This window comes from Carlito syrichta, unplaced genomic scaffold (genome assembly GCF_000164805.1).
Source record: "Carlito syrichta isolate Samal-C Ts95f unplaced genomic scaffold, Tarsius_syrichta-2.0.1 Scaffold315756, whole genome shotgun sequence".
Classification (NCBI taxonomy): domain Eukaryota; kingdom Metazoa; phylum Chordata; class Mammalia; order Primates; family Tarsiidae; genus Carlito; species Carlito syrichta.
This window is the reverse complement of record NW_007259852.1, coordinates 158,096-224,533: the sequence shown is the minus strand read 5'-3', so window position 1 is coordinate 224,533 and position 66,438 is coordinate 158,096. Positions and strand designations below refer to the sequence as shown.

At 41.0% G+C, this 66,438-nt stretch overlaps 1 protein-coding gene across 1 annotated transcript; it reads right to left on the bottom strand.

Moving 5' to 3' along the window:
- Positions 1-8,607: 8,607 nt before the first annotated feature.
- Positions 8,608-44,781, bottom strand: COLEC10 (collectin subfamily member 10). Its single transcript, XM_008073213.2, has 6 exons — positions 44,534-44,781; positions 25,351-25,422; positions 23,099-23,170; positions 13,110-13,163; positions 11,349-11,444; positions 8,608-8,999 (listed from the first exon to the last, which is right to left on the bottom strand). The coding sequence occupies exons 1-6, from the start codon at positions 44,679-44,681 to the stop codon at positions 8,608-8,610; spliced, it is 834 nt and encodes a 277-aa protein (XP_008071404.1). The 5' UTR covers positions 44,682-44,781.
- Positions 44,782-66,438: the final 21,657 nt, after the last annotated feature.

Genomic DNA, 66,438 nt, shown 5'->3' with positions numbered 1-66,438 from the left:
ATAAATCAAAAAAATCAGCCGGGTGTGGTAGCGCATGCCTGTAATTCCGGCTACTTGGAAGGCTGAGGCGGAAGGATCTCTGGAGCCCAGCAGCTCGCGGCTGCGGTGACCGGGAGCGGCCACTGCACTCCAGTCTGGGCAACAGAGTGAGACTCCAACTCAAAAAATAAAAATAATAATAATAGTATGTGCCACACAGGGATGGTTTGTACATAAGAAAAATCAAATGTAAAAGGCTCAGCATAATACTCGACTATATCATACAACGTACAGTAACAGTAGCTCTGTATCCTGACTGACGTGTCAGCTGCCACTCCTGATCCTATTCGGTAACTCCTTCTGCAGGCAGGTTCCTTGAAAGCATTTTCTGTTTGCACCACCCACACTTCTTTGCAGCCCATTTCCCCTCTTGCCTTAGTTTCCACCCTACCGTTCACAAACCCAATACATACCTTTAATCACTCTTTTTACCAGAACCCTCAGAGACACTCAATACAATGGACTGTTCCTTCTTCCTCAAACATGTCTGATTCTATTTCACCCTTCCTGATCACTCTTTACCAGCCTTCCTTCAGGGACTCTCCCATCCCTTCCTCCCAGCCTTTTAATTTTAGAACAACTCAGACCTCAGCCCTAGGCTGCCTGCTTTCTGCACTCAACAGCCTTGCCCTAAGAACCCACTCACATCTACACCATGGATTCCCATCTCTGTGCTCATGACTGCTGTGGTGCTCTGTGGCCAGGGCACAGCCTGAAAGGATATAAATGAAAATGTTTAAGTTTTGTGACATTGGTTTAGATAATGAGGTTGCAAATCCGCCAGTAGAAGAAGGTCAAGTCCCAGACCCAGGCTCTAGGTGTATGTGCTAGTGCTTTTTGAATTGCAGCATGGCTGCTGGATATAGTAGCCTAAGTTGTTTCTGACAATGTCTTTTGAGAGGAACCTTGAGTGCTCAGTACTTCTCAGACACAGTGTCCCTCTCACCTCATGTGAGGTTGCTATATCCATGAGTTTTCTTTCTTCAGTCATTAAGTTCACTCCTGATTTATTTGATCTGGGTCTAAGGCATTTTTAGCATGTGAGCAGGGCAGTAAAAATGGCCTAACAGCTCATGTGAAGTAAGCAAGATGAGACGCCATCTTCCATGCCAGAGTGGGCTAGTGCTGTGCTTGGCACATGAGGAAGAGGAACCAAATACTCACTGAGTACATTTCACTAATGGGGGGAAAGGAGGAGTTGATCCTGATGGACCCTAACTCTTCTTTCACTAGAATAACTGGAGGAAGTAAGCTTAGCAGAAGCAGAACCCTGAGAAAGTGAAAGAGAAGCAGAAAGCAGAAGCCCTTGTCTCCTGGAGTCCATCAGTACATCAAGGGCAGTATGTGACTCACTGGTCACTTGGGTGAGGGCTGTAGGCAGAACCTGCAATGCCCTCCGCCATCACTAGGGAAGATGTAACGAAGACACAGGAGGTTTCTGAGGAATGCCCTAGGAAAGCTGGATCATAATAGGATCAAATATGTCAACGTCCCTGAGGCTTAATCTCCTGGGTCTTCTGAGATCTAGCAGTAGCCCCAGGTTATCCTGTGTCTGTCCATGTGTAGAGTCCATTCCACACTGTCCTCACCATAGCCATGGGTTCAGATGAGGACTCTCAGCAGAAGAGTGATAAGATGTGTCTGAGGTTGAAGCCACACATCTTCCTGTTTACTTCTAGAGCAGAACCTCCATCAGCTAGGATGCCAGGTGAGGCCTCAGTTTGTCCAGTTTTGGTGAATTGAGGTAGGTATTCTTGAGCTTGATGGGAAAGAGATTCACTAGATCAAAGGCTTAACCAAAACTCCTCTACAACAAGTGGCCATTGAGCATGTAAACCTAAACAAGGGTGGGTTGACTTCCAGTGATATACCCACAAGATAGACAAAGGTGCCTTTCACCCTTGGTCATTGAGGATTGAAGGAAGAAGTCGTGCTAAAAGTGAAGAAACTAGGGATCTGTAGTTTCTGTGGGTACATGGTAACGACACTTTTACAGAGGGGAAGGGTATTCTTCAGCAACCACAGCTGATAATCTCCAGGAATTAAGGGGCCAGAAAAATCATGTTCCAACACAAAGATGTTGGAACAAGAATGGAAATTATTCAGGAATGACAGGAATTAATATAACAATAAAAGTTTCCAGTGAAAGAAATCTTGCATACCAGGGTCTAGATATCAAGCAATTCCTGTCCATTAGTAACTGAAGTCTTGCTTGTGGTGATCAAGAGACATGTCCTCTGGTTCATGTACAATTTCCTGAAAATATTGTCCTGTTAATTCATAGGGGTGTGAAAGGGTGAGGCCAGAACACAAGGGCACACTGAATCATTATATTTTCTAAAAAATAAGGATGTGGCCAGGAGTGGTGGCTCAAGCCTGTAATTCTAGCACTTTGGGAGGCTGAGGCGAGAGAATTGCCTGAGCCCAGGGTTTCAAAACCAGCCTAGGCAACTTGGTGCAACCCTGTCTCTACAATAAATCAAAAAATTAGCAGGGCATGGTAGTGCACATCTGTAGTTCCAGCTACTTGGAAGGCTGAGGCAGAAGGATCGCCTGAGCCCAATAGATCGACACTGGAGTGACCATGAGTGTAACACTGCACTCTAGCCTGGGCTACAGAGTAAGACTCTGACTCAAAAAAAAAAAAAAAAAAAGAAGAAGAAAACTTACAACAAACATTTTTAAAGAGAAGTAAAAAAGTGGTAGTGTGACACCTCACTTCACCCCAGCAAGTTATCTAATCTGAGGAAAGAAGAGTTCAAGAATTATTCCCTACTGCACTTTTAATGGTGGAGGTACAAACATGTACATTTATTCCTCAGCTTCTTCTTTTTATAGATCTCTCTATGCTGGCATGTTTAGGGTTAGGATACTCAGGAGAAATATTTTCAGCTTTATCTAGAGACTGCCCTTTTTTGATACTTCATTCTAGTTGCTCAAATGCATTTTTTGAATATATCAGCTATTTCCCTTTTTTTTGTCAAACGCAAAGATTAAAATTAAGAATAACTTTCTGTGTTTGTTAATTCTGTTCTTTCAGTCTTGAGGTCCTTCAGGACCAGGACAGTGTCCCTGTTCTGATGATAGGAGGGCTATGGTGTGTGTGGGTGCTGTACTCTCACACTTAATCAGTTCTAGAGTTGAGTCCCTGAAAAGCACCAAAGTCAGCAAAATCCAAAATAAGGTCATGCAAAACAAGGGGTTGAGGGAAAATATACAAATCTCCAGTGCTGAGTGCAGTGGGCTGTAATCTTAGCACTTTGAGAGACTGAGGTGAGATGATTGCTTGAGGCCAAGGCATTCAAGTCTGGGGAACATAGTGAGACCTCATCTCAACAACAACAAAAATGGAGTTGAACTCATTGGTACAGAAAAAAAAAAGTCCAGAAAATATCAACTTGTAAAACACATCTGCTTTTCCTGGTACATTGTCTAGAATCACCTCTGAATTATTGAGAAAATAACCTGTGATCTCCTAGGGAAAAGCCTCTCACAATTTTATAGTATATAGGGTATATTCCTTAGCAAAAATATTCTGCCTAGGAGTTATTGGGTTGAAATTGTACGTTTTGCAATTGCATCTCCCTTTGCTTCATTGTCTCAAGACTGAGAAGGTGCTTCTATGCTTGCTTTTTATACATCATAGCTGAACTTATGTGGACCTTCCTGACACTGGCATTCCATCAACATATCAAGAGGTGGATGGTAAGACTGCAGACCATCCACATCTCTGGCACCTCTGCCAAGGCCTGCCAGCCAAGTTTACACAAGGATCAAGGAGTAACCATTGATTCAGTTTAAGGATTCTAAAATGAGAAATACATATGTCAAAGGGTTGCTTACCGTGTACCAATGTCCATTAGCCTGCATTATCTCCCAGCTGCAGGGGGTTGCTGTATGCACCTTTGAATACATCACAAAATGGCTGACTCACCTCTTTCCCCTCATGTATTTCTTTATGAAAGTGACACTTCATGGCAAATTTGAGCTTTCTTGAATGTCAGGTGTCAGCACAAGAAAAAAATGCAAAGGAGCATTTGCTACTTGTGAGTGCTCATTCCTGCATAACCCTGGGATACATCCTATCTGGTGGGGAACGGTGTGGCTGAGTGTTCACGTGGACATGGATTCTTGTTACACCATAATGAGGAAGCCAGAATGGGTATTTAGTGTGTCTGAGCAGATGTGTCAATACTATTCTTCAAAAAAAGAGTGATGCAGTTCTACAAAAATGTTTTTGCCCAACTTATTTCAATATCTTTGTGAAAAGCTGTTATGTTGTAACATAATGCAGGTATAAAAATAGGATAGATTTATGTAATCCTGACAATGGATTGACTTTCCAGCTCGGTGGCAGAGATTTATATTCTGTGAGCCTGAGGAGAGTCCTGCCCATGAGATTAACCATCTGATCTGTCTTCTCCATTATTGCGCCTCCAGCCCTTATCATGGAGCTATCCAAAACATTAGATACTCCATAAACATTTATGATGAATTAAGCAGTCAGTGAACTCTGCTGTTCACCAGAGCTGCAGCCCTCCTGGGTGTTCTCCACGTGGGCCTCACGCACTTGGTTGTTAACTTCATTCTCCCACAGGCGCTGGGCACCTGCGCTGAACCCACTCACTGGGTTCTTTACCACCATCTCCCATAACCACCTCCCTCCTCCTCTGGGGGTTGAGTTCTGTCGCCATGTGCTCCTCTTTATAACTGATGAGTTTATGTTTGAGCTGTCCCACTTGGAAGGCCACCATGCTCCACCTTTGTGGGGCACATGGCTCTCCAACAGCATAGGGATCCCTGGGTCTGGGGTACACCATTGAGGCTTTGAGCAGCGGGTAGTTTTGGGTATTCACTTCAACGTCCATGGTGAGGGCAGTATTCCTATTCCTGTTGGTTTTGTCTTTAAAGGCCGCAGTCGCTGCTGCAGTTTGTCTCAGAACCAGGCCTTGCAGGAGGCAGAACAGGACAACAGGCAGAAGTTAGAAAAAAGCACTATAAAGAAAAACTTTCTAATAGGCTTATCCAATTACCAAAACATTCACATGTGCATGACCATGTGTCAGTGGAGAGTAAAATTAAGTCCTATATTCACGAAAAGGCTCAGGGATATAATATCTGTGGCAAACAGTTACTTCCCTCTAATCCCCTTTGAAGGACATGACAGACTGTTTCCCCCTCAAACTTCTTAGCTATTTCATGAAGGCCTAACCACCTCCATAATTACAAATCAGTAATTTTATTTTTAAGTTTTAAAAAATAGCTAATTTGAATGTGATAATCACAGGTTCAGATAAACTACATTCTATAAAAAAAAAGAATATATGGTTTGGAACCAATCCTATCCAGTTATGGAGCTCAGCTCTGATCCTCACAACTAGGGAAACTATTAGCAAATTCCTGAAGATAAAAATTTCTATCTATAAATAAGGGTTAAAAACGTTACCATTCTGTGTATACACATACACAAGCACACACACTTAGTGTATAGCTATTTATGCCGTGTATGGAGCATATATGTTGCATATGTAGTATATATGTGATATATATGTTCACATGGGTGATTTTTTAAAAAGTATCTTAAAATATGGTGTATTTCTTTTCAACAAGTAGTTGGTAGGACATGAGCTGGTGCTTATGGCTAGGTACTACCTGTGTAACATGCCCAACTGGTGGTAGTAGCCTGGTTTACTGCTTGAGTAACTTGCCTGGCTGGTGGACATGAAGTTTGGGATAGTGGCTAAGTTTTCTGCTGTGTAACATACCCAGCTGTGCTCTGCTGAGCACTTCAAAACATTCTCCTACCTAGCTTCCTTAGGCCTCAGTATTACCATCAGAAAAATGGCAGTAAAAATGTGTGCCCTTCATTCTTCACAGAGTTCATCAAGATCCAGTAAGAAATGATACATAAAGGCATTTTTTTCTTTTTTTAGAGACGAGATCGCATTCTGTCACCCCGGCTGGAGTGCAGTGGCACCACTATAGCTCACCGCAGCCTCTAACTCCTGGGCTCAAGTGATTCTCCTGTCTCGACCTCCCAAATAGCTGGGACTACAGGTTTGCAGCACCAAACTCAGCTAATTTTTTATTTTCTGTAGAGATAGGGTCCCACTATGTTGTCCAGACTAATTTTGAGGCTCAAGTGATCCTTCCACCTTGGACTCCCAAAGCATTGTGACTACAAGTGTGAGCCACCATACCAACCTGTGAAGGCATTTTACAAAGCACAAATTATATCACAAATGTGAGTCTCTAAGTGATTTGCATTAAGTGTGTGCTGTCTTCAAAATTTCTTCCAGGAAAGGTTGGGGGTTGTATCCTATTGTTTGAAGTTCTGTATCTTCTCTTGGAAGCATTGCTGCAGAGATGAGTCATTGAGGGGACCATTGTTGTTATTATGACATTTATAGTAAATAATAATAGCACTTACAGTACACACAATACATATGCATACTTTGGGAACTTGGAACACATCAGAACACAGATCCCACAAAGAGCTGCCCAGGCATTGTTTGCTATGTCTTTACTCCCTCCTCCTTACCTCTTTCCTTCCAGTAGGTGTTAAAAGTTGTTATTCCTCATGACCTTGGCTGGCATTCTACCCACTAGTACTGGCTCTGAGATGCTGTCTGGCTTTAAAATTTTTATTAAACTTCCCTGCCTTCAAAATATCCTGTGCTACCTCCTCAAAAGAATTCAAGTAACTAGTTTAATAATCCGATAGATGTCAAACATTTAACACATTCCTGTTATTGGAGCTGAACTGAATAAGGAATGGAAGGGATTTCTTGACTTTGATGGCATTGTGTCCAATAACCTTCTATATGACCAGAACCTACAGAACTTATCTCCAGAGGTACAAAATGGAACTAGCATCATTCTGGCTATCTGACTTTTGTAAGACTTAAAATCTGAGTTAAAAAAGGATTCATTGGCAACATTTAATTTATGAAGATAGTCTATAAGCTTCCAACTTTCTGATATCTCTTGACATATCAACATGTGGCAAGAGAGGACCTCAAGGGTACAGGAGGTGCTCAAAGGGCAAGCGTGCTTAGTACCCTGGATCCCCTGTTCCACTCCATTTACTTATGGCATCTGTCTGGCCCCAAGAGGATCTGAGTTTATGACCCTTGTTGAACCCACAGAAATAACTGAATTAAATCCTGTCTCATAACCAGTTACTCATGGGTGAAATCATGGACAGATGGTTTAAGGTGAGCATATGTTGTTGCTCTGTCTCTCTTATTTCATTAAGCATTTTGCCAGCATTTTAAACAGTCTAATCATATGTCACAAAACATAAGTAGAGCAGCAGTTTACAGGGTGATAATCTAGAGTTTCTTTGAACTGCTTATTTTTAAATCCCAAGTGAAAGCTGCTTTGAGGTTTGATCTGCAGCTCAAGGTAGAACTTCACCAACTCTGAAAGTGTGAGTCTCAGGTATGTTTCAAGTCCTGTGCCTGAAAGATTTCTGTGACATCAGAAAGGAAAGTCTGGTGGGATTTTGACCACATACTTTTATGAAGAGCAAAGGTCTCCCATGAAACGTCATCATGAGTGGTTTTACGAGGCAAAGAGGACGGGCCTAGAAACTTGATGTTGGCAGCACTTGGATGCTTCATGAATTTTCTCATGACTTCACAATTCTTTTCCCTCATTTCACATGCCCAGGGGTGGGAGAAGTTTATGTAGGTAAGCTTAAGACAAAGAAAAATGGAGTCATGCTAATAGCAGGGGAAGATTTAGCAAGAGAACATAAATAATATTATTTGGAATTGGTGCCTAGAACTCCTCCTTTTTTTTTACACCAGAGAGTTGTTGTCTAGGGGCCCAAGGTGAAGGTGTGGCCTGAAGAAGGGTTCTGGGCACCTGCATGGTGCTCACAGTGAAGGCTGAAGGTCAGAAGCACAAAAGGGTCTCCATGTCTCCACATGGTTTGAAACAGGATGCAAGACTGGAGGCTCCTGATATAGAGGCTTGGGTCAAAGCATTCCTAGGTCTGTGCCAGTAGGGGACTTGTAAGCATGACCAAAGCCATGGTGGATGGCTGGTCAAAGAAATGGGCATTGTGGGTTCAAAGATCTTGATGTTACTCACACAAGACCCTCCTGTATGTCTGACTTCGGGCAATAGTAGGTTAGCCTAACCATTGCCAACCAGCCTAAACATCACCAACCAGTCTAACCAACCATCACCAACCAGCCTAAATATCATCAACCAATTGGACCATGACCCACTGGGCTAGACAGAGAATGTTTAGGGATCTAAGGAAGGGTGGCAGAGCCAGCAAGACATTTCATCAGAGACATCAACAACCACCTTCTGCACAATTAGTAATTAAAACTTTCTCAGGACCCGTGTATCTTGGAGAGCTGTGGTTTAGTGATATACCTTGTATGAAAATGTCAAACACACCACAAAAAAGCACAGAAATGGAGATGCCTAGCCTCAGTTTGGTCTTTCCTACTTGTGTTGAGTCAGAACAAAGAGTAATTAGACAAGGACAGGTAAAAATTGCTGTCATGGTAGCCCCATGAAAATGATGAACATGTCACCTGCAGGGAGTCACTTTTTCTTCTTGACAAACTCACAGATGAAGTACATAGTGCGCTGACACTCAGTGTCATTCCATCGGCCTGAGCTCAGCATCTCCACGCAGTCCTCGTGCCCGTGTGGGTCACTGGGCTCACCCTCGCCCCAATTGCTGTAGTTCTGCAGTGGTGTGTGGTCGGTGAACACATACTGGCCCTCACGCTCCAGGTCGTTCACTCCGATGAACACCCGGAAGAAGCCACTCTGGGCCACGTAGTCAGCAATGAGCGTGTTGGCCGCTGCGTCCTTAGGCATGGCGAGCATGCCCCCCCGGATCCTGCAGTGGGTCAGGGACTCCCTATAACTCTTCTCCTCCTGCACGAGGTAGTAGAATTTCTCTTCCGTCTCCCTGATCCCGGCTATGACTGTGCAGGCAGGAGAAGAAGAGCGTCATTATCTCACTCGAGAGGAGAAAACGCAAGCAGACTGTCTCCAGATTCAAACTCTTATTCAATGCTTGGGAGTTATCCTGCAGGGCCTCTTAGGAGGTTGCCACTAGTTTAATTTTTTTCTCTCCCTTTCCAGTTATCAAATGGAAACAACTTCTACCACCAGGAGAGGTTCCTCCCTCTCTTCCTCCTCGACTTCCCACACAGCTGTCCAGCAGAGCTCTTATGACAAAGCCGTGCTGTGTGCACAGCCATCGGCCCCCTCACACTGTCTTTTCCCATGTGGCTTATGCCCTAGCTCTGCATGCAGCTGCACACATGACCCTCCCTCTCCCCCACTTCCATGCCTTTCATGCCTAAAACGTCTTCTCACTGTTTCTCTGCCTGGCAAACTTCTCTACATTCTTTGGATCTCAGGGAAAACATTTTTTTTCCCTGTAAGAGGCCTCTCCCATGGCCCTGGACACCATGGAGGTGCTGAGGCATGCCCATGCCTCCCCTGCACACATCCTCCTGCACAACGCTGAGCATACTCTAGATCAGTTGCCTGTATTTCTCCCCTGCTCCACTGTGAGTGTCTTGAGGACAACAACCATGCCTTTGACACCCTCCAGCCTCAGGACTGGAACACTGCAGGGGATGGTAAATGCTTATGAACATGATATAGGAATAATGCAGATGTTCGCCCACTGGGCCATATTCCTGGGCTGTGAACATGCATGGGCTGAGGTTGTTCCTGTTTCATTCCAAGTAGGAGACAGTGACAGAGGAAAGAGTAAACTTCAGGACAGGACTGGGGACTCAATCTTCCTGCGCTCCTAACATGACAAGTGTGACTTGGGTTTCATGAGCATCTACACAGGCATTTTAGGTCCACAACTTTAATTCACAATGAAATCTATACCCACTAGAATGTAAAGAGTTATTGCTCTCTGTCCTACCTTTGGGGTCTGGTTTATTCATGACATTTGAAGTCATCAGAGACAAAATCTTCAGCAGGGGCTACAGCCAGAGTGACCATGAGGGTGGCTAGTTAATATCAGATACTTCCTATCCTTCTAGTCTCACGAGATGAGGATGAACACAAGACAGCATCTGTGTACATCCAGCAATGTATAACAGCTATAGATGGGTAACAGCTAATGAGAGTAACTAAATGAAGCCAGTTGTTGCAGCAACTATGATAGTTCCCTCACTTATACCATCTCAGAAGAGAATATATACACCCTTTCCTCTTTAAGGGCTTTACTTATAACTAATATGCAAAAATGAACAAGGGACACCAAAAAATGACAACTATGGGAAATTGCACAACTTAGAGGAACACATAATGTTCATGCTGGCTTGTTTGTGGGTAGTGGAGTCATAGAAACTTGTGCTCCAATCCTGCCCCACTGCTTGCTAGGACAAGTGTCCCGCTGGGCTTCAGTTTAATCAAGTATCCACATCATAACAATTGTCATGACAACCCAGTGAGACAATGCTAGCGGATGTGCACTATCCCATTCACTCGGGAGTAGCTATTGTTATATTATTTCTGTTTTCTGAAATGCTGGTTCTACTTGGCCCTTGCTGTCTCTGTCTCTTTCTATTCTTATGGTGCCATGTGCAAAACTCTTCCTTTTCCTAATTCTGCTTCCTGAGGAGAGTCTCTATTCTGCCCTTAGCAATGCACATGCATATGAGTCTATGTAGTGGACTTGAAGTATCCTGGGTCAGAGTGGACAACTGGCATGCTGAGAGACCTTTAAATGGTGACACTGTCTTAACAAGCCTTTGCCAAACCCAAGTCATTTCCTGATAGGAGTATTAGAATTGTATGGCTCGCAACAGCTAAAGCATGGAACCAACCGTGCTGTCCATTGAAACTATACTGAATAAAAACAATGTGGTACATATACATGATGGAATATTATGCAGCCATAAAGGACAAACATATAGACTTCACAGCAACTTGGATGGATTTAGAATCTAGAATACTGCGTGATCTATCACAGAAACAAAGAACAGAGTTCCATATGTTCTCACTCATAAGCAGACCTTGAACATTTACCATAGTACAATAAGAAAGGGATTGGAAGTAGCAGGAAAATGCCTAGATGGGGGTGAGGACACAACATTAATAAGGGTAACTGATCTCAAACCAGGCAAAGTGGGGACCAAAGAGAGGCCCAAACGTTACCTGCACAATGTCCACTTGTATACCTAATCCTGAATTGTACTCCACATCTTTAAAATAAAATATATATTTTTTAAAAAGAATTGTAGTGTTGGAAGAGATGAATCAATAGGTACACAGCACAAAGCAGAAGAGAGTGTGCTAACCATTCTTGACAAACTTCATAGATGTCTTGAGTCGAGCAACACTAATATCCAGTTGTCCAACAACTTTCCGGTATCTTCCACAATCACAGACAGTACCTTTTAAGTGACAAAAATTGTGAATTCATGTTGAAGTACACACAGACCAGGCGGAGGAAACACTTGTTCTCTACCCAGTACTTACTGCCATTCTCTAGTCTGGCTTAGTCTCTCTGTGAATGACTGTACTTTAAACCTTTTATTTAAAACAAGGTTCTGGCTGGGCTCAGTGGTTCACGCCTATAATCCCAGCACTTTGGGAGGCGGAGGTGAGAGGATTGCCTGAGCCCACGGGTTCAAGACCAGTCTGGGCAACTTGGTGAGACCTCATCTCTACAATAAATCAAAAAATTATCTGGGCGTGGTAACACGCACCTGTAGTTCCAGCTACTTGGAAGGCTGAAGGGGAAGAATTGCCTGAGCCCAGCAGGTCAAGACTGTGGTGACTGCCAGTGTGCCTCTGCACTCCAGGCTGGGCAACAAAGTGAGATACCGACTCCAAAAAGAAAAAAAAAATAAAACTAAACAAACAAATAAATAAAACAAGGTTCCAATTTACACTATTTTTAGAATTTCAGAATACTTTAGCTGTTTCAAATGAGTTAAAAAACAATTTTAGACTAGTTTTTTAAAAAAATAATAAATATGACAAACTGCTCCACATGCGTAGTGCACCATTTGGCATTCTTGTTGAACACAGACTGTGTCTGCCCAGTCTCAGAACACAACTTTTATAGCTTTCTTAGAACAAATTTCCAAGCAGCCCTCTCTTCTGTTACTGTATTATTCACTAGCTCATACAGCCTTCTTGAAACAGGAGAGACTGCTCATGATTACCTCAAATGTTGGTCTTAATTACCCATTTAAAATACAGCTTATGTATTTCAAGGATCCTCTAAACACAGCCAGTCTACAATTTTAAGAACCAGTTGTCAGTTTGTGGATTAACCATAACTTTAATTTGTCATTCATCCTTCTTTCTCACATACCTTTTCAACTACCTACAGACATTGCTGTGACAGAGAAGAAATTATAACGAAAATGACATCAAATTCAAATGATTTCTTCTCTATTTGATAGCTGTTTCATATAAACACTTCCATTTGTTTTCCTCTTTGGTAGTGTGAAAAATAAAAATGATTTTATTAGCCAAAGGAAAAAAAAAATCAATGTTTATGCACATCCACAGCTAATAGAAGGCACATGAAAAGTCCTTAGACTTTGTCTTCACTACACCCCTGTGGATAGAAACACCCAGAATCACTCAGAAACACCCACTTCCTTTCCCTGCATGTGGCACTGAAGTGCACTCTATCAGTACTCGGAGACCTGCTCTGGTCACAGATGTCTGTTCCATGACCAGGTTCCGTTCTGCTGCAAGCCAGGCCATCAGACACTCTGTAGCCAGGACTTGGTGGAAATGCTTGTGGTGTGCGAGGCATGGCACACTGGCCTGTTTCCAGGTTTCCACTTCGCCAGGAGGACCACAACTGGACTGGTATCTCACAGTACAAGGCAGGGGTGAAACACACATCAGCCCTTCCCAGGGCTTGAGAAGCCAACAGGGAATGGGAGGAAAGTTTCTTTTTCCCCTTCCTTCCAGCCTGAGGAAACTCAGGGGAAGCCCCTGAACAATACTTGCTTTTATTTGAGACATACTTACTTTTTAGATGAATACTTTTGGAAGGATGCTATGGATCAAAAAGAAAAGTGAGTATGGCATACCTGCTTTGCCTTTTTCTCCAGGAACTCCAAGCAAACCTTTTTCCCCTTTGTCACCTGAAGAAAAAAATAACAGCAAACCAAAAAGAAAGAAAGAAAGAAAAGGGTAAATTATTTCACACTCAAAGTTAGAGTAAATCCTGATTTATTTAGAGCAAGCATAGAATTCCAGCAAATGTGAAGGAACATGTGAATCAGTGTTGCCTAGCCCACTGGCACATTTTTATAACATGGCCTTCTGAACAAGGTTAATGCAACGCTCAGCATGATTTCAGTTTTAAAAGCACTGTTATTTTTCAAATCTGAATACATCTTTTCGCACTCTGTGGTGTCTTTATTATGACCCAAGTTATTCCATGTGGCTTTGCCCCTGAATTTTAAAAAAATATGCATTGTTTTTTTTTCAATTAAATTCAGCAAATGTTTACTATTTAAGAAAGATGAAAGGCTGGGTGCTTTGAGAGGATGTACAAAGAGATAAGATGAAACCTCTGACTTGAAGGCATTTAGTGTTTAGAAGAGATATGAGGTATGTACATATCTACAATACAAAGTCACATCAGATGCACTGAAATATCAGCCTCGGCAATTTTCCTTTCTGCTTTATTTGTATCTAACCATTTCTCACTCAGTCAGAGCCATCAACAAAATAATCCTCAAAGAAGCAGAATTTTTAAAGCAGAGAGAAAGAAAATAATGTGATTTTTTTTCAACTTCAAAATAAGCTCTTGAAGCCCACATCAGATGCAAAAATGAAAGCAAAAGCTTTGGATTTGCAAGAATAAGTGTTTGGCTGATGTTCTTGAGAGTCAAAAGAGAAGACTCTTATAGAAGTAGAGTAGACTTTATGCTTCAGTGATCATCTGGGGAAAGAAGAAATCAGGAGAGATGGACACAGGATGAGGGCCCCCTGAGGTATGGAGCTGAGTCTCATAGAAATTGGCCATAAGATCCAAGAGGACAATGCAGAAGGGAATGGGCATGAGTTGAGGGCCAACCTGGCCTCACCTCCTCTAGCATCAGGGACATGTGGAGTCATCTGCAGGGTGTCCCATGCTGTGCCCCCAAAGACGCCCATCAGTCCTCCTTGTTACCATCTGCTTTGCTCAGTGTTCTTCTTAAAAGGCCTTTGCATAATGGCTGTTGTCATCCAGAAGAAGGAGGCTCTGCCAGGGCCCCAAGGATTTGCTAAATCTTTCTAAAGCAACCCATGTTGACACCTTTCTTTAGCATGAGACTAGACACCTGCACACTCATCAGACAGAAGAGGAGTCCTTTACATCCAATGTGCAGTTCATGTGAGCAGGAAGAGGCCTTGGAGCTTGGACTTGGATAAACAAGACAACGGTGAACTTGATGACAATACAATATGATTGATGTGAGAGACATTGAAAAGAGATGACACACTTTGAATGGGAGCTGGAGGTGACAGTGTCTCCCTGGAAGGCCAAGGAAGGCCTTCACCCAAGCTGGGCTAGAGAAGCTGCAGCAGCTGAAAACGGAGTAGGTCAGGACAACCTGTAGTTAGGGCACCGGCGGGAAAATGTACAGGCACACTCCAGGCACCTGCCCAGCAAGACCCACCCGCTCACACCTAGCTGTAGCCTGAAACACCTCATTCCTTTGTGTGCAAGTTGAAAAAGATTCGAGTAGATTTTGGAGACAACTCATTCAAGAGCATGAACATATATCTACCATTGTCAAGTGTTGTTCTGGACACTTACACGTGTGGTCCTAGTAAATGGGTGAGCAACGTGTTATCACTCTCTATTCCACAGCTGAGGAAACTGTGGTTTAGAGATGCAAAACAACTTACTCGAGGTCATCCAGAGATGAAGTGGCAGCAATGGTAAACCCAATCGTTTCTGACTCCTAGTTCACAGTCCTTTCAAAGGCACGAACCAATGATTGAATGAAGAAAAGCAAAAGTGTTTGGAAAATGTCATCAAAAATTTAAAAAATAGCAGTTCTTTTCACCACTCAAAACAGCATGGACTTAAAAGGTGGTATGACTACAAGTGTAATATTTTGATTGTTTAAAAGACTGGATTTTCTTTGCATATGAATCCCTTTTACTTCAACATAGATTGCACGCTCTCTCCAGAACTGCTGTGACCTCGGTTCTGGGCTAAGTCCTGCAATGGTCGTAAAAAAGGGTCAACAGAGTGCTTGGGGAGACTGTGGGTTTTCAAGGAAAGCTAAGTACACAACAGAAGACATGGAGACAGGACACTGTCACGTACCAGCTCAGTGAAATGGATGCAAAGCAGAAGGGTGCTCACGAGGAAAAGACTGCTGCGCATCAGGACAGAGGCGGCGTTGGGGAGGCAGGAACCTTGGCATATCTTAACAATGTGGGAAAAAGTTTCTTGGATTGGCATGTGGCTCTTTTTCTGAGAAGATATAAATACTGTGACTACTTTCCTGTATTGTGACATGAGCTCCTTCCCTCTGCAACAGACGGGAGCACCAAAGAAGTGAAAGACCATGGAATCCGAAAAAAAACCACTTTTGTCCCTGACCCTGTATTTACTAGTTACATGCAGACAGGTTACTTAATTTCTTTAAGTCTCCATGTCTTCATTTACAAGCAGAAATAGTAGAATCTAAAATTATAAGATCACGAAGGAGAATAAACTAGGTGAGGAATATTCCCTTACAAGGGGATGAGCACTGGACAGGACCCACAGAGGGTGCCCACCAGATGTTAGCATCTGCTTCCTAAGTTTGAGAGACAGGAAAAGAACACAGGCCAAGCACTCAGCCAGTTCACAGGAGGTTGGGGCTTAGAATACCTATTTTCCCCCAATGAATAATGTCTCAAAGCCATCCACAAAAACTGATTTTGGCTGATGAGTGAAGCATGTCTGTAATAACTGTCTAAAAGTTGAAGAATTAGAAGTCACACTCAAACAAGAAAAACATCATAATGCTTTCAGTGTAAAAGGATTATTGACCTTAAATGAAAAACATTTATTTTGCTATGAGATGAAGTTTACCTATACTAAATCATCCCTATTTTTTATTCCTCAAATGAAATATTGGCATCCAGAGAACTATCCCATTCATGCAAGTGACAACATTAAGGTCAACCTAGAAAGTTGAGATTAATCTAAGTCAGTAAAAACCTATAGAAGGGCCATCATAAAAGTGAAGACAATAAATTTCAAAGTACACATTAAAAACGAAATTAACCCAAGTGAGTTAGAACACTGCCCCTCCTTTTTAAAAAAAATTCCAAGACATGCTCATTAATTTTGATTGCATATTTCTGGAGGAGAAGGAAATTTTAGTAGCCAATGGTGGAAATCTATATTTAGGGACATGGAACTTACAGAAACAACGAGTAGTAAAAAGAGCCACACTGTAGGTAATAATGTTTTATCATTCATTTTTTTCATTCTTAATGCAACAACCACCTAGAAAGTGTCAGCAATACGCATTGGGATAAAGTGATTAAACAACAGTATCCCCCATAAAGCTTACACTTATTTAAACAAACCTAGTCAATCTTTCATTCATTTGTTCCCCCTAGAAGTTCTAGGGGAAAACACTCAAGCTAGTCTACCTCGACAGAGTCAGGAATAGAGGCCGCACCAGGTGCTGTGCCGAGCCTTGGGAGGAGGAATTGGCAGGAAAGAAACAGGGTTGGTTAACCCTATTATTTTCTAGACTGTTGCTTTTTCAGCATTTCTGGAAGTTCATCCACTTTGAGGCTTAGTCAGTTATACTAAGAATTCTTTTTTTTTTAGTGGTCAATCCCAGTACCTTGTGTATTGGGAAGGTCTCATCTAGGGAAACTAAGAATTCTTGAGCCTTCCTACCACTCTCCATCATGTGGACTTATTTTAAGACCTGGCTCAAGATCATTCTAACTCTTCTAGTTGGAGTCTCATTTAGACTTGACATGGGTAAACCAAGGAAGTGCAAATTCAGGAAGGACTCATTGAAAGGTGCAGTTCTTCCACTGGACTTGTTCATGGCGGTGATTCTCCATCCTCCTCCACCCCTGCCACCCCAGTTGATTATGTGGGATCTCCACCCCATCAACATGGCTGTATCTCAGAAATCTTGAAGCCAACATCCCACTTTCTGGCTGTACTTTTCCATGCCTTTTATTAGTGGTTAAATGAAGTTGATAAAGGTAAGATCAGATCCATGATGCGTTTTATCTAAAGTTTATACAATAGGAAGGGCCCTCTTTAAAAAAATACAAAATTGCAAATGGAAAAGTAGTTGTAAAAGTGAATATTTATCATAAGGAAATAAATAAAAACAAATTACTAAACTTTAAAAGTAAATAAGCACCACATTACAAAATTCACCAAAACATTTAAACAATGAATGGATTTTTGTGCCTCAATAATTCTTTTTTCACAACTATTGGCGCCACATGTTCGGCTGCATTCACTGCTTCTTTATTTGGCCACAAATTCTTTATAGTGTCATCTTTAAGAGACAACAGAGGGATAATAGAGTCAGAAGACAGTCTTTCCTCTAGCACAGTTCATCAAGAGTTATTCTATTAAATTTAGCTTATTAAAATAAAACACAAACAAAAGTGTGCCAACATAAAGGCTCAGCTTGTGCCTTTTCACAGGGTGAAATACCTATGTAACCACCACAATTAAGTCTTTGGAAGCCCCGCTTGTGCCATATCTGGGTCATCACTTTCCTTTTTTCCAAGGGTCACCATCCTGACTTATAACCATTTGTATATTTTCACACTATACATTTTTCATGCTGTTGAATTTTTTATAAATGGAATAATTTGGCACATAGGGTTTTTTTCTTTTTGGATTATTTTACCCAATACCATGTCCATGATATTTATCCATTTTACTGCATATCGAGACAGTGTATTTATTTGCATTACACAGTAAAGCAGTGCAGGGGAGCTTCAGTTATTCCACATCCTTGCTAACACTAAATATTGTCCGTCATTTTGATTTTAACCACTTCAGTGAGCGTGCAGCGCTATCATATTTTAATCAAATTGACATCACCTGATGAAGTTGGCACTTTTCCATATATTTATTGTTCATTTGAATGTTTTTTTGTTTTTGTTTTTGTTTTTTGGTGAAGTGTCTGTTTTTCTTTTGGGTTATCAGCGTTTTTTTAAATTGATTTCTATGATGCCCTTATATGTTTTAAACATAAGTCCTTCATTGGATGCATATGCAGCACATACTAATGTGGTTTCCTTTTTTGTTCCCTGAGAAGTATCTTTTAATGAATGAAAATTCTTTATTTTGACAGAGTTCAATTTGTTATTTTTCTTTCATGGTTAGTCCTTTTCATATACTGTTAAAAAGTTGTATCAAAAGTATAGACTTTATTAACTTCTAGAAGCATTATTGCTTTACGTTTCAAATGTGTGTCTTGCAATTTTAGATTTATCAGCAAATTTAGATCTAAAACCCAGCAATTTTAGATTGAGTGCTAAATATGGGGTCAAAATTATTATCCAATTAACCCATCACTACATATTGATAGGCTCATAATTTCTATTGCAAAATAACATCAACTTATATAAATCAAGTCTGGCGTTTGTTTCTGGACTGTATTTCTTTCTATTAGTCTGTCTACCTCGGTACAATATCAACACTATCTTAATGGCTTAGCTTTATAACAAATTCTTAAATTCAATTATTTAAGTCTTCTAGCTTTTTTCCCCCAATTTTTCAAGATTGTCTTGGGGTTTTTTTAGGTCCTTTTCATTTAAACACAAATTTCATGTTGACTTGTCAATCAAAAAAGAAAACACCCTTGGGATTTTGATTGAGATCACATTGAATTTATAGGTCAATTTGGGGAGAATTGTCATCTTAACAATTTTGAGTCTTGCAATCCATGAATATAGTTTTACTTTTTTTTTTGATATTCTTTAATTTCTTTCATTGCCATTGTGTAAAGATTACTGTGGATGGCTTGTACAACTTTTCTTAGATTTATTCCTAGTTATTTGATCATTTTGACTGTTATAAATGGCATATTTTAAATTTATTTTTTAATTGTTTCTACATAGAAACAACATTGGTTGTAGTATGTTATGCTGTCTAGAAAACTTATCAATATAAACAGCTTATTTGTCAATTTTTAAATATTTTCTAGTTGTGCAATTATGTCATCTGCAAATAATGACCTTCTTATTCCTTAATTTTCAGTGACCATGGTTCTTATTTTTCTTGCCTTTTATCTCTGGCTAGAACCTCATGCATAATGATGATTTGAATTGGTGATCTCCAAATCTAATTAACCAATCGGAATTGGTCATCTCCAGTTTCAGGGAGCATTGAATATTGAATACGATTTTTAAGTAGATATTTGTTGTTGATATTCCTTTTTAGATAGATAAGTATGTTTCCTTCCATTTGTAATTTGCTAAGATTTTTTAAAAACATAAATAGATACATGTTTAAATAAATGTTCCTCAGAATTACTGGAGTTCTAACTGGAGATATGGGCCATTTTCCTAGGCCACTCTTCTTTGGCAAGCCTTGAATGCCAATTCAACTTGAGCATTTTTCTGCTCAAGCCTCTTAGGACTGCCCCACTTTTGAACTAGTGAATGACTTGGAAGGAAAAGTAGTAAAGGAGGCACAGCTTAGCCAAGTATGATACCCCTCTCCTCCTAAAGTCCTACTCATCTTGATAACCCTCTTATGCCTCCAAACATGTATTTGATTTTTTTTTGAACCCAGCTAGTCATACTTAGAAGAAAGATTAATCTATTGCAGGGAAATTCATCATGCCCTGTGGCAGAAGTCTGTTTTATTTTTATAAGCAATGGTGTCATAATTTTATTTTTATTTTATTTTTATTTTATTTTATTTTTTTGAGTTGGAGTCTCACTCTGTCACCCAGACTGGAGTGCAATGGCCATTCCTGGCCACCGTAGCCTTGACCTGCTGGGCTCCGGTGAACCTTCCGCCTCAGCCTTTCGAGTAGCTGGAATTATAGGCATGCGCTACCACACTCAGCTAATTTTTTGATTTTATTGTAGAGATGAGGTCTCACTGCCCAGGCGGGTCTCGAACCCTCAGGCTCAGGCAATCCACTCACCTCAGTCTCCCAAATGCGTGAGATTACAGGCTGAGCCACTGAGCCCAGCTCAAAATTTTATTTTAACTTTACAGCTTCTTATTGGTGATATGTATAAATTAAGACTATTGTCAAATTTATCACTGAAAAGTCTTTTCCATACATAAGCTTTTGTTAGATTTGGAAGTATTTTCCACAGACTAGTTCTGGCCCTGTGGATATCAGAGTCCCACATTCTCATGTGGATGCCCCAGGACCATTGGTGTGAGAACCTGACCTCTCCGGCAGCATGACCTTGGCTGGGCTACACAGTGAGAGGTAGGAGGGTTCTTGGACACTGTTCCTACCTAGAAATTGCTAACGAAACCTTAGCTGCACATGGAGTAACTTCAGGCTCCATAAACATATCTCATGGACTCCAGGCTAAATGTTTTCCCACTCCAGCTCCTCTCAGAGAGCCCCCAGGATCCTCCCATCCATTTCAAAACCACTGATGAAGGAGAGGACTAGTGAGGGAAGCTGGAGAGGAAGAGAGCGGTCCTGACCCAGGCATGCACAGCGAGGCATAGCACGCAAGGATGCAAAAGATGCCCTGCCTTATACAAGGCAAGGAAGGAGTTGTCATAAGGCTAGGAGACCAAAGAAATACCAGGGATAGTCCCACTGATGACATGCAAAAAACTGTAATCAGAAATCACTGAGTTCTTCCAAAAATGTTACTTTAAATGATAATCTAACAAGCACCAATTATAAAGCTCTATTGGGATGAAAAATTGTACAAATACATAAATACATAAAGTACAAATATGTACACAATACGTAAACAGATATACAATCCCTGGTTAGTGTTAACATACCATAGGAAAGGCAGTTAGCTGAAAAGCCTTGCTGGGGGGGCGGGGCATTCATTTTTGAAAATGTTGGAAAGCACTATTTTAGCCAGTTGAGGTTAATCTATCTTTACAAATTTTACTGAGATATGCGGCCATGTATACTCATTGCTGAGGCTTCTGTCAGGGTCTGGGAAGGACCCAAAAACATGAGGATGCTTCATGGTGAAGTCACCACAGACACACTCAGCAGGATTTGTGACCCATGATTGGCCCATGAGGCTGTCCCCAAGTGGTGAGGGTTTCTGCCACAGGTGAGTGTGTAAGACAAGCTTTGGAGTCAGAAAAGTCCATCGCTATTTCTTCTCAGTTGGACTGTCCTTCATCCTGGCCTTGAGTGTAAGAAGTCCTCCCAGGAAAGAGCTGGAAGAGTGGGAGAGAGGACCAGAGGAGGCCATGGCCTCCACCCAGCCCATCCATCAGCCCTGCAAGATGTCCTGCTGGACAGGAAGTTGTGGGTGCCATTACACAGTCACTCAAGCACTTATGAAAAGACAGAGAACAATGCTGCGATAAACATATGTGTGCAGGTATCTTTTTTTATAGAGTGATTTGAGTTCTTCCAGGTATATTCCCAGTAGGGGTCATATGGAAAGTCGATTTTTAGAACTTTAAGGAATCACCAGATTGCCACAGAGGCTGTATTAGTTTACACTCCCATCAACATTGTAGAAGTGTTCCCCTTTGGCCACATCCCCTCTAGCATCTGTTATTTTTTGAGTTATTGATGGTGGCAACATGGAACCAACCATGCTGTCCATCAAAATAGTACTGGATTTTAAAAAATGTGGTACACATACACAATGGAATATCATGCAGCCATAAAGAAGAACAAAATCATGAACTTCACAGCAATCTGGATGGGATTGGAATTTATAATACTGAGTGACCTTTCACAGAAACAAAGATCTGAGTATCACATATTATTACTCATAAGTGGACCTTGAACAACTACCATAATACTGTAAGAAAAGGATTGACAGTGGCATGAAATTATGGGGGGGCAGGGAGGGGAAGGGAGGTGGGATTAACAGTAGTTGATATCTGCCTGGGGAAGGGGGACACACCTCATCAACAAGGGTACCTGCACAATGCATATTTGTATACCTAACCCTGAATTGTTCCCCACAATTTTAAAATAAAAATTAAAAAAAAGAAAAGAAAAGATGGAGGGACACCAGGTGCAGAAGTGATGTCACTCACGCACTGGGCTCCCTGACCTGACCCTAGCACAAGCATCTCTTGCAGCCCCCCATAATGTTACTGCTCTTCAGGGCTCAGGTCTGTCCTTTCTCCTGTCTATTTGCCTTCCTTTCCTGTAGGGTTCCTGGGGTAGTCATGTTAATTCAGTACCACAACTTTTTGAGAAAGTCCTATCTTCCTGAACAGGCCAGGAGTCCCTTGCAAGAAAATTGTAATTCATTCAGCTTTTTACTCTCTAAACTAAGTGGGACAACGCCTGCATGAATTATTGAATCTTAGGAGGGGTTAGAAGCTGTTCCCACTGGGACCTTGTAAGCGAAGGAGAGGAAAGGGGTACTCAGATGATGCAGCTAAGACTGCCTCGACGTCATAATGTTGAGGCTGTGATGACACAAGAACAGGGCATGACTGGGTATACACACATATCCTTTGAGTTCCCATCCTGGTCATAGGTCACAGGTGCAGACGCTTTAGTTACTGCTCTCATATTAAGAAAGAAAGTTATACTGCCCTCTTGTGTTTTGTGTTTGATGAATAATCATATATCATTTTAATTATATCTAGGATTTGTAACCAACCAGTAGATTCCCAGAGTAATTCAATGCAGAAACTGCCAGAGCTTGATGCCTGACTCTGTTCCTGAAATCTTGTTTTGTTTTGCTCAAGGCCTTGCTTTTCCTGAGCCATAAGGTACATTGCTCATGCATGGAAGAAAAGCCAAGCTGTGAAGACAGATGATTCATATCTCAAAAGAAAGGAACGGGATTATTTTCATGATGCAAAACCTTAAACATATGTTAAACATATGTTAATTTACTTTCAATTGCTACTAGAGAAGAGTCAAATGTAACTCACCCTTCTTGCCAATGGGCCCAGTCTTTCCAATGTTGCCCTGGTCTCCAGCATCCCCCAGTTGTCCTTTAATTCCTATAAGGAAACATACCATCTTTATGCCATGAGGTTTTATCTTCTCTTGAAAGACGTGGTTAATGTGATATTCCCTTGAAATAAACACCAAACAGTAAACTCTTCTACTTGTGATATCTGACATATATCTTGTGCTATACTGTCCATTTCAACAGTTTTAATATATGTATTAAAATTAAAATGTGGACAAGTATGACTATCCTGTGTAAGTGACATTAAATGCTTCCTGGTGCAGTATTTCCAGGATGATCAAAGTGCACTCAACACCAAGGCTAGACAAGGACTCATGGAAGCTTTTGCATATGCTCTCCTGGTTCTGCTCTTCTCAAGATACAGTGAGGCTTCTCTCTGAGGTCCTATTTTCTCTCTTTTTAAAACAAGCTTTGACAAGCTCAGTCACTTTACAGCAGGCTAGGGAAGGTGTCATCATGAAACCTAGTGGTCAGACATCAGGGATGTCCTGCTGAGGCATTCTCCAAAAACTAGGATCCAGAATCACTGAGTTCTTCCAAAATTATTATTATTTTATGAAAATCTAAAAACAACTTTGCTAATAATAAAGGTTTATTTTTGTAGAAATAATTTTGCAGCTCACACTTATTTTATAGTTTTGTTTAAATCAGTATTTTTCAATTAGCCGGGCATGGTGATGCACACTGGTAGTCCCAGCCACTTGGGAGACTGAGCTCAGGAGATCTAGGCTGCAGTGAGCTGTGATTGTGCCACTTGACTACAGCCTAGGCAACAGAGTGAGACTCCGACTCAAAAAACAAAAATTTAAATCAGCATTTTTCAAATTGAGGTCTCCAGGGTCTGTGAGTCTTTCTTCCCTTTAAATCAGGGGTCCCCAGTGCCCCGGCCTTAAACCAATACCAATCCATGACCTGTTAGGACCTAGGACGCACAGCAGGAGGTGAGCAGCAGGCAAATGAACAAAGCTTCATCTGTATTTACAGCCAATCCCCATTGCTCGCATTACTGCCTGAGCTCTGGCTCCCATCAGATCAGCAGCAGCTAGATTCTCACAGTCCTATTGTGGACTGTGCAGGCAAGGGAACTGGATTGTATGCTCCCTATGAGAATCCAATCAATACCCAATGGTCTGAAGCGGAGCTGAAGTATTGATGCTAGTGCTGGGGAGTAACTGCAAATGCAGATGAACATTAGCAGTGAGGTTTGACTGCACAGAGACTATAATAAATAAAATGCTTGCAGACATATCAAAACCCTATCAGCGAGTGGCAAGTGAGTTGACGTAGTTCAATTGTACAGCTGCATCTGGTGGCAGGCTCTATGTCAGAATCCAACACTTACTTTTGTCTACGCATGGTCCACCTATTATTTTATTTACTACTTCTATTCGTGCCTCTTTTTTTTATAGTGAGCTATATAATTATTTCATTTACATTACAAAGTAATAATAGAAATAGAATGCATAATAAATGTTATACGCTTGAATCATCCTGAATCCACCCCCACCCCCAGTCCGTGAAAACCAGTCCCTGATGCCAAAAAGGTTAGGGACTGTTCTTTTAAATCACTTCAGATTTAAAAGTGAGTGGTCAAGATGGCACAGACAGGGAACATTCCAGATGTTAGGAAGGTATGAAGACCTCCCAGCCCCCAAGCCTTGCTCCGCTCAGGCTCACTCTGGCGTATGAATGGAAACCTCTCCATATGACCTCCTGCGTTCTCATCATCTTGGTCCCACACCTCCAAGGCCCAGCCACTTGCCCCACAGGGACACACTTTTGTGTAAAAAGGGGAATTCAAGATAAAGAGAAGTCTTAGGAAGGGTGGTTGCATTCGCGGATCAGTCATCCTCTGTGCTTCTTGTCATCCTCCTCCTCAAACTCCAGGCCAACCACAGCATGTAGTCTAGCTATGGCCTCTGAGGGCGATGCAGCCTCAGCACGGCTGTGTTTCCATAGCTCCAAGCTTCCTGAATATCCCCAGAGACAGAGTTTCCCAAGGCCCCGGGGTACCCACCCCAGAGATTGTGTTGGGGTCCTGCTGACAGGCCACCTCATGTGAGTTTCGGATGGGGAGTCTGTTCATGGGTGGAGCATGGCCCACACATCTCAGGGCAGAGGGTGTTATGATAATGCCAATTGCCAGGGCAGGGGCTGGGGCTCCAGTCAAGCCCCGGTGCAACTGTCGGCACCACACCTTATACTTACCTTTTGGCCCCGAGCGGCCCACTTTGCCGTGCTTCCCCTCGTCCCCCAGGTCGCCCTTCACACCATCATCGCCTGTGGAACAGAAAACAAGAGAGTGGAGTGGGCACAGTCGTCACCCCAGTGAGTGTGACCAGAACCTGCCCTTGCTCAGCTGTAAGTGCGACAGGTCCAAGCAACTGGACAGTGAGAAGGACAAGGGAGAAACGCCCAGTTATTTTATCTTTCACTATTTTATTCTTCCATATCCAACTCCATGTTTGAAGAAACATCCTTGCTGTTGAGTCCGTGGGAAGCTGGTCTGGCCTGACAAGAGTAAATCCTTACTCTTGCTGTAGAATCTGGCAAATTCTGGATGTATGATATAGATAAAATGTATATATGTATGTCTAACTGCATGTATGGGAGCCCCATGGTTGTGGGTACGGACTGGAAAGCAAAGGTGGGAGACTGGGGACAAGCACAGTGACACCACACTCTGTGTGCTCAGCCCTGGGGGAGTCACAGGGGGTTGTGGCTCCAACGCCTTGTGCCATCAAGAAGGACAGGATGAACGGTTAGTGAATGACGACTCGGATTGGGAATCAGGAGTCCTAGATTTAGTATTGTGTCGTCACTGATGGCTGAACATGCCCTAAAGGCCAGAGTTTAGCTTACTGGCTTTGGACCAAGATGGATTTAGACTTGAGTCTCAGCTCTGCTGTTCACTCTCTGGAGAAACCTGAATACACAACATTCCTCTCTCTGTCTTACTTTTCTCTCCTGAAAACTGAACCAACATCACCTGCCAGAGTGGGCTTTTGAGAAGTTCACATAGGATAACATACCCAGAAGACAGGGGCACCATTGGTGCTCAGCATGGTGGCTACTATTAGACCTTCCTGCTGCGGTTCCCTCATTCTTGACGGGAGATAGGATCGGCTCTCCTACCTGCCTGGTTGTTTAGGATCAATAAGGTGAGCGTGTGAATGTAGTTTGAAAACAAAGCTGACACACATGATGTCATGACCAGATACCTATACTATTATATGGCCATCTCACAGCATGAGAAAGTCCTGTTCACCACCCAGGGAAGAAGAAGAAACAAAGACCTCTAATTACACAGTTTGGGCAACTGTAAAAAAGGACAAAATTATGAATTTTGCAGCAACTTGGGTAGATTTAGAGCCTGTCATACTCAGAGATCTATCACAGAAACAAAGAACCGAGTACCACATGTTCTCACTCATAAGTGCGTCCTAAACATTTATCACAATACTACAAGAGAGGTATCAATAGCAGTGGGGCACTGCCAGGGGAGGGAGGGGCACATAACATCACTAAGCGTACCTGATCCTAAACCAGGAGAAGTTAGGACCAGTGGGAGGCCCAAACTTCACCTGCAAGTAGACCACTTATGTACCTAAGCCTGACTTGAACCCCACACCTTTAAAATAAAATAAAGAGGGAGAAAAGAAAAACAGTTTGGGCGAGAGAAAGTTGTGATGCTCATGGATTTATCCAGAACAAAACATGGCCAGAAATTCCCTCCCTCCCTGCTTCCCTCCCTCCTTCCTTCCCTCCTTCCCCTTCCTCCCTCCCCTCCCTCTCTCCCTCCCTCCCTCCTTCCTTCTGAGCCTAGAATGTTGAAACTTTACATGAAGGCACCAGCACTGTGTGGAAGAGTTGCATTTCAGGCTGAGAGATTGGTCGGGCATTGAAATGCTTCACAGAGAAGCTATAGACACCTCCTCGAAGGCTTTTGAAAAAAGAATGCACGGGTGATTTCTGTGGCCAGAGGGGAAGTGGGTGGACTAGATGGCATTTTCTCAGCTAAAGTTAACAGTGGCTATCTATTGAGCAATTATCATGTGTGCCCAGCCGGTTAAGGAACTGACATGCAGTCATCATAGCAATTCTAGGGGGCAGAAACTATTGTCACTCCATTATATGAATGAAAAAAATGAGACTCTACTTGGTTGCTCATCTATTGTCACAGAGCATGTTAGTGACCAAATGAGGATCGAGCCACATGTTTTTCTCTGTCCCTCTGGATCCCTAACAGTATATAGTTGTCCCTTTCGACCTAGGCATCTGTGGCTCTTAGCAGATGGCAGATTTTAGAGAATTTGGCACTTCTTGTTCCTGTTAATCAAGAAAGATAGTGGCAAAAGAAAAAAAGCTTATCATTTGAATGACTTAATTCACAAGAAATGTATCCTTGGGGCAAGCTGGCATGACTGAGACCTGGCTTTGTCACTCAAGGGCTCAGCTGTGGGAACTTGGGAAGTCTGTTAGCTTTTCTGAGCCTTTTTTCAGTCATCTGTAGAATAGACAAAATAACACTGCCACCCCCCACAGAGGGTGTTTAGCAAAGGTAGAGTTAGAAAGGTGTTTTCCTTCAGGAACGTCTTTCTAACACTCCCAGGCTGGTCTAACTTCTTCCCTTAATTACCTCTGTTCCTTAAAATATCACTTTATTCTGAGTGGAGTGTGTCAGGAGAACTTTGCTTACCTTTCCATCCTTCTGTGACCTGGGGAGCATTCAGGACCATAAGCGTTTTATTCCAGCATCCCAGAATTAGCATTAGTACCTAGCTCTGGTGCTTAATAAGGATAGCTGGACCAGATATACTTTGTGGGAGCCGTAAAACATTTTACAAACAACAATACTGTGCATTGCATACGCTGTGCCAGAAGCATTCTTAGTACTTGACATGCAATCTATCATCTGAGCCACACAGCAAACTCTGAGTTGGACACTATTACAAGCTCCATTTTACAGATGAAGAAATGGGTTCCAGAGAGGTTAAGGAACTCACCCAGCGTCACACGGTTCACAAGTGGTAAAGCCCAGGATTCAAGCCAGGGCATTTGTCCTCAAAGCTCATGTTCTGAACAAACTGTATGGTTCAGAGCAAATTCCCGCCTTAACACTTTTGGGCCATGGATCACTCTACTGTACAACAGGACTAATGATGCCTGCCCTGCTTACAAAAAGACAAGTTCAAAATCCAGCATGCATGTGAATATAAAAGCTGCTCAGATGTGAACTAAGGGTGCCACTGGTATTTTCCCCTCCTCTTTCTCTTCCCTTAAGCTTTCATTCAGGGGTTCAGCTGGTGGCAGCCAGTGAATGACTTAGTAATCTGCTGCTGCAGACTGGCATCTGATGGACATCTGGGAGGATGACGCAGGATTGCTCTTTGACCTGCATGAGGGGGTTTCCACCTGGTGGCCAGTGCTGCTGAAGTAAACAGGTGGCTCTCCAGCCTTCTGCTTGGGTCCTGAGCTCCTTGGATCTTTGGAATTTGCTTTAATGAGAACTGAAGGAAAGTGTAAAAGCAAACTTTGGATGGGACCTCAGATAACAGTTGTCTGCAGTTGTTCTCTTGGCAGCAGTTCATTGGGTTAGCCGGGCAATTTAGACTTCTTTGCATCATTAAAAATAGCCACGTGCATAAATGAAAGCTATAATCCGAAATAACCTATTTTCAGTTTCACAAAAATGATTTGCTTGGTCTGTCCCCCTCACCCCAGGCCACTAGCAGAATTCCTATGGAGCCTACACTTTTTTAAAGCCTTTTAAAATTGAATTATATTTTGAACTCAGGTCAGTACTGTATACTCAAGGGAATTGAGTAAATTTAATTATTAAAAATTAACAAACTTCCATTTCCATTGTCAAAACAATCTTGTAGACTGCAGGAGGCTGTCAGTAGCCTTTCTCGGGTCAGTCACAGAAGTGCCAGGTCAGTGTTCTCTGTACAAGACAAGGACCCCGCCTCCAACACACCCTTCCTCATCTGCTTGCATCTTCTTCTAGCTATGCCAAGTGCATCCATATACTTAGAAATTTCAGCAGTCACGTCGATCACTCCCCAGACGTCACATGTCACCAGCTTTGCTAGTGCAGTCACACAGAGACCAACTCCAGTCCTCTTCCTTCACAACCTCAGCACCTCCCTGAACTATGCAGGCCTCTTGGCTATTGTGGGCCTTCTCCCCATGCTTGCATTTCATCATTTCAACGGTGCCTTCTCCTTCCCAACTCCCTTCACCCCAAAACCCCCCCACACTCCTCACCCCTATCTCAAACTATTTCAATTGGGTCACCTCTGCACAGCTTTCCCTGAGACAGGAAGAGTACACTGCCTTGGTTAACAGAACTCTGGAGTGAGCCATTTTATTTATCAGAGTCTCAGTTTACTCAGCCATAAACTGGAGAAAATAATCCCTATCTTATTGAATTGTTGTGGATGGAAGGTGGACAATGGAGAAAAGTGTCCCATGGAGCCTGGTTCGTTTGGTAAACATGTCTGTTTCTGCTTTAATGAGAACAGAAAGGAAGTGGAAAGTGATTACTCCTTTGTGTTCACTATCACAATCTCTATCCTATGCTCATTTTGTACTTTTTACTCAACTATGTGTTTTTTTTAACTTTTTACTATGAATATCTCACACAATTAAAGATAGACATATTCACCCACTACTGAGATTTAACAATTGGCACATTGTTGTTCCTTCATCTACTTTTTTTGTGAATTGTTTCTTTAAAAGTGAATCACGAACACGACATATCTCCCTCAAATAAGCAAGTGTCTGTAAAAGGCCAGAGCAGGATTTTGTGTCCACATATGAATGTTGTATCAACCTTAAACTTTAACAGGCTGCAGGTATTTGCAAAGCCGCCTTCACTGATTCTTGATCTCCTTACATCAAGTCCGTCCTGCTGTGCAATTTACGATCTGATAAAGAGAAGTGCATACTTGGAAAGAAAAGTAAATGTTCACAGGAGGAAGCCCGAATTCTTTGAAAACAAATTGTGACAAGTCATTCCATTTTCTCTTGTGAAAGAATGAGTAGATCAAGAAACTACCTTGCATGGTATGACTGGAAGAAGATACATTTCCACTGGTGACTCACAGAGGCAGAGGTTCCTAGAAAGGCAAGATGACACTCCCAGGCAGCCCATGGGTGTTGATCCCATGTATTTGGGGTTCAGATCCACACTATGTTGTGTCCTGGCTTTGTGAATTTAACTGTGATATCTAATCCCTTGAAGCTTCTGTTCTCTCATCTATGCTTGGAGATGACCGGGAGTGCCATGTGTTACAGAGGCACCCAGTGCAGGGTTCTCTCACTCTGAAACACAGGTTACTTGCATTCACTTTAATAGCTTTGTGATGGAAACTAGGGGGAAGTTTTCTTTGTATATATTTACTAAAAGCTTGAAAACAAGCAAGCATGAATTCTGAATAAAAAAGTTGTAGACAGGATTGGTTTGCTGTCTTCATGACTGGAAGGCAGCTTGTCTGTGGGAAAGAGAGGCCCAGCCCATGACCAACCTTGCTTAGAAACAATAACAACAGCAGGCTTCTCAGGAAAACAGAAAGATGTTTATAGGGCAGCAAGACAAGAGCCTTCTCAGAGACTTTTTTGAGATTCTTCCCTAACGTTATCTTGTGTGGTTATGCTGAATGTGCTTAAAGCAAGATTACTCAAGCAAAACAATGAACACTTTCCCAATATATTTACACTGTCAGAAAATATTGTTTCAAAAAGAACCAACTGCATCTTCATCCACAGGAAACTGCCTGCCTTGAAGTATAAGAGCTGTCCCAGGGAGAATGTTGTTTGCAAGATAGCAACTCTTCACAATGATGCAATTTGCAGAGGGGCTCCACCCTCAGAAACCTTGTCTATTAGCAGGCAGGGTACCCATCCCAGCTCCCCTCTGAAAGCTCCATACAGCCAACAGAAGAAGAACTTATAGTCCCACGGACAGAGGTTCAAATCCTGAATTTGCTGCATAACAGCTCTTTAATCTTTTCTTTTCTTCTTCTTTTTGAGTCTGAGTCTCACTCTGTCACTTAGGCTGGAATGCAGTGGCACGATCATGGCTCACTGCAGCCTCAACCTCCTGTTCTCAGGCAATCTTTCCGCCTCAGTCTCTGTGTGGCTGGGACTACAGGGGTGTGCTGCCATACCCAGCTAATTTCAAAAACTTTTTTTGTAGAGCTGAGGTCTCACTATGTTGTTCAGGTTGGTCTCAAACTCTTGGGCTCAAGCAATCCTCCTTCCTCAGTCTCCCAAAGTTCTGGGATTATAGAAGTGAGCCACCATGCCTGGTTTCAGCTCTTTAATCTTATACTATATAATTTATACTTATATGTTAATTCAAAATATAACTGAGTTTATTAAATAATAGAATTTATAAAATTTTATTAAGAAATTTGTCAAATTGTTTAATACATCATTTAAGCTTTCATGAAATCTTATGCTAAATAATTAACCGTCCTGCTGTAGTTCTCTTTCCTAGGAAATGGAGATGCTTACCCTTACCTCATAGAGCTCCTTGAAGATTAAATGAGATTACAGATGGTAAAGTTCAGAGAGTTCCCGTGTGGGTGTGCACTCCCTTGTCCATGAATACTGTGTGTCTCATGAGCATCTCTGACTTCGTTTACTTGGTATCCACTCCCCAAGCTTCAAGTAACAGCTCACCCTTCCCGTAAGAGATCACTTTCACTCATTCTCTGTCCATATGGCTTAGAACTAACCCATAGGAACACTTTCAGCAACTGATACGTGACCCAGAAAGAGCCCAGACATCTCCACTTGAGGACTTTGGTCAGAACTTTCTGCAGGGGCCTAAGAGAGGATAGACTATCAGTGAAGTATCTGGATCTATGTGGACACTATGAAGAGATAGCCTGCTTTCCATGAAGTCATTAGAGAGGAAACAGAACCCAGGTGTGAAGATGGAGTCCAGAGCCCCTCACTCAGGCACCTGGATCCAGCTAGGCTTGGATTCCTTCCTGCTCCATGAGTCCATGCATTCTACTTTGTTTGGTTAGTTAACCAGTGTAAGTTTGGATTCTGTTAGTTTCCTTCCTCATGAGACTGCCTGACAATGATCAGGAGAAGAAGGTCCCTTCCCAGGAGGTCAAAGCCTCAGGAGAAGTTGGCCACGAAGGCAGATAATGACTGTGATTAATGCTCAGAATCACTGCCATGGGAGCACAAAGGAAGAGACACCTACCTCCACCTGCCCACACCCAAGCTCTTCCTACTCTTTATCAGCAAGAAGTAAACAGAATCCTGCAGGCTTAGCACCACCTGAATACACTTACATCTCAAGTTAAGTCAAAGAAAACAAGACAATGCAAATTTGTCATTACATTAGGGCAGACTGGTGTAAAATGTCCTTGCCAACCAAAGTTCCTGTGAGTTTTGCCTTCTGTGGAACTCATGTACCTTGCAGGGCCAGTGCCTGTGTTCCCTCTTCTACCAAGATGTCTTCTCAGCATAGGACTCTTGCTTCCATCTCCTTTTTTGACCATCAGAATTAAATTCCCTCCCCAAAGGGTAATCCCTCGCACCTTATATCTTCCTGCCACACTGTTGTGGATGATGGGACAGGTCAGGGATGATAGACAGTTGCCTGTATATTCCGTGTACTCAGCCCAGAGTCAGGGAGGCGGTAGGTAGGTGCCTGCTCAATAAAGGCTGTCAAAATAAAAAGAGTAGTATCCTCAAAGACAAGAGCTTTGTGACAATGCAGTCAAATGCATTTGTAATTGACTGAAAAGTCTTTCTTGATCATGGCCCACTGAGCTGACTCCAGTTGGCCGCAGGTATGTGGTGAGGGCCTGTGACCTAGAGAGGCAGCCCAATCAACATCCCCACTGCCTCTGCTGCTCCCACAGCCTGGAGTGGTATTTTGATTTTCTCTTCAAATCGTCTGCTGGTCTTCCTGCCTTCCCTAACTCCACCGGTTCGATACTTACATCAGCGTTGACTGCCCCCTTCTTCCATTGCATCTAGATTCTGGATTCTGGATTCTTATGTTCATTCATTCTTTTCCTCCCATCCCTGTGGCCATCAATCTGCCCCCTCCTGGCCTTCCACCATAACCTGCTCTTACAGGGGAATCCTAAAGATCTCCCTGGTGTTTTATTCATGGTTGTATCCAAAAAGCCTAAAACCGTGTCTGTTCAGAAAATAGTCCTTAGAATATTGGTTTTCTTGGATCTGAACTTCACTTTTCCAAACCATACTACAAGTTGATCTTTATGAAATCACATCCCCTTCATGCCACTACCCCATTTAGAATAGTTCTTCTGTGTTTATAGGCCAAGTCCAGTTTAATTAGTTTCATGCATGGACCATGTCACAGACTGGCATTCATGGAAGTTTCCCACCTTACTTTCTGACATTGGCCTGCAAGTCCTTCAATTCCTACCTACCCTGCTTGTTTATCATTCATCTAATGTCTCTCCATTCCGCCTCTTGGAAAAGCACATGCTCTCCTTTCTGTTTAAAGTTCGTCTATGTAGAGAAGAACTCAAAAGTCATGAAGGAGAAGACAGACACATATAACCACATGAGAGATTAAACATTTGTATATGGTAAACAGTACCATATAAGCATACAGTTTGTAAACAAATGGTAGACAAGAAAAAATAGAACCCTGAGCCATAAAAAACAATTAATATTTTTTGTTGCAAAGAACTTTTGCAAATTGTTTCACCAAAAAAACAATAAATGAAATGAAAAGATGATCTAAAATGTAAACAACCAATAATAGATAAAAGTGCCTAAACTGACTATTAGTCAGAGAAAGATATGTATATATAAATATCTATAATATGTTTCGCCATGAGATTCACACCCAAGATACTGAAGAAGCAGAGAGCTGAGTGTTCTCATTTGTTGTTCTTGGAAACAGAAATTGCTACAACATTTCTGAAAAATAACATCTCAGTAATTATTAAACTAAAGAACATACATACCCTAACTTACCTCAGGGAAACTCTTTTACAGGAATAACAATGAGAACAAATGTGTGCACAAGAATGTCTGTAGTGGCAAAAACAAAACAGTCAACAGCCTGAAGATGTATCATTATGGGACTGATTAAAAATGCAGTGATTAAAGTTACATTGTAGTGATTAAAGTTGTATTAAAAATACAATATTATGCTGATACTAAAAGCAATGAGTTCATAGAGCAAGCATCACATTACAAAATAATACATATAGCTATCTCCTCAGGGCACCATATGCCCGTATACATGTGAACCATTTGGAAGAAAGAATAAATAGAAAGAGTAAAATTAGAGAAAAGTATTAACACTGAGCTGTGTGGTTATGAGAAGTGGGTTCAGGAGGGGAGGGTGACCATGAATAGAAAAAGCTGTCAGTTTGGTCTTTACACATCTTAATTTTGCACATCTTTATGCATGTTACCCTTACAACAAGCATGAAATACTCTTGCCGTCTAAAAATGAATAATAAATAATGTAAATAGAACCATGGCCCTTTCTCCCTTTATAAATTCTACCCATGAGTCCTCTCTCAAGTTAAATTCTCAATTCTCTGAATTTATTGATAGAATTGTATCCTCGATAATTCGCCATCTGGCTCCTTGCTACTACTTTCTAATTGTTGCCTTGCAGTATTATTTAAATAATACATTGTTATTTAACTGCATGTATTAATGACAACTATTTAATTAGAATGTAAGCACCTTTTGATAAGAGAATATATTCTACACTTTGCTCTTGAGTGGTGGTCAAAAATTCACCATTTGCTCACTCATTTACTCATTGGCCAATTTGTATTATGTTTCTACTAGCTACAAAGTAGAGTTGGGTCCTAGGGATACAGCAGCAGCCTGGACAAGATATGATTCACGTCCAATAGTGTGGCAGGGAGGCATGAACAGAGTCTCACGAATGAGGGAGTCACTAAAGGAAGACGCAGTGTGTCTTGGCAACCAACAAGGCAAGAATTTGGAGAAATCAATGGCATAGGAGCCAGGAAACCTGGCTTTTCCTCATCTAGATTGCCTCTTCCTCAAATGACTAGGTAAAATATCAAATAAGAAAATAGAATGAAAGTGCTTTTCCAATATTAGTATGCTCACCAAATGCAAGGAAATCCAATATGTGAGGATTGCTTTATCTAATAATATCTATGTCAATAAGTATTACAGGTAATGTTTATAGGTGCTGACCAGGCCAGGTCTAGTCACTGCTGTGTGAGACCATGATCTCCACTTACCCTTATTGTGTCCCATTTGTTCCAGGGACCTGGAAACTCCATTTCCCCTTCAACTAGTTCCTGTGCAACCCAGCAAGGAAGAAAACTGAGGATTTCAAGGGTCCTACAGTCTCTATTAATGTAAATGACAGTGTCTACACCTTGTCTTCAGACTTTGTTGGCTCAAAAAGAGTGATGATTTGGAGCATGCAGTTATGGGGGGACTAACACTGTTCTTAATGAAAAATACGCATGAAGGTTTGTCCGGTAGGTTTCCTCCTGCCTCCACACAGATTCATTAGTAAAAGGCATTCTTAACCAAGCCCATACAGACAAAAACAAAGGGAAATTCCATCAATGCAGGACCAAGTGGCACAAGTCTGTCATGCCAAGCAGCTGCTGAGAGCGTGGGATCTGAGATCTAAGGGCCTGGCTCTGGTCCTAGCTCCATCGCTCATGATGTGGAACTTCAGTAACCACTTACATCCTCAGACCTCCATGTGCTCATCAGTAAGTCAGAATAAAGACTCCCTCACAGGGTCATTATGGGGTAGATATGATCATGCACAGGGAGGAATTGGGATGGTGCCTGGGATGTAAGGCAGATTCTAGAAACATTCCATCAACCAGCATCACCCATATGGCTGAGTAAAATTTTTAACCATAGAAACTGGAGGGGTACAAAGAAGAGGATGGCGAGGTACTCTTTCAGCCTACACTTTGGTGTGCAGATCCAACATCCACGTTGATGTGTCTTCCAGAGAAGATGTTTGCTTTTGGCTTCGAAACGTCTACAGCACTGTAGCATGCAATATTCTGTCTGAAATTCCTTTCAGTACAACGAAACAAGTTTTTTTTAAAGGAGTCATTTGTGATTAAATGTAAGTAGTAACTGTACTGCTTTATATATTCAACATTCCAATCTACAGATGTCTCAAGCATCTGTGAGAATGATAGTGCCCTCTCTGATGACCACCAATCACTAACTGAGATAAAATAGAAAAGGTGTAAGTCAAGGCTATAGGTTATGTGATTAGCTGTTCTAGAAAAATAATGCCTAAGAAATAGGTAAGAGTCTCACCTCCAGTTGCCCACTGGACTACACCATTGATGTCCACAGGCAAATTCAGTACAGCTAAGAACTCATTATAACCTCCCCATTTTGCTTCTGATGTGCCTCTCTAATGTACCCTGTCTCTCTATCCCAACAGTCCTCATCCAGCTCTTGTTTTTAGTGTATATCCCACCAAGACCTTCTCACATCCTTCAGTCTGACTTCTACCCTGCAGAGAGGTTTATCTGCCTGAAAAACAAATCTCATGTCATTCTCCTCAACACTTCCATTGGCTCCCCTGGCTTATCTATCATTTGGTTGGTTGGATCAGATTCAGTTTTACAATTTCTACAAAATAACTGTAAAAACTGAATAGAAAAAGAAGAAAACCCGATGTACAATGGCAATTAGTTGAGTAGACAAGAATAATAACTTTTTACGTACACTGAAGCCACCAAAGCTAAAACAGAGAAAATAATTCTGAGTCCTAGCTCATGAAAAGATCACTTCCACACAGCTAAAATAGACAGAACAGCCTTAGCTCTTCCTCCACTGGACATTCCTGCTCCAAGACTTAGGGTTCCTACAACCAAAAATTGAGTCAATAGCTTTGTTGCACTGGTGATGATTTTGATATAGCAGAATACTATGCCCTAGCCCTTCGCTCCCCACTCATATGTCTGTATTCACGAAAATGAGGCAAGATATAGGAGAACAGGCAGTGATCTGACACATTTGGGAGAATATCTTCCCATTAATAAAGCCCTGTAGACAGAGATAGGAATACTTTGGCAGCCATGAATGCTGGAAATTTTGTTTTGCATGCACTCATCTGCTCAGAGTTAAAATATTAGAGAACCAGGAAGAGGAACACGAGGCAAATCCATTCCTGATGCATGTTAACCAAAATTTTCAGCTCGTTTAAATTTGGAAAATAATAGCCACATCTGCAGTGTGCTCAGTACACTCCACGTGAGGCTGATTTTGGCGTCTTTGGTCTGTGTCTGTGGTCTCATGCTGGCTCCGGCCCAAAGTCACTGGTGTCATTGTCCAGCCTCGCTCTTCAAGTGATGTACATGCCATATAACACTGACAATTTGGCTCCAAGGGACCCCTCTTTGTGGTGTATCACAGTCTCCCCATTTCTTTTGGAACTTTCACTTTGGTTTTGGAGTGCATTGTCACACTTGCTTTCCCACTGCATTTCTCGACTTCTAGTGGACATATGGGTCTCCTTCTTTTGGCTGTCCTATCATTTGGGCACCTAGTATGTGGCCTGTTGGAAGAGCTGGGTTTTCACAAGTTTTGGCTCTGAATGGCACAACCTTTTTCTAAATTCAGCTTCATGTCAGGCCAGACAGAACAACAGTGTTGATACTGTTTCTGACCGCACCCAGTATCGTGAAGTCTTGCACATGCACTTGTCCCTGGGGAAAAAGTAAACGACCTGTGAAATCTAGACATTCTTGAATGCAGATGACAATGAGAGTCATCTCTTCAAAAAATTTGGTGTCCTCTGGACATTTAACCTGCCTTATTAAGATACAGCTGATTTCTCCTGTGATGACATCATCTCATTTTACAGATCTCAGCACCTCTCATGGACTGGGCTGATTAAGGTCCTCTCATTACAGTTAGAGGGTAGGGTGGGCACAGGCTTTCTCCTCATAATACTTGCTCATAGTTGTGCCACCAAATCACACACAAGAGCAGCAAATGCACTTTCGTTTCCTTCTTTTAAAGTAGACTTACTGATCCCTGGATATGTCAGTGGAGCTAAAATGACATAATAGATGAAGCTTTTGGAAATCCTAAAGACTTATGATCCTGTAATTTAGCAGATACAAGTATTGCCAAATGGCTACAAGAAAACTCAAAATGATGCTTCTAGAATTTTCAACTCAAAAACAATCGCAATAAATAATTTGAAAAAATAAGTTATTTAGATATGACTTCACTTGAATCTCTGAGTGTCAGATTTTTAATTTACATATTTATAATTCATTTCTAAAACACAAGAGAAAGCTATAAAAAATGATTTAAATAATTTTATAAAACTATTGAATATTGCAAATCAAATAGGATGCAAAAAACAGATGGACTATAACCATGGGTTAGAGTAGCATGAAAAGGTGTGGGAGGGCTAACCAACCATCCCAAGTGAATTACCAAGTTCCCACAAGTAGGATTTCAAAACATGAATAAGAAGAATAATAGACAAGTAATCTGCATCTTCATCAGTGACTCAAGGCCAACAGAACGACCTGCCTAGTCACAGGCAGCAACTATACAAAGATGTTTCTTAAAGTAAGAAGAAAGAACAACACACAGGATACCAGCCTACCTCTCCCTGGGTTTTGCTGACCTGTGGCTGACTCAGATTAGAGTCCTCCAGCTGAACTTGTTTCTCCTACCACAACCCTACAGAGAAGTGACACTACTATCAACCCATGTTCCCAATGAGAAACTGAACCATGAGTCCTAACTCACTGAATCCCTGTGACCACCCTAGGGGTATTTAGCTGTTTTTATCTCCAATTTGCTAGTGAGAACACCTTCTAGTAAGGTGGACAAGTACAGAGAGGAGGCGACATCCGTGACGAAGAGGGTGGTCTCAAGTCCATGAGCTCTAAGAGAATCAATGTTGACCTTGGAGAGGGGGTTGATGATAGGCACTACATTGCAATAAGCAGCAGAAAGGGTGGCTTTCCCTGGTAGATGTCTATTGGAGGGCCGCCTTCACAATCCATGAGACTTTCTTTAGGGACATGGGAGAAAGGACAAAGCTTATGGTGCTTGGTGACAGCAGGGGGTGCTGAGAAGAAACACCATGGCAGCTCAGCTACATACTAAAAATGTTTTAATCTTCAGCATGAGCATCTGAGGTAGGCAACATGATCTCTATTTTAAAGATGAGGACGTTGAGGAGTAAGGTCACACAGCAGTTAAGTGGCAGAGTGCAGATTTGTACTTGGTCTTAGCATTTAGAGCTTAAGTTCAAGCCAGACACGTCTGTCTCCACAACATGGGATAGTCTCCAACACCAAAATGCGGGTACCTGTCCCCATAACCCCTGCCAGTGATTGATAGGCATCCACATCCCCACATAAGAGAGCAGGTGAGGGAAACAGCGTGTTGAGTTCATAGTAAAGTGAAACAAGTGGTTCTTCTACCACTAAAGACCTCCTGGCCAGCTGCACCCACACTGACTGACTGGGGCTCACATTTCCCTTTCTGACCCACACTCAGAGGGTCTTCTCGGCATCTGCCTGAGGAAAAAGGATACCAAAAAATGGTTGTGGACATCCACAAACTGAGATACGAAGGTCAAAAAGCTGAAACACTGACAGCAGTGGTTTGTCCTCATGCATAAGATACATATGAAAAACACACTGAAAGAATCCAGGAAATTAATACGATTAATGAAAATGTTTTGGGAAAATCCTACCTGCTTATCCTTTCTAATAAAGTCACCAGAAAGAAACGAGCAGCTTAACTGTTATCAAGATGACGGAGTTAGATCAAGTCTATGTGGTGTTCACACATCAGCCTCACAGAATGCTTTATCTAAAGTTCACTGAACAAGACTAATGGATCATTTTGCGCTAAACAGGAATGATATGAGGCGCGGACAATGATGTGACCTGGTGGATGGAACCACTGCTCCAGAAACCAAGATTTGGAGCCTAGTTCTTGCTGTTCTAGATGCTGGCATTGGGTCTTGTGAGAGACACAGCCTGACTCCGCCCCAAGAGGTCATCAAGGGCCGAGTGTGTGGAGGGTCATGACAGTTCCTTGCAGGAGTATGCAAGAACACTTCAAGGGTTTTCTGAAGGAGTTGTGTTAATAGATCAAGGCCCCAAGCTAGAAAGTTGGAGGTCCTCCTTGGAAAATGTGGGTTAATTTATTTGATCAGAAGCAAGGAGCACCATTTTGCATTAGGCGCTCTTTTAGACTTAGGCAGACACACACCCAGGATGGGTATCCCTATCCATCTCCAACACTGGCACTCCAGGGCCTCCTATATGTGTAATATATGAGAGACTGCCACTTAGCAGTGAGTCTGGGAAAACAACGTATTAGGAGCCTTGATGGAGGGCATAGGGGTTTTGGGCAGGACCTGGCTGCACAGCCAGCACTGGAACTGAGACTCCCATGAGCAGAAGAACTCCCCTTGGGGAGAGTGGGTCAGGTTGAATCGGGCAGAGGGTGCACCAAGTGCCACAGCCTGAGCAGGAGGAGCAACAGAGAGCAGCATGAGGGCAAGACTAGGCAGAAGGTCAGGGAATGGCCTAGGAGAAGGCGGGTGGAAGGGGACCTTGTGGACCACGCAAAGACATCCCTGAGAGAACAGCCCCTACCAAAGAGCCAGCAGACGCCACAATAAGCAACAGGGTGAAATCATATAATTGCCAAACAAATGAATGCAGTAGTTGAGTTGCTTACCAGAGAGGAGATACACTACCACTTCCAGGTTCTTAGCACCTAGCACGACACAGGGTTGGAGTTGTGTGATGTCACAGTCTCAAGCATTGTGCTACCCATTTTTATCACCAAGAGTGGCCAGTGCACTGTGTGTTCACACCTGATTATAAACCTATTATACAGCCAGTGCAAACTAGTGATGTCATGAAACAACACCACATCAGGGTCAGAAAGTCTGGGTTGAGTTTCAGCTATGTGATGAACCCATGGACCTCCCTCCCCCGGGCCATATTGGGAGTTTTCCTTAGGTCTCAGTTTAAAGAAATGGCCTCTGCTGGGAAGTTGTGGAAATTAAATAAGAATATATGTCAGCATTCCTTGAAAACTGTAGAGCATCACCCAAATATTTCTTATTGGTTTTAATTTTTAACATTCCTTAATTTTTTGTTAGCATTTTCTGTGTTCATTCCCCTTTTCCTTTCTATTAAAAAAAATTTTTTTATGGATAAATAACAGTTGCTACATATTCTGTCATTGTTGTTTTGAAGTAAAACCACTAGAGGTCAGAATTTCACACAAATTGTTTAAAGAAACTACTAATATGGGGAGAGAGGGAGAGAGGACATTTTCCTACTAAAAGGCATAAAATAATAAATTTAAGGCATAAAAAGAAAAATAATAATGGCTTGGAACAAATAATTTTTAATAATTCACAAAATTGTTTCTCTACAGACTTAGATACGAAAGGAAAAATGAAATAGAATTTGTTAAATATTTCTGATGTCTACACAGCTTAAAGTTTACATTGATTAATTGTATATTATTCTTAAAGCAAGTCTGTGATGAAGGCTCATTCTGAAAATCAAGAAACTGAAGCAGAATATATATAATAATATGCTGAGGACCAGACAGATGGACTCTCCTGGCTGGTTTTCCACTAAGCCATGCTTGGGAAACAATACTGTAAAAATAATGTCTGTATATTTGTTAATACATCCTATGATTGGTTAACATTACTGGTTTTTCACTTGCAATTCGAAATAATTTATTTAGTTTCCATTCTCCCAAATGAATTTAGGAAATATTCCTTTGACTGTTTCCCAGAGAATTTAGAAATTTCTGAGCACAGTGCTACAGTGCTAGCAAGTATGGTAATGAGAAGATTAGCCATGGAGAAAAATATTAGATCACCTTGATCTTAAGAAAAAATTTATTGAAAGAAAGTAATAGCCTAGTCCTTTAAATGTTTACCTAGACACCAAGATTTTTTATTTTATTTTATATTTTGTGGAGCTAAATATATAAATCTGCCTTGTTTGGGATAGGGAGGGACTGTCACAGGATTCCTGAAGGAATGAGGTCGGGTCCAAAGCAGCTCATATCTTGAGAGAAAGCTCATGTCTGGCATCTGGTGTTTCCACAGCATCTAACACGGCGCCTGGAGTAGAGGGCAGGCAGCAGTGCACATACTTGATGTGTATACCCCTATGGAAACTTGCATGTAAAAATCATAAGTTAACTGGGCGCTGACCTCACAACTTTGCACTCTAATACCCAGCTTGACATGTAGGCTCCAGTCCCAGGACAGACTCCTTGTCTTTACTTCAGACTGTTAGCATCTAACATGGTGCCTGGAACTCAGCAGGTGTTCATTGAGCTCCAAAAGGAGGGTTCTTTCATGAACAGGAAAACCTGGAGTCCATCAGTTGCCCCGTTTCAAGGCTCAGAAAAGAAGGGGAAACCACACCCACACCCGAACAGATCCCGGGTTTCAGAGCAGCCCTGCCCAGCCCCTCTCCCAGGGACACGCATCCCTGTCCCACTACATGTTGAGTGTCACCATCTCATGATGTCCACAGTTGCTTAGGAAGAAAGTAAAGGAGGCATCCGTTGTCTGAAATCTAACAGGTTTCTAGTGAGAAGGAAAAGGTTTTGTATAAGGTCAACAGCATGGGGAGGAGCTCTTGATGCCACCTTGCTCATTCAACGTGTAAACTTCATGAGGTTGAGGTGACAGCATGAGCCAAAATGGTTCCCAAAACTATTTGAAAGTGGACTTCTTGCTTTTTTTCAGGAAGACTTCAGATTTTTACCTATGCTTTGTAAATTCTCAAAAATGTACGCTAGTGGGATTCTTTACCAAACACATTCTTCAGGGTTCTCTCCTGTTTCTGCCAGGTGTGCCCCCTCCCAGGAATGCACATCCTCCTTCCACCTAAAGAGCCACACCCAGGTCCAGCTCAGATGTTCCCTTCCCAGAAAGTCCCCTTGACCTCTGGTTCCTGATGATCATACACCCTCCATCGTTTGCAACACTGACATATGGTGTCATGCTACAGGTGCCTAAATAGTGCTAAACTCGTGACAGGATTCAGTATACGTGACTAAATGGGAGTAAATGAAATGACTGAGTTGGAATGCATTCTACACTGGACACTATTTTAATATCACTTTGCCTATTTTTCTAGTTTGAAAGCTGCAGTTTCTCTGCAAGGAAAATGGCTTCACAGGTCTCTTCCCAGGTGAGTTCAACATTTGCAGGGACAAGGAAATGTTCATTTCTCCCATCCCCCACTTTCCCTGTGGGACCCTGGAAATATTACTGAGTCTCTATACTCCCTGCAAGGTCCAGGAACAGTTTTAAGTAAATACTTTGTTTCTCATCAAAACTTTCTGTTCTGAACATTTGCCCTCACATTATTCATTTATTCACCCAAGAAATTATTTGGAAGAGCCAAGGTCTCATTGTTCCTCCCAGCATTTATTTTATAGTATCAAAGGTTAAGACTTGTATTGCGAACTTAGAGGAAATTAATTCACTGATTTAAAAAAATGCACTTTAAGCAATACACATTTAGATAACTGTCAAGCACGTGGCAATGCATTTCTGATTTTTCTTTTTGGAAAGACCCTTTCTTCTACTTAAAATTTTAAGCAGCTGCAATTCTTCCACCCAATTGCCCGGAGGCACATGGCATGAATTACTAATAAGGGAGCACCAATCTGCAGTGCAGTGACCGCTTTCAGAGCAAAAAGAGAAGAGCTGAAACCAGGAAAACAGATTTTTTTTATCAGCTAGCTGCTTATGGCATATTTGGACCTTGGCTCTACTTAGAAACATTTTGCCATGTTCTCTCATTCTTCGGCCGAAGGCATTTGGCCCCAAAGACTTCACTTGCAAATAAAGAAATATTTACATACGACCTCTAATTCTTGACAAAACACTTCCAACCTCTACATCAGAACCCAGAAGCCCATCAATTTAGGAAAGGCATATATAAGATTTAATTTTGACTGCACCAACTTTTGCCTACACAGCTTTATCATCGTCAGTGTGAGAAAAGAGCAGGATGAAGGCAGCTGAAGAGCAGAGATGTCCCCTGGAGATGACACCTTGACCCTGTGGCTACCCCAGAAAGATGGGAGAGGGATGTCTCCTGCGGATGAGGCCCCTCAGATGCCTGCCTGGCTTCCCCTCCAGCGTCATCTTCCCTAACACCAGGGAGAGCTTTCAGCAAGCAACAGCCCAGATCTGGAAATCCTTTTGATTTTCCAAAATAGAAAGACAGGGGAGGAAGCCCAGGGGAGAGAAGAGAAAGCTATGAAAAGCCTGGGTGGGGCTGAGGGCTGAGGGGAAACCCCGCTTGCTGTATATGAACGTTTGGTTTTCCTTCCTCACCTTTGGGTCCTGGTGAGATCGTGTGTGTGGCACAGACATCTGCGGTAGGACGGCTGTCGATGTCCAGACCCAAGCTCTGAATCTGCAGAAGAAACAGAACCAGAAGGACAGACTGGTGTCTTCGACACAGGGCTGCAAGGCCGTTCATGGCTGTGGCTCCTCAGCAATGGGGTCCCCCCTTGAATGCCAAATAAACAGCTTTAACTTTAAATAAAACCTCCTGCTTAAGGGAAGAAAGGGAAGTATTTGGAACACGCATTCCCAAAAAGCTACATATCCTAGATTGTTTACTTTCTCAGTGTTCCAACTGGACCATACATTGTCCAGACTGTTTACTTTCGAGTGACAACAGTTTACTGAAAATTATCTCTGAACTAAACCCTCCAGTGTCCAGGTCAGTAGAAACATCTCTGAGAGCAAGGAGGCTGGAGATGCCTTCTGCTAAGTACTTGCACTGACAATTTAATAGGCTGTGTTGCATTTAAATGCTGGGTTCCAGAAAGGTCGTGAGCTGGAAGTCTCCTATTAGCTATATGTTATGCAAACACCATGCTGGCTTGGAGGTTTTCGTAAGGTGATTCACATTCCCTGCTGGTGCCAGCAGAGCACTATTGCCTCCAATGCCCTCTGTGACCTGCTTCCTTCTCTTGATACCAAGATGTTATCGTGAGATTAAACCCGTAAGGAAAGAACAACCAGCTCTTTTCTGCAAAGAAATTTGGCATTAAGTATGAAGACTATCGACAATATTAGTAACTGCCTTTCTGGTACACTATCTCAAGAAATATTCTGAAATGAGGCAAAGGTTTATTTAGAGATGTGGCAAAAAGGGAAAGGGGCACTGACTGCCCAACGACGCATTAACATTTGGCAAGTTACGGTAAATAGAAATACATGAGAGAGTGTGACATGCTGGTTTTATTGAAATGGGGTTTCTAGCAAGTTTTTTATAAAGTGGAGAATAAAAACTTGTTATATTATGTTCCTTTAAAAGTCCAATAGATGTAGATGTATATAGATCAGATATAGACACGGATGAATAGTGATTGAGATCGCTCGTGTGTGTGTGTGTGTGTGTGTGTGTGTGTGTGTGTGTGTCTGTCTGTCCCTCTTTGTCTCTCTCTGCCCTCCCATCCCACCAATCTATAACCTGTACAAATAGTTTCGGTTTGGTAAGATATTGAAAGACTAGAACCATAATCACATACATCGAAGAGCCTTCGAAAAGGCATGCTGACTAAGAGCTGGATGAAAGTGATGTTGGGTCTAATTCCCTTGAAATTGGAAAAGGACCTTACAGATGCTAGTAAGGCTTGACTGCTAAAGAATTAGACCTAGGAGATGTTGTTACAGGCAATAGTCAATCTGAGAAATATGGGTGCACTAGTTTCCTAGTGTTGCCATAACAAAGCACCACAAACAGAGAGGCTTAAACCACAGATATTTGCTCTGAGGAGCTGCAGTCAAGACTTCATCCTATGGATGGATTTTGGGATGGAAGGGTCACAATTCAATCCATAAGGACAGGCTTATATTGATGAAAGCAATCTTTTTATAAGTAGTATAGGGAGAGGAGGGAGAGAAGCCGGCATGGATTGCATAGTCATGATGCACAGGCTGAGGGGTAGTCTATCTCACAGAAGGCCCCAAATAGCCCTGTGGTTTAGACAGTAACCCTTATATTTGGCAGAAAAGGTGGCTGAGGCTCAGACTGGTAAAGCAGTTTGCACAAGGTCATTCACTGAAAAAGAAATTTTAAAAAATCAAATAGATATTATTCCCTGGAATTTCTGCTTTTAAAATAGTATTTGGTTTCTATAGAGGTAGATATTCTCAAGCTTTGAGGAGGCATTAATTTTCACAAGTGCTTAAAATTTCCAAGGTGGATGCATTTGTCAGGTTAACAGTGATGGGAAAATAGAATTAACAGAATGATGTTAGAAGCTTCAAATTTTACATCTGTCACAACCAGATATGTGACATTAAACAAATCACTCAATTTCTGTGGCCACAAGGCATATAGAGTTTGGACTTGATATTCAATTTGCTTTTTAAACTCTATGATTCTTTGAAAAACCATGTTCTTTAAATTGTTTAGACTACTCTAAGACTATTTCAATTCTTTTCTTTCTTTTCAAGCATTCCCTTTCACACAGTGAAAATAGAATCATTACATTTATACATAGAAATTCACTGGGAGCAATTTGAAACAAATATAGTCCTCGGTATTTTTCCTTGGCATGGCCCATTCTCTTGCCAGCCTCTTCTTACTCAGTGAAGTATATGAATATCTATCTATATCCATGTACTCCGTACAGCATGTAAATATCTTGCTATGTCAATGCATAAAATATTACAGCAAAATTTAAATAGCTACAAAGAATCCATGATGTTTTACATATAAACGTTACTTAATCAATCAGTGCCTTATTTTTGGGAATGTATGTATTGTCGATATTATTAATATAAACAACACCATGATGAGCATCTTTACAGCTCAATCTGTGTGCTGTAGACGAAGACAAACATATATGACTTGATGCCTCATGGAATGTGGAGAGCCACAGATAAAAAGAAATTCATAAAAAATCACATGTGTTACAGTCATGTGTTACTCACTCCTCTCATGCCGCTGGTCTCCAGTATTAACTTTTTCCTGAGCTGGCTAGGAAACTACAGATTCCTTCTTCTTCACTGATAAACAAAAGGAACTCATACACAGGTAAGTATTCAAAGAAGAGAACTTTCATGAACCAGAGGGAACTGTTCTTTTAGCAAGGATTTATGAAAAAAATGTGATCTTAAAAGTTACTCTGTGGCCTCAATCTGAATAACTGAAAAACATTTTTGTCACTAAATAAAACTGTCATTTTTTTTTTAATCGCTTTGAGGAGAAAACAATGAGCCTGATTGAATTTAAGAGGCAGGGAAATACAGAATGAAGACTCTATGCGGGAAGTTGAGAAAGTAGGTCTTGAGTCTAGGAGGGAGCCCGGGGCAGGAGGTTTCCACTGGGAGATGATACATAGAAGAAGATTATGTGGAGGCTGCAGGCAAAAGAAGAACACTGAGTGAGCAGTTCCAGAATATAAACGCTGAGCAAGCCTGAACACAGAGGCCGAGGGAGGAGGAAGGGCTGGCATGTAAGTCAGAGAGGTGGCAGATGTGATGAAAGCCAAGGAACAAGGGAGTTTAGACACATCACTGATGCCAGCAAGCTCATGGAGCATGAGAGGAAGGCCGAGAACCAGGCTCTGGGGTCCAGGAGTCAGTGAATCATGAATAGGACCTGGTGCATGAAATAGGCTGTTCATTGAAGAGACATCAGAAAGATGAGGGAACAGGGCGACAAAGGGTCTCCTCCTAATGGGAAAGTCATTATTAAATAGTCATAATGACAATACAGTTCATAGTATTAACACTACTTTCATTAAGTGCTTACTGTGTGGCAGGCATTGTGTTCCAAAATAACAGGTACTATATGAGTAAATGCTTACAACACATCTTGAAGGAAAACAAGCGTCCACACTTGCAGTTAAACTACTGCCTAAATGCATAAAGGGAGGCGTGGCGAATTGGACCCAACCCTTCCCTACTTATTTGCTAGATTTATTTTTAAGGGTTCTAAACAGTTTAACCAAGAATGCTGTCAAGACTGAATGCTGTGGTAGTGAGGTGGTGCAATCTAGACTAATTTTCTAATAAGTTTGTTGGTCAAAAAAAAAGAAGAAGAAAAACAATGTGAGTAAAGTATTTCTAGGTCTCTGACTGTGAGTCACGGGAGGGTAGAGTGTATTGAATGGCAATTGTGAGTCCAGTGCCAACATTAGTTTAAAAGTTTGTACAGGTTCTCTGATAATCTGATAAATATGGCATGACATAAATTTTAAAATGGGAGAGATGATTAAATACATAAAATAAACTGGCCAAATTATATTAAGTATATTGTCTTTAGTGTGCAAAATATACCTAACACTGCCCAGAAAGATTTTTACTGGCACTTAAAAATTCACTCTCATTTATATGGAAGATGAACTCATTGCGAACTACAAGTTAACACTGTTTTTGCTTTAAAATAGACAACAAGCCAATTAAGTTTACAGTGGCATAAAATTGGGTGGGGTTAATGGTCCATTTAAACAGAGAAGAATCAGTGTCTGACTGATAAAATTGTTTCCCTAGTTCCACCTTTTCCTGACCATTTTTGGCTTCCATTCCCCAAGGGAATGATGTCCAGATTTAGCTTGAGTTTGTCCAAACATGGCATGCCACTCGAGTGAGCAATAAGGGGTTGTTTGTCCCCCATTTTTCTTCTACACATTTTAGTGGGCTGAATGGTGCCCCCCAAAAGATACGTTCACATCCTAACCCCTGGAACCTGCGAATGTGACCTTATTTGGCAGAAGGGCCTTTGCAAGTGTAATTAACCCAAGGATCTCAAGAGAGGACCATCCTGGATTATCTGTACAGGTCCTAAGTCCAATGACAAGTGTCCCCCTAAAAGACACCCAAATGATAGAAACAAGAGGGTGCCATGGGCAGACTGAGGTAGAGATTCCAGTTATTCAACTGCCAGAAACCATGAAGGCAAGGAAGGTTCTTCCCCAGAGCCTTCAGAGAGAGCTGGCATGACATACTCCTTGATCTTGTACTTCAGCCTTCAGAACTGTCAGACGATAAATGTCTGCTGTCATAAGCCACTGAGTTTGTGGTGATCCGTTAATGGCAGCCCTAAGAAACAAATACACTACTCTTGTGATATTCATCCAAGTTACTGGAAGAAATGGCACATTCAGAACATTTGCTCAGTGCCTGACAGAGGCCCAGCAACATCTGTTCTTGTGCATTTTAATTATCATCATCCAGCTTCACGAAATCTGGAAGGAAAATAAGATCCAGGATATGGAACAAGCACGCCCTAAGGCAGAAGTGTTTTACTAGTTAAAACATGAGAGCAACACAGTGACAACTTTGTTTCCAGAGGGATTTCCTGGCAAGTTGATGCAATGCAACTCTGGACTTCGTTTTGGCTTTGCCCACTCATATAAGTACCTTACTGAAGTAAAATTCTCTTTTGTGAGTTAAGCTAATGTAGTTTGTAAGAATTGGAAATTAGCAAAATGGCTTTTAAAATAAAACACAAATGTGAAAACCACATGCAAACACACACACACAACTATTATATTTTTTTTACATTTCAAATCTTGTATTTACAAAAGCATATTTTAAAAAATCAAATGGTTTTAACAGACATGAGACAAAACCAGAAGCTTCCTGCTGCTTGCTCTCCACCTCTGATTCTTACTCCCACAAGGAAACTATTTTAATCATTGAGTGCTTTTTAATTTATTTCCTTCATATTTGTAAGCAAATTTATTTATTTATTTATTTATTTATTTATTTATTTATTTATTTTTGAGTTGGAGTCTCACTTGGTCGTCCAGACTGGAGTGCAATGGCCGTTCCCGGCCACCGCAGCCTTGCCTGCTGGGCTCCAGTGATCCTTCCGCCTCAGCCTTCCGAGTAGCCGGAATTACAGGCATGCGCTATCACGCTCAGCTGATTTTTCGATTTATTGTAGAGATGAGGTCTCGCTGCCCAGGTGGGTCTCGAACCCGTGGGCTCAGGCAATCCACTCACCTCAGCCTCGCAAAGGCGGGGGATTACAGGCTGAGCCATCGAGCCCAGCTTTTGTAAACAAATTTAAACTGATATTCTAGCTTTAAGTTTTTTCAACTGAGACACTCATTGACTTCTTAATATGGAAGATGGAGATTTCTCTCTCACCCCAGCCCTACGTCTCCCTCCTTGCACACTTCCCTTCTTTCTGCCTTAGTAACTTAATATTATCATTATCATCATCATTATTATTTTAGTATTATTTTAATACAACATTCTATGTTACAATGGCTGTGTAACAATTACAGTAGAGTCACACAGTGCATTATGATTACATTTTGTTTTTTGTACTAATTTTGTTTTCCATGGTTTAGTAATTGTGTTGTTTTCTTTTGCATATTTTTCCATGTACCAATTCTGTAACAACTATCAATTCTTTGAGATGTATTAGTTCTGTAGAAGTGGAAAATGTTCAAATGGTTTTCATTACTTTTCTTAGAAATATCTCTTCTGGGACTTTCAAGTGTGTTGCTCTATTGAGATTGGAAGGTTTGTGGTCAAGCTGTTATCTGGAGATTTCTCTTGACTATTGTCTAGGAAGCTGTAATACAGATTCCTTTCTGGTATCTACATTGTTTTCTTGGGTTCTTCCTTTGTTTGGGTGGAGTTGTCCTCTGCTAGTTTTATGAAAAAGAGTTAACTGCCAATAAATTTTTGAGACATTGCATGTCTGAAAATATAATAATTCTGCCTTCAAATTATGTGACATTTTGGTTGGGTATAGAATTTCACGAGGAAAGCAATTTTCACCCTGGGATGTAAAGTTATTGATTTACTTTCTTTTAGCTTCCAGTGTTGTTGTTGAGAAACTTGATGTCATTGAAATTTTCTACACTTTTTAAAGAAAAGGTTTTTCTTCTCTCTAGAAGTTTTGAAGAGTTTCTTTTTCTACCATATGTTTTAAAATTTCAGTAAACATGGGCTTCATGTGGGCCTTTTTGCATTAACCACATTGGGTTATCTATAGGTCCATTAAGTTCTGGAAATAACTCCCTGTCAGTTTTATAAACTTTCTTGTGTTAGTTTGTGATAATTTCTTCACTTCCACCTCTCTGTCTCTCTTTTAAGATCATCTATAATGACTGTCAGATCTTTTGGACTAATCTTTAAGTTTGTGGACTATTTCTCCACCAATACCTTTAAACTCTTCCATTGAATATGTGTTTTATATTAGACCATTATAAGTTATTTATACATAAACCTCCTTTATAATGATAAAGAATCAATTCATACAGCAAATACTTATTGAATGCTACTGTCAGGTCCACTGACTTGTCCTTCTTTATAGCATTTGATTCAGTGATTTAGCTCTCTAAGTCAATTCAATATAGTTTTTCAAAGGTCTCTTTTGTCTCTAAGATTGTCATTGCTCATTGTTTAACTTAAATTACTTTTTTTTCAGTTTGCTTCATTTAATTTTTATATTCCTTGTTTCAACTTTAGTAAAATGTCTGGATATTCTACACCAGTCTGCTCCCAGTAAGAAGTCACTAAAACAGCATGTGGAAGCTTGGTATGTCTGAGGGGGGTGAGTGACACCATGTTGTAGGGTGGGTCAGTAGTGACTTGCCTGATCTGCGAAGAGTCTTCATTCTCAAAATCTTATGTCTTTTTTTCTTGAGCTGAAAGATGTATTCAGGGTACTAACCCCCTGTCTGGGGGAGGCACACATCTCACTACTAGCAGTCCAATTAAGAAAGGGATTTATGCATCTCACTGCTTTTTTGTCTTTAGTTTCTCATAATCTTCTGTGGCTCTCTCTCACCTCAGCCACACTGACATTCCCCAGACCCCAGGGTTACAATCTCAATCTCTTACTCAGGTACACAGTGGGTTTGGGAATTTAGAGCCACAATTGTTCATTTTAAAGACTTTCCCAATATTCTTTTTTCAGTTTCATGTTGTCACTACTCAAACTAGTGCCTTCAGCTCCCAAGACCTTTGAATTCTGATGTATTCTCAGCTTTTATCTTTCTGCTGTTTCCATTGATAGACAGTTTTCACATTTCTCAGTTCTGCTAAGGCAGTAATCATACGTCTAATACTTTGCTAGCTTCCAAAACACTTTTCTGTTGCTCCTCTTGTTTTGTTTCTGCCATTGTGGATTATTATTTTTTTATTTAGTTACTGAGAACAGAGAATAAACATGTAGATTCAATCTGCCATATGAACACTTAGGTTCCAAAAACTACTTTATAACACAATTTTAGGCAACTTGTGAGGGTAGGTGTGCTGAGATGAGGTCCAACAGCATGTTCTTTCTCTATCAATCAGTCTTGGGGAGGAAGTTTTAACTTTGACAATATTAAGTTAAACAAACATCCAGAAAACTAGATAAAATTATCAAAATAGCCATTTTAGGGCTCTAAACATGAGAGAGGATGTTGGAAGTATTTGGATTTTTTTCTTTTTATTTGTACAAATTTATGGGATGCATGTACAATTTTGCTACATGTATAGATTGAGTCACGGTGATTTCAGGGCAATTCAAATAACATACACCGTTCCCACCAAACAAGCTTTTATTCTTGAAAAGACATTGCAGCTTTGTGCAAGAAGAGTGAAAGTGCGAGGCTTCATGCATGATGCCAACTCCACCTCTCCTTCCTCTCAGGGGTGGGAACTGCTTTTATCAGCACAGGGATGGCCAGAAAACCCAGCAACTTTGAGACAGACTTGGTAAGGAATGGGGTAGAAAATAAACTAATAATTAACATAACCAGCTAGTAAGTTCGGAAACAGATTCTCACGTCAATTGTTAACTGTTAATGAAGGTGCCAAAGCAATAAGTGGGTGGATGAGAGTCTTTTCAACAACTGGTACTGGAAAAACTAAGCAACTACAACACTCAAAGGTTTAAATTTGGAACTACATCTCATACTATCCACAAAAATTTACCCGAAATGTATCAAAGGCTTACATATAAGCAATAAAACTATAAAACTTATTGAAGAAAACATAAGAGGAGATCTTTGTGATCTAGGGCTAGGCAAAAGTTTCTTAGATATTATGCCAAAAGTAAAATCTATGAAAAGATTAATAAATTATACCACATCACAATTTAAAACAATTTTGCTTCAAAAACATACCATTAAAAATAAAAAAACAGACAAGTTATAGACTGAAGAATATATGTGCAAATCATACATCCAACAGTGGTCTTGAATCTAACTAAATAATAATACAAACAACCAAATAAAAAATTGACAAAATATTTCAATAGGCATCCAACAATGAAGTTAAGAGGCTAATATATATATGAAAAGATGTTCAAGATTGTTACTCATTAAGTTCCCTTGAGATACCAACATATACAGGCAAGACTAGTCATAATAATCAGAACATATGGAACAGTACTGAGTGTTTGCTGGATGTGGTAAACTGGAGCTCTTATTCATTCTTTCTAGGGATGTAGAATGGCACAGTTATTTTGGAAAATAATTTGGTAGCTTCCTAAAAGTTGGAATATAAAAATAAAGCATAACCCAGCAACTAAATTCATAGATATCTACCTCAGAGATATCAAAGCATATGTCCACACGAATACTTAAACAAGATTGTTCATGACAGTATCACTCATAATAACCAAAACTTGGAAAAAATACAAACATCCGTCAACAGGGAGTACTTAAAGGTAATGCGGTGTGCCCATGCAATGAAACACTATTCAATAATAAAAGGAACAAACATCTGGCTAGTGTCTCCTCTCCACACTAGGCTTAGTGGAAAAAAAATCAGATACAAGTGGCTACATGTTATATGATTCCTTTTACATGAAATTTCTAGAAAAGTCAACATTATATGTCGAAAGCAGATATGAGACTGCCTGGAGCTGAGGGTGGGAGCAGGGATCAGTTGTAAGAGGACACCATGGGGCTTTTGGAGGTGATTGCTGGGTTATAAAACTGGATTACAGAGATAATCGCACAACTATATCAATGTACTGGAAAACTCAGTTCTTCACACAATCAGTTAATTGTATGATGTATAATTCATACCTCCATAAAACTTTAACAAAACCTATCATGAAAATTGCATTTCAGTACTCTTGGAATGTTTATAATTCTCAAGCAGTGTTTATAAGCCTGGAAATGGTCAAACTGACAACTTGAGTTTTGCCTCTATTTTTGGAAGAAGTCTTTGTAGATTCAGTAAGTCAGAAATCTTAGGATTGTTTTTGGTTCTTCCAGCCCTGAGTTAATGTGTTTAGGTGAAGATTTGCAGCCGAAATAATTGATAGCAACCAGGTAAAATAAAACAGTAATAGATATGACTAAATTGTATTACTTAAATAGACCTAATTATAAAGTTAATTACAATAATTAGTTATATGAAAGAGCACAGGTGTCTCCAGCTTTTTTAACTTAAGAAATCAGTACCTTCTTTTGGATATAGCAGAGTTGGAGGCGAATTCTTGATTTCTATTATTGTTGTTCTGTGATTAATTATACACTGCAATGTCTTGAATAGTATTGGAGGAATTAGAATGGATAATTGCACAGACATATCATGTTGAGAGTTTGAGCTTGAGTGATAAACATATGTCTTGAACTTTCACTCATTCATCTTCTCATTCAACAGCTACATAATATTATTGATCAGATACTGTGATAAGCCAAGGAGTTACAAATGTGATTGAGACACTGTCCTTTTCTTCAGAGACTTGTCTCTATTTAAGTGAGGAACAGAGAAGTATAGAAGTGGTTAGTGTGGAAAGTATTCAAGGGGGAGGTGGATAAATTCCAGGCAAGTAGCTGTCATGGGGACCCAGAAGGGTGGCACCTGACCTGAGCTTGGTAGATCAAGACAGGTTTCTTTAAGGGGTGTTTCCTCAGCAGTATTTCAGAAATCTTATCAAAGTAGCCAAGTAGAGTGGGAAGGAAATGAGAAGACCCTCCACATAGACAAAAGAGCACAGGCAAGTCATGGGTGGGAAGTCAAGGGTGCCTGTGAGGGATCAACTCCATCCACAGAGGCTCAAGTCTGGAACCTGATGGGATGAATGGAGCCTAAGTTTCAAGAAGGACTAGGTCCTGAAAGGTGGTGGATAGGCTGCTTGGGGTTTGGAGAATGGCCTAAGAGCAGCAGGGTCCTGAATGGCTTTAAGAAAGAGAAGAGAGCTAAAGGAAATGAAAGCAGAAAATGAGAGATGTACTGGGGTAGAGCTTCCTGGGCCTCATGTCACAGAAATCCAGCAGTGGTTATGGCTCATGAAATAAGAGGAATTGGTTTGTTGTTCGTTGTGTGTGTGTGTGTGTGTGTGTGTGTGTGTGTGTGTGTGTGTGTGTGTGTGTTTCAGATAATAAGATCTATAGAGGCAGACAATTCTTACATTGTAACATGGTATTATCACCAGAAACTAAGACATCTATAATACTTTCTGGTTTCTCTGTGTTTTGCTGTGGTTTTTTCCTCATGGTCATAAAAAGGCTGCTATGATTTTATACCTGGCTCCTGCATCCTAAGTAGGATGAGGGAAAGGGCTGCAAATAGCAGAAGATGGGCAGATGGAACAAGGCAGCCAAGCCAATCACCTCCTTAAAGAATATTCCTGAAAGACTTCTGGGGCGAGATCTGCTTCCATCTTGGTCAGACTTATGGCCTAGGCTAGCAGCCAGAGAGACTAAGAGATTATGTATTTTAATTAGGTTAATTAGAGCTTTGGAAGCAAGAGTGGGTATTGACTAGGCATCCTCCAGTGCCTGACTTTATAAGCATGCCCTGGACATCAGTGACAATGGGGTTAGAGAGAAGCACGTGGATTCAAGAGATATGAACACAGGGGGAAGTGACAAGATTTATAGATTCTTCAGAAATGAAAGGTGAGGGAGAGGACAGCGTCAGGGTGGTCCTAGGTTCTGGCCTTGAACAATTGGATGTGGTGTTTTACTGAGACGAGGAATGCAAACTGTGGGAAAAGTTGGAAAAGTAGATGAATTGAACTTTGGATATGTTGAGTTTAACACTCTTCTGGAATATTCAAGGAAAGGTATCTGGTGGCTCAAAGGAAGTAACAGCCAGAGGTATAGATTAGAAAATCATCTACATATTTACTAATTAAAGCCATTGGAGTGGATGTGATCTCACAAAATAGAAAGTGAGAAGAAAAAAATGGTTAAGGTATTTTAAAGAAAGAATTAATAAGATTCAGTCACTCATCAACTCTGCAAAGAGGATGCATATGCAGGTTTATAACCTGAAGACTCTTGGATGCTTTTAGCAATAAGAAAAAAAAGGAAATTGATATTTAATAGCACTTTTTTCCTTTTTGACAAGACATTTTTATTCTTTGTAGTCAGCTCAAATACATGAACGCTTTTAAATTGCTTTATGCTCTCTAGGACAAATAGATGATTAAGTTGAATATATTTAATAGAGTATGTTAAACAAGAGTCATGACTTGACATCTTAGAGACCTGGGGCCAGTTTTCAACTCCATCACAAGTTTTGCTTTTGAGATGATGATTTATGCATTCCAGCTCTTAGCTCTTCCCTTTGCAAATGTGAAGACTGAGACCTGTACTGTCTTTTGAAGACAGCTCAGCACGAAGCTTGCGAAACATGCACCCAAGAAGTTGATGGACAGGGCTGAGTCACTTACAGGCACCCTGACTTTATCCAGCTGCACATGAAAGTTGGGTGAGTGTCCTTCGGGGTAAGTACTATCTCTATGCCCCCGCTTCCAAGAAGCCCCACATCACAGATCCCACAGAATGAACGGTGTGTGGCTGACCCTGTGTCTGTGTAATAGCAACACAGAAGTACAGAAGTCATGAAAGGCCATCGGGCATGTTCCAAACCGATAAGACACAGATGTGACCCATTCCTGGGAAAGTATGTGCTGCCTCTTGGAGATAAACATTTATCTCATTGCTGCTGGGCAGCCCATGCCTGGGAATGCCATGTTCCTGTTTTCCATGGTTTGTTTATGTTGAGAAACTTCACATCATAGGGCTAGGACACTTACATGATGTGTAATTCTCAAGACATGTTTTCATGAAATACTTGTGAGAAGATCTAAACTTAGTCATCAAGAAAATATCCTTCTTTGTCTGTGTTCCCAGAAATGACTCTAACATGTCCATTTCATAACATGCACAGATGCTGACATCTTTTACTCATATGATTACTTTTTATGTCAAAGGATCCAAAAGCTTGCAAGAGCAATTGTCACAATTTATACAACACAGAGAAATTTTTTTTAAAAAAATGAGTTTTCTGTTGCACTCATTTTTTAAAAAACACATTGGTTCTAGAGACAGGATTGCATCCTAGAAGATGGAAGTGAGAATCTAGGGCCTCCCAGCTAGAGGGATGCAGGCAGTGCTGGGAGCTGAGGACACAGGCAGGCTGGTGCCGTAGGACCCACCATTCTCAGCTCCACACTGACCCTGTGTTCCATCCTTCCAGCCATCTCCATCCATGGTGTCTCTGCCAAGCGACTCCTTGCCTGTTACTTGCTTCCTTGGTGAGCATCTTCAGCATGTAGATTATAAAATACAAACATTCCCACAAGGCTGGCTTGCCATCTGTTGACACGGAAGAATCTCCATGATGAGTAATGGCACTCACAACTTGCATTCTTAAAATACATTAGCCACCCCTTATCTGCAGTTTCACTTTCAGTAGTTTTAGCTACCCATGATCAACTGTGGCCTGGAAGAATTACATGGAAAATTCCAGAAATAAACAGTTCATGTTTAAATCGGGTGCCCTTCTGAGTAACATGATGAAATCTCACTCGGCTCTGCTCTGCTCTGCCCAGGATGTGAATTGCCTTGTGCAGCCTATCAATGCAATATACACTACCTACCCCTTAGTCATTTAGTGACCATCTTGGTGACCAGATAGACTGCCACAGTACTGCAGAGCTTTTGTCCACATAACCCTTATTCTACTTAGCAGTGGCCTTGAAGCACAAGAGAAGAGAGGCTGGCATATTGTAATAATACTGCGTTATCAGTAGTTGTTGTTAACCTCTTACAGTGCCTAATTTATAAGTTAAACTTTGCCATAGGTATGTGTATATAGTGTTTAGTACTATCTGTGGTTTCAGGCACCCTGGGGTCTTAGAAGTTATCCCCCGTGGACAAGGGGACCACTGTAAATCATTTCAAGTCAGTCAACAACATCAAGAACTGTAGGAGAAAACAGAGGTCGTTGTGTAAGTTCATCTGTGTGCAAGTCATCGTAGAGAGGCCTTTACTTCACTTTTCATTCCATGACCCAAGGGGTCAGTGTTATCACAAATGGGGCACTGGCTGTGGAAAGGTTTAGCAACTTATTCAGGCTTCAGGGGAAAGTGATGAAGTTAGGCTCAGCCCCAACTCTTGACTGCAAAGCCCAGTTGAGAACTGCAACTCCCTGCCTCATGCACAGTCCTTCCTCTCACAGAACAAAGAGCCAGATGTTACCTCCTGAGATTCCTCCAGTTTCCCTGCTTCAAGGGGTCCTAACACTCTTCCATCCTTAATAAAATGGACTTTGTGAGAGCATTGCCCTCTCAGAGGCTGCTGGGTGTTCCTGGGACTCGCCCTTGGCCCCTGCACTGCCCTTGCCTGGGGCCACCCATATCCACCAACACCCTGGCCCTTCCCGGGACACTGGGGCCCCACGACCCTCACCCCAGATGGAACACGGGCTCTCTACAGTGCCCTGGGCCACTGCCCACACAAGACTGGTTTACATAGCACGTTTCTCCTGAAAGGCTGAGGATGCCGCGGTTATGACTTCACGGCACATCACACCACTTAAAGTCAAGTAGAAGGCCTTCCTCCCCATTCTATTCCTCAAATGTCTCCTGCACTTCTTTGTGCCTTCCTTCTGGATGTTGTTCACTGGATTTCACCCTTCTTTCTCTTCTGAGTTCCAAGTCCCCTCATTCATACTCTCCTAGTTGCCAGAGAAACTCCATAGTCTTCTTGTGGTTTGGGTTTTCATTTGCAGAGATTTTAGCTTTCTTGCTTGTTTGCCTTCCACTAAATTTGCCTAATAATGTCTAAAATGAAATATTCTTTTTCCATAAGGTAACTGTTGCCACCAGCAGCATATCTTTCAATTAAAAGGTAATTATACTTATTTTTCATTCCCCTAAAGATGGAATGGCACAAAACATCACCACCTCACCTCAAGAGAGAACACTGGCTCACTCAACTATTTATAATTTGTTTCACAGACATATTTTCACCTGAGACTTTCATTCCTCTGTAAAGAAATGGAGACTTGGGATTTTAAAGAACATAATGAATTTGTGTAACTAATAAATGCCACAACCAGGAATTGAATCCAGACCGTAGGAATTAAGACCAGTGATGATAGCTATGGTAACTTTAAAAATTAAATGAGATAATGCCTTGGACACTGAAAGTTGTTTTTATTTTAGATTACTTGTCTGGCAGCCCGGACTGGTAGTAGTTTTGACCAGTGATATAGCCTCGATGGCATAATGTGAGACATATTTGTGAGCTCAGTATATGTGAAGACTATCACTATTCTTCATAATGTGGCTGGCATCTGACCTCCTGTAAACAATGCATGTGTTTTATAAGCTCTAGCTAAAATGATGAGATATTGCTAGGGCCATACCGGCTAAAATGTTTTGCAATCATCAAGTCAAAAGAATTTTGCTTAAAAATGAGAAACTTCAATAGTTTTGATAATCTTATAGATGGGAATAATCACTGGAATTTTGCCATTCCAGTGAATTTTCTATCACCAGGTGCTCAGCTGCTAACAAAGTTACCCCAGAAAGATACTTTATCTTGCTAAGTGCCTCAACTGTCTCTTTTGATGCTTAGTACATCATAATAAAACTGAAATCTTTCGCATTCCACACATGAGAAAACTGAGGCACAGAGTGTTTAAGCAACTTGCCCAGTATCACACAGCAGTTGAGGGAGAGCTGCATGAGGTTCAGAACCTTTGCCATTATTGTTTGCCATGTTCCTTCAGCGTGTTAAGTAATGTGTACGTTATATATTTAAGACATCGCCAACTTACATAATGTCATCACCATCCACAATGAAGGTGATGTCACTGGTTCTCTTAATGGGATATCCATTTTAATTGTTTTTTTCCCCTTGTGCTGGGGTTAAATTTCACAGTCTTTTCTACACATTCATTGATTCATTCACGCGTTAATGAGCGTTCATCGAACAGTGACTTGGCTCGAACTGTGTGCTGGGCACGCTTGTTTGTAATCAAGTCTCAGACTTAGACCTCTGCATCCCCAGCAGGATGTTTTTTTGTTGCTGTTTTGAGACATGGATGACAACATTTTCATGAGATGCATGATCTCTATCTTCCTCTTGGAAACCTCACCTTATAACTCTAGTAACTGAAGCTCGGGTATGTTCAGAGACTTTCCTTCAGCCAAATTGCTGAGAAATTGTAGAGACTTGGATTTCGATCTTCTAATTTGCCATTTGAGCATTTTTTTTACTGTATCACTAGAACGGGAAAAAAGTTGTAGTAATCCAAATGCTACCTAAGACAGTGATCTCAGAACCATAAACAGGCACATTCTTTGTAATTCATGCTTTTATTTATTTCAGTTCTGAAAATTGATTCATTATGCTTTTAAGTTTTATTTTATTACAGACCCCTCATGTCCACAAGTCAATGAAAGCAGCTTTTTGTATTTCTCAGGTATTACCCCTCCCCCTTGGAAGCCCATTTCGGTCAAAATCACTGAAAGACACACATGCTTCATTTATACACTTAGCTTTAGAAAAAGGATAAAAGTGAGGATTAATTCTTTAAAAAAGCAATTAGTTTTCTCCTTTGCTCTAGCTCGTTCTTAGTCCAAGTATTAATACTTTAGTCCTTCTTGTGGTAGCAAGACTTCTCAGGATTTTTTAGATTGGCTTAAAATCAATTGGCTTAATCAATAGGGCAGTGCAGGGGTGATGGGCAGATCACAGCTACCTGACCTACACAGGCGGTGACACGCATGTCAACACATTCAGGGCAGAATCACTAGAATATCTCTCCACGGGGACAGAGAGCTCCCATGCATCAGGGGCCAGGACATGGACTGATTATCTGCCTTTTTATCTCCAAAAATATACATTTTCCTTATGGACTGTTCTTAGAATGATACATTCATTTAATTTTGTGCTGTCTTAAGAGGTAACAGCTTTATTAAAGTAGAATGAATTACCAAGTCAAAAATATAGAACTTTTTCACAAGAAAAAAATTTCCATCCAGACATTTAATCAGACTATAAATGTGTATGCATTGTTTCTCACAGTCTTTATCTGATGGTTTATCAGATTCTCTTCGGACAGAAAGTCTCTTTACCATATTAACCAACTTCTGAAGAAATCAGATTGCTTTAAGTCAACCATAAGGTAATTTCAATAGATAACTGTGGATTTATAATTAAACCAAAGTTGTAGAGGCAAATGCACTTTATTTATTTTTTTCCTTGACATTCAGGAACATACTGAAGAAAACAACTGGCTATTTTCTACTTGGCTATGTGGAAATTCTTAGAAGTTATAGATTACAAGAGCTTTGCAATCAGATACTTTACTTCCGATGATCAAAAATAAAGTAGCCGAGGCTTATGAAGTGCTAGAGAACATCCACTTTTGCAAATACTTTACATATGTGAGCTCAGTTCTCTCAAAAAGCCAAGTAGGCAGGTGCTGTGATTACCAAGAAAGCATGACTTGGAAGTGAAGTGGCCCACCCTGGGTTCCGTGGATGCTTGCAGTGCCTGGGACCCTGAGCACAGGCAGTCAGCGAGTCAGCCTCAGTATCTGGACTCCAGCCACGAGGCCACGTGGGATCTCCTAGCAATAGCCAGGTCATCAGCAGCTACATTGCTTCCCCCCCAATGAAGAAAATTGGATTTTTATCATTGGATCCTCTGATCATTGATGGAGGTGGACAGTAGTGATGGAGGTTATAGTATAATTCATCTCTAGGTGAAATCAGGTGAGATGATGATGTTGCTTCTCCTTCAGAACCAGCCTCCTGTAATCTGTGTTGAAAGAAAACTCCTATGGCTCATCAGGGGTCGAGGAGAACCCACTGTGTGTTATGAAGGAACCAAATCCCTGCAGACAGTACAGTGACAGGATGTGGTCTTTGGACTTGATAATTTTTGTTTTTTAGAAAGCAATTTAAAAACAAACTAAACTTTAATAATACTATTATGCATTCCTCTGCTTAGTATGTTAAAAAGATCACTTCTTTCTTTGATTGTTGAGCACCCAAGGATTTGGAGTTATTGTGTAGAATCCTGACTCTTATTCTATGGTAGTATACAAGGATGTATGTATAAAGATAGATTAAATTTTTTCCAACTCTAGAATTGATCTTGAAGAGCAAGTTTTTCTAACATCCATGAGAAAAGCTTGTTTTTCTGCTATTTCTGTATGCTTTTTTTAAATCAAAGAAGGCAATTCAGACTTCTCATTGATTTGCACTGTTACTGAGAGCTGTGTTTGACTAACTGATTTTTACTGTAATTGGCATGATACCCTTGATGTTAAACACTCAGAAACATTTGTTTTATCCTATTAGTTTATAGTCTTTCTTTACAATAAAATGAAGAAAACTGGAGAGCATCAGCACAGAAAATGAACCGGTGCTTTTGGAGGGTTTACCCTTGAAAGAAAAAAATATATATTCTGTTTTTCCACATAAACATTTTTCAAAGAGGGGAAAAAATTTGAGAAACTTACATTTCATTATATATACGTTAGTTCTAAAAGGAGATGAAAATGGAGCCTGAAAGTAAAATTACCAGATTGCATTTTGGTCTTTAGTCTTTGTGCCTTCCTACTTCCTGACCCCTATAATCCAATGGAAGAGTCCCTGCTGGGGCACCAATTGCAACTGAGACTCTCCTGACTTGGTCTGAGAGGCTCATTGCTAGATTTGACACAGCACGTGTTGAAATATATTGTTGGTTACTGAGTACGCATAGAGGCTCAAGACAGTTGACCATGGCCACACTTCTGGCTTGGAGTCATGCCCTAAACATCTACAGTTGACACAAGTCCATGATTTTCTGGCTGCTTGATCCATTACCCATCAGGCAAGAGAGGCAAAGCAGTGAAACTGCTTCCCTGAAGCTCAGATGCCCCTAAACTGTCTACCCTGTACACTGATACAAACACTCTTTCATCTGAAAGTGGCTCTCCTTTGTGATGATGATGTATTATTTCTTTTAAGATAGTACCCAATAACATCTGTTGGCATATATATATATATATATATATATATATATATATATATATATATTTTTTTTTTTTTTTTTTTGAGTTGGAGTCTCACTCTGTCGCCCAGACTGGAGTGCAGTGGCCGCTCCCGGCCACCGCAGCCTCGGCCTGCTGGGCTCCGGCGATCCTTCCACCTCAGCCTTCCGAGTAGCCGGAATTACAGGCATGCGCCACCACGCCCAGCTGATTTTTTTGATTTATTGTAGAGATGAGGTCTCGCTGCCCAGGCGGGTCTCGAACCCGCGGGCTCAGGCAATTCACTCACCTCAGCCTCCCAAAGGCGCGGGATTACAGGCTGAGCCACCGAGCCCGGCTTATATTTTTTAAAAATGCATTATTGAATAGAGTTTGAGGTAGAAGTGCTGGATTACTTGGGAGAGTTGTCATCACAGAGAGGCTTTCCAGAGGCATGTTGTTCCCAAGGCCTCATCACATTCTTAATGGAGTTCTTGAAGTAGAAACCATGCTGGTCACTTCATTTTAAATCTAAAGGTGAGGTAGAACATTCTATGATTCTTTGTGTGCTGAGACCCCTGATGAGCCCATGAGACCAAAGGAAAACAGTTTATAGCTCAGGATTGGGATTAAATGAAAAGAAATGACTTCTAGATAGAAAGTAAGATGCTGAAATCTATTTTTTGTTTGTTTGTTTACAAGCAGGTAAACAAAATAAACATCACATAGACATCATGAAAGACTAAGATAAAGATTACAATCATTTAGAAAGCTAAGACTCCCCCCCACACACACATATTTGGAAGAATTCTGATGTCTCTGGCTTCAACTTCGAGGTTAAGTCCATGGGGTGGAAACTTTGAACCTTCTATTGTTTCTTCAAGAGGCTCTAATAAAAATAAAGGGAAGGGCTGTCCACTATGAAATATGGGCAAAGGATCTGTTGAAATAAGATGTAGCCAATATTTATCTGGATGATAAATTCATGTTGAGAGTTTCAATTTACTGTACATCTATGGACTTGTGATATCCACCATTAATCATAGTCATACTGTGAGAGCCAATTATAATCTGCACAGAGCCATCAATGAAGCAAAAGCAAGGGTAAAACCAAAAGTGGTTGCTAGGGTGAAGGTTTCAGATTCTAAACAAAGATGAGTGACACATGTTGAGTAGGATAAATCTACAAATAGCCTGGAACCAGACATCAGACATTATTCGAAATGACAAACTTCACATTAACTAAAAGAGAAAAAAAAAAGATCACAGATGGAGACAGACAGCAATGTTAAAAGTTATGCAGCTGCATGATTCATTTCCAGAAGAAATCAATGTTGAGATGACTTTTTTTCTCCTTCAGAGCCAATAATGAGCCTTCTATAATTAGGTAAACTTTCTCTGTCCTATCAAAACAAACTGTTAAGCCACAGAGAGGCCACTGACACATCTACCCCTCAACCAAAGCTATAGTATTTTAATCTAAGTACAATGTAAAGATGCATGAGTCAATCTACCGTAAATTTTCAGCAAATAGTATGTGTCATTGGAAATAACTTCTGCAGTTCCAAAGACCGTAGATTTATTCTGTAGGAGTTTTAGAAACAAGCAACAATAATTTTAGCTAAAGCAATTCCCTGCGTTCACTAAACCATAACTGTCTGAAACTAGTTATTTCTAGAATTACACAGAACCAAAATAGCAAACATGTAAACAGAGAGCTATGGGTTAGAATACATCAAACGAGGAGGAAAAAAGTCTTGAATTTTAAGGTATAAAACATCACATCTGTTAACTATTTATAGATGCCCAATTTTAATGCACAATGCAAACACTAATTAAAAACATTCTCTATAAATAGAAAGCCAATTTGCTGTGTATGCAGAAAGCTCAATACAACCAGTCTTACCTCAGTATCAGTTTTCTCTCCAGACAAGCAGTCAAAAAGTAACTGACCTTTGGACTTCTCATTAAAATTAAACAATTGAGGCTGGAAAAATGAAGCTAGGTTTCTTTATGCCATCATTGTCTCAGTATTCTCCATTGTCAACATGAGTTGCTGGGCCATGGTCTGAACCAACTGGGAAGGAGGCAGAGCAGGGCTGATTGACCACGCCACATGTCTCAATTTTGTCTGTCCCATACCCATGGGCAGAGTCTTAGTTGGCCACTGAATCCATAAAATTAACATGAGACATGCAAGTGGTGTTTGTCGCAGCCAGGACACTGGGATGAAGATGGACCTCTTTGCTCAAACTTGATGTTGTTAGACTATATTAATGCCAGAACCAAAATCCAGAGAATTTTGTGACTTATTTCTCCTCCTTCTGAAATTTTTGAGAAAATACTTGTCTCATCAAGAACTTGGGACTAATTAGTGGGTGAATGGGTAATACACACACAAAACTGAAAATTCATTAAGAAGTTCATGGGAGTCTAAAATTGGAACTGATTAGAGATAGTCTAATTCATTCCTTTATTTTATAGATGATGGTAACAATAAGGCCCCCCAAAATACTGCCAGTAGATTCAAGACATATCACGTTCAAGCAGGAACTTGAGCCTAGCCTCAAGACAGTTGAGCCTAGCCTTAAGGCACGCCATGCTAAGACATGAACTTGAGCCTATCCTCAAGCCATGCCATGCTAAAACGTGAACCCAAGTCTATTCTAAAGACACACCGCATTAAGACATGAACTTGAGCTAAAAATAGGACTGGAAAGAAAGAGATAGTCTAATTCATTCCCTTTATTTATAAATGATGGGAATAAGGCCCAGAGAAATACTGCCAGTAAACATGAACTTGAGTGTCAACTCACAATTGTGTTTTTTAAATTACAGCATGTCTTTACTACTCTTTCATGTATTTTCATTTTGTCTGTTAAAAACAAACAAAAATAAAAACAGAATCACAATTCACATTGAAGACACTTTGCAAAACTACACGTCTCTTGGATCTCTTGGACAGGGTTAGCTCTACTTTGGTGAGGATCTTGCTCATTTTCAAATACATAGTATCACTCTTTTTCAATTTCAAA

Coding starts and splice junctions, on each gene's coding strand:
- COLEC10 (XM_008073213.2), bottom strand. CDS start 44,681: ATGAACGGCCTTGCAGCCCTGTGTCGAAGACACCAGTCTGTCCTTCTG. Junction 25,423..44,533: donor GATCTCACCAGGACCCAAAG/GTGAGGAAGGAA, acceptor TCTGTTCCACAG/GCGATGATGGTGTGAAGGGC. Junction 11,445..13,109: donor TGGAGAAAAAGGCAAAGCAG/GTATGCCATACT, acceptor GTCACTTAAAAG/GTACTGTCTGTGATTGTGGA.